The sequence below is a fragment of the Lipophrys pholis genome, assembly GCF_963383615.2.
Source record: "Lipophrys pholis genome assembly, chromosome: 17".
NCBI classification, from domain to species: Eukaryota; Metazoa; Chordata; class Actinopteri; order Blenniiformes; family Blenniidae; genus Lipophrys; species Lipophrys pholis.
In genome coordinates, this window is record NC_137643.1 from 17,046,694 (window position 1) to 17,118,782 (window position 72,089).

Consider the following 72,089-nt stretch of genomic DNA (forward strand, 5'->3'; position numbering starts at 1 on the left):
GTTACAGTAGATTCAACCAAGAAGGGTTTTTTTTGGGGAGGGGGGTTCCCCAGGCTGAAAACGGAGCGAAGACCACAGTACAAGTTTTTATTTCCACCCGTGATCTTTGGTCCTGGCAGTGACGGGACACGGACTGCACTGCGACACAACAAGACGTACAAATATCCTACGAGGCATGTGCTTAAATAAAAGTAAAAATGAGGCATTCAGAATGAGTAACAAGTTGAGGTATTTGTATGTGTAAAAAAAATGCACAGTAGCGATGAGTTCATACTTGAGGTAATTGAGGAGTCGAGGTATAACAAAGACAGGAGGCTTTTAAGATCATTACATCTGAGATACGAGGACGCGAATCCCCATAAAGTGTGCGGACGGCGCTGGCCTCTGAGGCGAGAGCCCGTCGGTGAGCATTTGTCTTAAGGTTGCTGGTCCCGCTTGGAGGAAGTGGCTGAACAACCTCAAATGTCTTTTAAAACAAACAAAAAAAAAAAAAACAGGGTTGGGGGGCATTATGGGGCAGATTCAAAATCCCACAGAAGAGAATTAGTTTCCATCACCTTCTGTGGACTTTAGCTCTGGAAACAAGCAAGGATAAACTGAGATGCTACGTAGGAGATAAGGGGCGGCGAATTAATGCGAGGGTGGAGAAATGGTTTCTCTTTGGTGTGTGTGTGTGTGTGGGGGGGGTCTTCACAAACGTCTATTATTGGATGTTAATTCTATAATTCACTCACACAGCCGGGGTCTTGGCACTCAATGAGACTCGAGTACGTTTTTGTTCAGCGACCGGCTTCACAATGAAATCGACTCCACGAGTTCCATGAGTGTTAGACTTCAAGAGCAATGACTTTTTTTTTTCTTCTTTTTTTTTTCCTTAATGCTTTAAAAGGGGAATTATAAGCTTCTTTTAATTGCCAAATCTACAGTTGGCCATTGTGCAGAGATTCTAACTTTGGTTGACTAGTAGTTGGTTTGTAGACCTCCATCTTTAGAGGAATCGGTCTCCTCAACTCTATGCATCAATAAATAAAGCGGGCCGCTTTCTGATGGCGCCCTCTCATTGGACTGGACTAAATCCTCGGCCCCAGGAGCCGAAGGACGAGGGCGTGGCTTTCAACCACGATCTACATCCGTACAGGATTGCAATGTTGGGCCTTTCGTTTCGATATTATTAATGTCCTCTGGACGGCCGCGTCAGGCCTCGACTTCCGAGGCTTTTGTCACACAGCATGCCTCGTTGAAAAGGTGTCATGCGATCATATGATTAAATCTACACACGTTAAAGATGACTAACGTCGCCGAATCTCCAAGGACTCGGCTCCAAAATCGTTGGGTGGGTCCTCCCGGTCGGAGAGGACGCTGCTCTCCTTGCATATCATTTTTCAGGATTACAGGATACGATGGGGGGGGGGGGGGGGGGGTAACTCTAATAATACAAGGCTTATCTTGAGGTTCATGTCAGGAATCGTCAAAACACAACTTTCCTGAACTTCTCTAACAAGGAATTCACCCAAAAAAAAAAAAATGAAATCAGGTTTCGTCGGTAAAGCTAGAGCAAGGGGCCTGAAATGTATTTCTAACTTTACATCAGTCCGAGGGTGACCTGAGCTAATTCTGATTCTATCACGTTTGGCATCTCTTCACACAGTCTTCTTAGGCTATCATGACACTCCAAACTCCTCGGAGCCACAGAGAGAGGAGGGTGGATGCATTTAAAAATAAAAAATAAAAATAAAAAAAGAAGCTACCTAACCTAAAAAAAAACAATTAACAACAACAACAACAACACAACAAACAAAAACATGAAAGGACACTAGTGTTCTCTAGTTTCCTCTCTGAGTGAAGCCTTCTAAGGAGAATAAATCATGCAGCCTCTACAGCGGTCTGAGTATTGTCTCAGCAACAACATTCAGGAGGTTCACTTTAACTCATATTTCAAAAACGCACAGCAAGAATTCCATTAATCCTGTGCAAACATCAACCCAAGTGTCTATTCTTTTTTTTTTTCGTCTCTCTTAAATAACAAAGTGTAGAGGTAGACTTTTCTTCTTTGTAAAACTTCACGGACTAAAGACCTCTGCTCAGTGACTATGAGTACATTCGTAAAGAGCTAAATGAGGTAGGTGTGGAGCAGAGGATACAAGATTTTTTTTTTCCAAGAAGTGAGAAATTCCCTGAGATGTAGAAGCGAGGAGAGCTGGCGGGGAGGATTCAGAGCGGCCGAGACAAAGGGAGGGAAATATGGCTCTTTTTCTACTGATTATCAATTTGTAGAGGTCCCCTTTTTGTGTGTGTGTGTGTGTGTGTGTGTGTGTGTGTGTGTGTGTGTGTGTGTGTGTGTGTGTGTGTGTGTGTGTGTGTGTGTGTACACACACCACAGCGATCTGGTTTTAAAAAAAAAATAAAAATTGAAAAGCAACAAATGTGGGGAAAAAAAAATGAAAGTAAATGGTTTTAATTTCCCTTTGTTCCGCGCTCTCAACCGTCCCGGAGCTCTCCTCCCTTTTGCTGATTCATTCTCTCGCCTCCATTTCCTTCATCAAAAAAGAAGAAAAAAACAAACAAAAACAAACTGCCAGAAAAAGGTCAAACGGAGGGAGAGAATGTAAAAAATAGACTCTTTTTTTTTTCTTTAGAATTTGAGAATGCGATTATTTCCAAAGTCAACGACCACGATGACTCCGTCAGGCGTCACGGCCACGCCGGAGGGCCGGTCCATCTGTCCGAAGCCGCTCCCCTGTGTGCCAAATTTGCATAAGAAGTTCCCGTTGGGCTCGAACACTTGGACCCTGTGGTTGCGGGAGTCGGCCACGATGATGCGGTTCTCTTGGTCCACGGCGACGCCCTGGGGCCGCAGGAACTGCCCGTTCCCGATGCCCTCGGAGCCCAGGAAGCGGGCCGACTGGCAGTCGGGCCGGATGACCAGGAGCCGGTGGTTGTTGAAGTCGGTCACCACCAGGTGGTCTTCGTGGTTAAAGGCCACTCCTCGGGGAGAGTCAAAGTGTTTCCAGAGGGCCCCCTCGAAGCCGTACTTATTGAGGAAAGACCCGTCGGGGGCGAAAAGCTGCACGCGGTGGTTCCTGGTGTCCGAGACCAGGATCTTACCCTCAGAGTTGACAGCCACATCCCAGGGATAGTTGAACTGCCCATTCTTGGTACCCTTTTCCCCAAACTTCAGCAGGAACTGGCCCTCAAACGTAAACACCTGTCAGACAAGGCAAATGTGTTGCAGCTCAGCGTGTTTACATGTGAAACAGAGAAAGTGGAAACACGGGACGCGTGTTTATACGGGTATAAAAGCCAGCTTTGACTCGCGAAGCCCAAGGGAGTTTTCCATTACCTGCACACGGTGATTGTCCTTATCGGCCACAACGATTCGTCTCTGACTGTCGCAAGCGACCCCTGCTGGACGATCAAACTGCCCGGGCCGAGAACCCAGGGAGCCAAACTTATGGTGGAAGGCACCGCAAGGCTTGAAGATCTGGAAACAGGAGCAGAGTGATTCTATTGAAGATATTCCAGGACATTAGAATGTTTCTACGACCTCCTACACCGCGGAGGAACTGCAGATTCTACTGGACGCGTCACATTGCAGATTGTCGTCATTTTGGAGTAGGAGAAAACGACACACAGAAATAAATGTTACGGCTCCGTTTCGTCCTCTACTCAGACTAAAATAGTTATCCGGATACTTTAATCGGAGGTAAAGGATTTCTTTGGTCATGTTTCCACATTGGGCTGTATAAACACGGCCAAGAAGGTTTGATCAACTCAAGAGTGCAGAAGAAATACATATATTCAAATCACTATAGTTGCAGGCAACTTCTGGTACGGTGCATGGTAATTCACACACATGAAATTAAATGCAGTGATTTTAAATATATATTTTTTTTCAGTATTTTTACATTGAGTAAAATGCTATTTTATGCTACAGGCATATCTTAAAGACAGTTGCATTAATAAGTGCATGGAGGCAAGAAATAAAGGTATAAACATTTTAGCAGTAAAGTCCATTATTACTTATGAATAATCAATAATAACTGATAATTAGCAGCTATAGTTCAGGTGCTGTATAATGATACTGAATTCATTCATTCACTGTATGTTGTACAGCCACACAGAGACGGGACCCAGCGCTCTACCTGTATGCGGTTGTTGCTGCGATCAGCCACCACCACGTATCCCTCCTTGTCGACACTGATGCCCCAGGGGCGACACAGCTGGCCGTCACCTTCCCCCTCGCACCCGAAGGACGACACCTGCGAGCCGAGCGACCCGTAGCTCCGCCCCGACTTCACCGTCACCTTGAAGGGGCTGCCCTGGATGTGCTGGTTGCACACCAGCACGGACACCAGGTGCTCGCCCTCGCATTTGGGCAGGTAGTTGATGGTGTACGAGCCGTTCTGGTGGTCCGTTACCTCCGCCGCCGACAGGCTGCCCTCCGCGGCGGACATGACGACGGTGGACACCGTGTCCCCGCCGGAAAGGCGCGGCTCGCCGTCGTGGTCGTACCCGATCACGGTGAAGGAGGCGGGCTTGCCGCGGAGCGCGCTTTTCAGACCCTCGCCGTGGGCTTTGGTGACGGGGGCGAAGGCGCCGCTGCTGATCAAGCCCATGGATTGGATGGCGATGTACAGAGCCTGGAGGGATGGTCATGAGATCAGAACTGCAGTTACTCATAACAAAGAGGAAGAAAAGGTTAAAAGAAAAAGAACAGAAAACCTGCTGCAACACTAGAACATCAAAATGTTCTCAAGTTGCTTTGGACATCTGATCTCCTGCTGGTGTTTCACAGTGAAAATCTTTAGGTCAATATCCTGACGGTAACGAAAACTCTCAGGGCTTCGCATTTCCTTTTCAAGATGGCTTATGTACTGTCACATCCTGGTATGAAATGTCTTCAGTCCAAACTCTAAATTACAGCTTGATGCTGCACAGGAAGGGCTCATTACTCTGAATTAAATTAGCATAATATGTCTAATTAAACCCATAAAGTGCCATTGGAAATAGGAGCTTCCACTGGATCCAGTGAGTGGCGGCTGGACGGCAGCATAAAACTCACTGAGGCCTCGAGTTTGAGTGCTGACCTGGTCTGGAGGAGTGAACATGAAGCGGTCGTCCTCCTGCGGCTGCAGCAGGCCTCGCAGGGCCTTCAGCTCATGGATCTGGGTGAGCATTCGCTCCCGGGCCAGCAGCACGTCCAGGTGGTGGCCCTCGTCCAGCACTTGGCTGACGGCGGCGATGGTGCTGTCCAGCTTGGTCAGACTCTGGTGCAGCTTCTCCACCTGCAGGTACAGAGACTTGGCTTTCACCTGACGGATCTTCTCCACCTGGAAAGACATTAAGAGGAAAGGAAATACAGTTAAATGACTTACATTATGCCTTTTGAAACCTGTGGTGACAGAAAGTGTGTCCTCTGGATGGCAGTAATGAGTGTATACACACACAGAGCAGCCTCTGACCTGCAGACACAGAGACTTGAGGTCTCAACATCACCCAGTGTGATACATGGAAGGACAAATTAACAAAAACATTTGGTTTTATAAGCGACTGTGGAAGCTGTCTCCTATAATTAGGTTCAAATGTAAAGCAAATGTCAAGGTTCATTAAAAGCAAATTGAAAAAAATAGGAAGGATGCTTGCAGGGAGAACGCAGATTAAGTTCCTAATAAGAAAAAATAAGTAAATAAAATAAAATCCTCAACCATCACTTAACTATCACACATTTGTGCTCCAGTGAGCGGCCAGATGAAGTTACAGTGCAGCTGGGGAACAGAGGACATTAAAGAAGGTGGCAGAACCTGAGAAGCCGAGATTGGGCTTTTACTTACCGCCACCTAACAAAAAGAGCATGACACAAAAGCCCTCTATGGTTAGAAGGACTTCTGATAGTAAGGGCGGGACTCTGAAGGAAACAAAGAGTCCGAAAAGAGAGGGACCTTTTGTCAATTCTTGGCATAAGTGAAACTGCAATTTGCATCTGTGAGACTAGAGTTACACTTTATAGTGGATGAGGACAAAGACTGGAGTTGGGCTTTCTGATGGTTGGACGGCTGGTTTCAGGAAGAACGGCTCACTCGGTGTGTATTTCAAAGGGTCTGATGTTCTGCAAAGTGCCGGCTACTTTATAGTTACAACTGCACCTAACGGCACAACTCCCGCTGGGAGCACAGCGACTCACAAGCGTTCGCGTTTCGGTTCTATTATAGGGCCTCTGTTGCTCGGTTGGTGGAAAGAGGGGAGAAAATGTGTGCTTAAGTACAGCTGCTGTTAGGTTGCTTAAATTGTATTCGATTACATGTAAAAGAACTGGTTTTGGTGTTGCCTCCTGTGTGTATTTATTTCACCGTTAGTTGCCAACACTTGATTCGATTTATCCATACAAAATCTCTCAAGACAATCCATAAGAATTATAGGAATGTTTTTTTGTTTTGTCAGCAAATGTGGAAATGAAGCAGGAATTTCCAGTTTAATGAATAAAACATTTCAATCTGCATAATTGTAGATCAAAACAATTTGATTATGATTTAAATTAAGAGTGTAGTCAGTAATGACAATTTTAAAACAAGCCAATTAGGTTATATGGTGTCAAATGTACAAAATATATTATTTAAATTCAATAAAAATTCATATTACCATAGAAATAACATAATAAGACCAGACAATCTTGGAAACTAAATTTATGTGGGTATACCAAGCAAAATTATTTTTCCAGCCAGTTTAATCATGCAATACAACTTTACACTACAAGGTGGTGTATTTCGTCACTGAAATAAGGTTTACATTGCCACCTTATGGACAACAGAGTTAAATTTGACTTAATTTATTCACAGAGCGCCTTAAGGTTCAATGAAGCGAATATCTGTAGTTTGTGACCGCCGAACAATGTTGCTGCAGACTACTCAGGAGCACGAATATCTTTGTGGGTGTCCGATTCGACGCTGAGTCACTGTCGAACGCCTTCCTGGATTCAGTGTCTATTCTCCTGACATCTCCGTCACATCGGCTGGCGGAGCGGTAAATGCGCGCGGAGTCATTTTCAATATCTTGCATGAGTCAGGGACGCTCTGGATCAGTTTGCAAGCGCCGCACACCTGAGATGACGGCGGCCGTGGAGCGGAGCCAAGTGCGGCAGGAGAAAAGGTTCGAACTGGATTAATACACAACCCCAGAGCTACACTATACTAATGTTTCACAATATTGTGTAATAAGGTGGGAATAGTACTGAAGGTGTGCACTCAAACACAACTCTATTTTCTAAAAGTTACTGTATCACAAGACTAAACTACTTCTGTTAAAATACACTGGAGTGCAGAGTAAATAAAAATAAATCAAAATGTTGGTCACTTGATTTTCACATGCTTTACTGCATCATAAAAAAGACTCATTTGGTTCAATTTAAGTGTAAGTATGTTTCCTCTCATCTCAGAAGTGGCACAATGTAGATAAAACTGGGTCAAAAATGCAGATCAAAAGGTTTGAATATCATTTCGAACTGATGGTGTACTCAGCAGATCGATGGGATTTTAAAAGAATTGAATTCAATCACATCGGTAATAATGCACTCAAGCAGAAATGTATTGCATACTTGCATTCATAACAGCACTAGCACATGATGCTCCTGTAGTGCATGCATGTATACAATAATGCATGCATGCAAGCATGAACGTCTTTATGAATGTATATATGCGTGCATGCATGTATGCATGCATGTACACATGCACACGTGCATGTATAACTGAACTATAAATGAATGCATGGACAGATGGATGGATGGATGAATGAATGACCAATGTAACGCAAACTTTCCTTCACGCAACAAAAAACAACAACAACAATAAAAAAAAACACAGCAGCTAAGCATCCCCTGAGTAAAGATGGCGGACGGCCAATCTCCTCAGAAACTTCTACGAACACAAAAAAATCTAATCATCAGTCAAAACTCACATCCTTGTGTAAAAGCCTCAAATCAAACTGAAAGTAAAGTTACTGTCAAGGATGAAAAATTAGATTTGTAGTGATGTAAGACAGATTATGTGTGAGTGAAAAAATGTCTGACACTTGGACCTACGCGGAGGGAAACACATGCATGCAGGTCATTTATTATAACAAGCCTGCTGTGAAGGAAAGACTATAACAGTGTGACATATCATCCTAATTGAGGTAAAATGTAAGTGATAAATCATAACATATATTTATTGCTTTCCAGTGAGAAGCATTTCAGCTTTATTCCTCACAACAATGCCAGGCAGGCTGTAAAGACTTCATTATGCCATTTTATATCATTAGCTAATATTCAGGAGGCAACCAGGGAAGCTTATAGTTGAAGAAACCGAACTGCCAAGCACCCGAAAGAACCGGGGACTTCTTTAGTTTAAGTCTAATCAGCGTTGCCTGACAAATAAGCTCCATGGTAAAAAGGTGGAAGTAAAAACGACACGCATTATTCCAGGGGTTCTCTTCCAAGGAACTAAAAGGTTTCTTGTGTAGTTTCTCGCATGCATTTCCACTGCAGCCAGAAGTCTCAGGGATTATTACGCCCGTCGGGTTAATGAAGTCATGAACAGCAATGTTTGTAAATAAACTACGCCTCTATACCATTAGATGGGTAGAAGCAATGTAGGTGATGGACAGGCTGCTTAACTGTAAATAGGTTTGACTGTTTCTGATGGTGCTTTATTACGTTGTAAATGAGTTCATTAAGAAAAAAGTGGATGTGATCAGTGATTAGTACTAGGAAAATGGTCCTGCAGTCCAAATTCAACTTTTCATAGCAACGAGATCCAAGGAATTTGTATTTTCAGACGGAACTGCAATGGTTTAACTGTGTTTAATTCTACTCTGGTGAAATTTAGGTTTTTTGCTTTCATGTGGATTATATAATCACTTCAATGGGTGTCCACTGCCAGAGACAGCTTATTAATGAGAAACTACCAAAGTTAGCGATCCCAAAGCAACTGAATTCACTCAACGGAACTTGTATTGGAAGATGTTTCGCCCCTTACAGAAGCAGCTCCATCCGTTTGACCAGATTCGATACTTGAGAACGTGCGTAGCCATTTCCCCAGGAACCTGAATCGATAGAGGTGATGACGATTACCTTCCACAGAAGTTCACACTCCCGCTCCTCCAGTGCTTTCTTGTGTCTCAAGACGAGGGCCTTCACTTCCGTCTGCACCACCTTGGCCTTGATCTCCACCTGCTCTGCCATGGCCTGCACCTTCTCCATGCTCAGCTGCGGAGACGAAACAAACAGCCAGTTATACCAACGTGAAGCAGGCGGAAAAGGCAGCGCGGTGGGGTTTTGTGCGTGTTGATTCAGAGAGGAACGAAACAGGATGAGGAAACAATTAAAGGCCGCTGTATGCGTCTTCCTTCTCGTGGAAAGTCGCTACATAAACACCTGCTTCATTTGTTGTCTTCCCTTTTGTCTGGTTTGGCAGCTCGTTGAGGGAAAAAGGAAGTGCAGGTCAGGAATAGGAAGTCACTTAGCATGGCACAAAATGATGTCCTAATGAGCCGATTCATCTTTTTACCTTCACTGCATGTGTGGAATAAAGTGAACTTCTGGGGCTACAACTATCGTGAGCCTACTTTATTACTTTGATCAAGAGACAATGATGTTTAGGGCATATATGTTTATTCACCAGCTTTAAGATGATCACATCATGGTAAAAAGCATATCCTAATAAAGGCTTTCTTGACTTAAAAAGAAAACAAAATGTTTTTTCAAACAAATCATTTCATGTTACAGACTTTATTCAGGTTTTTTTGACTTTGCCTAGATAGATTTTGAGTGTATGAAATTGATTACATAGAATTGTAATTCTTATGACAGAAATGAACAAAAAAAGATATATACAACTTCACAATGTGTCCAGCTTTCTTTTCAGCTATTAAATGAAGATCTCAGCATTTACTACCACACTGGGGTAAATGCGCATTTCTTCCTTTGTCTTTCTTGCCAACACCCCCCCCCCCACAGAGTTTTATCAGGCTTTCCCTCAGGCTGGTTTGCTGGGGGGGGTCACCGTGTGAGCCGGACCTCACAGGGACGAAGGGGAGGTGGGATAACGCTTCCTTTGTGATATTGGCTGCAGGGAGCAAAGGTCACCTAAACCTCTACAGGTCGTGATCTGCAACCTCTGTCTTAAGACACATCGGCCCCACCCCCACGGCAGGAACAAAACCTGGCAGCAGGGTCCTTCTCTCTTTTGCCTAAAGGGTCATCTATATCAGCCCCCACCCCCCATTCAAGAAACAGAGGCAAGGAAATCCTGCAGGGATCGGGGGAGGACTACTAGCAATACAGTGGAGAGAAGACGTTTGTCTTCATGGTCACATGTTTGAGTTTTCTTCCCCTTATTTTCATACCTTCGTCAATTTTCTACCTTCTGTGTCTCATGATCCATCTCAATTGTCTATCACATCCCCAGAGGTGCACAGCTTGAAGCACAAAGAGAGTCCAACGAGCCAATCACACACTGTGGAGGCAAAGAGCTCTGGCCAACCAGGAGGTCACAAGCCCGGGGTCAGAGGTCGAAGGAGATAATGGCTGTAGAGTCGGCGGAAATTTCCTACCTCAGGGGGACGAGGCGTACGTGTGTGTGGGTGTGTTTACATATTATCTGGCGTCAGCATTTACTCCCATGGCGACCTGGACAGAAGTGGACACACACACACTGCCAGATGGTAGGCGCTGGATCTTTTGACTCGGCTGCACGTATGCTGGTGTTGATTCCCGGTTTGTGTGTGTGTGTGTGTGTCCGATTTTATTTTCAACCTTGTGTGTGTTGTGATATCTTAGCATTTGCAGAACAGCCAGCGTGACACAAGTACCCTTCCATTAAGATACAAAGTATGACTCGGTCAGACAAAGGTCAGGCTGAGAAACAGATAGGTGAGGCGCATGCTCTGCCGAGGAGACCGTACATGCCAGCAAGTCATACGACCTCAGTGGAAGAGGTAGTGTTTCATGTTTTGGGTATTTACCAAGGTCACAACAACACAGCCCCACCTTCAAGGCAAACTGGATAACACGGGTGTGTCCCACTCCCTCTGGCCAGGTGTGACCTCAAAGCTTTAAAAAAAAAAAAAAAAAGAAAGACGCCTATTTATCTCTTTAAAGTCAGCAACCACAACCTGTTTGTGCGCTTTGTTACCTTGTTGTAAATAAATAACGAATAGCAAATATGGAAGTGCCAAAGGCTGAAATGATTAGAATCTTTTTTTTAAACCTACAGTATCTTAAAAGGATGTTACTGAATGCAATCCATGCAGCGAGCTAGTCTACAAAAACTGGAGATTGCCCAGAAAACAAAATCTACAGCCAAGTAGCTGAAAAACCCAATGTTCAACAATTATATCCGATTATAAAATGTATTCAGGCTTAACACACCAAATTCCTGAAGCTGTTGCCTTCAAATAAATAAAGATGAATTCAATCTTGCAGAGATTATTGTTATGATGAACAGGGTGGAAAAAAAATCCCTAAACAAAATCCAACTAGCATGTGTGGCCAGCTATCGCCATTCAGCAGGTTAATTAACGAACATGTTTGAGTGGATGTTGTTGTGAGGCCATTACATGCAATGTTTTTTTTTTTTTTTTTCTCCGACAGCCTACACTTACTTTATTTTTATAATCTAGACAAACATTCAGAGAAACTGTGCTGGCGTAGCGAGATGACACCACTTTATTTCCCATGATGCTGTTTTAAGCTTGCAGTTTACTCAGAAAGGGTTAACAGCTGTCTGAAGCCACAGCAGCTCTCTGAAGCTCCAACTAGTGGCAGGAAGGTGAATCACAGTTAATCAGCAGCCAACACTAACAGCCTAAAACACTAATAGATTGATATTTCTGTTGCTAACAAGTGAGAGGACGTTCAACCATTTAGACGACTCGTCATGTGTGTCCCTAGTGAACATAACCTCTTCTTCTACAGCTACACCCTTAAGGTTGCATTAATGCAATCACCAGGAGTCCACACACACACACACACACACACACACACACACACACACACACACACACACACACACACACACACACACACACACACACACACACACACACACACACACACACACACACACACACACACACACACACACACACACACACACACACACACACACACACACACACACCAAATTGAGTTATCAATAGAGTAATCACACTCAACTCTACAAATTCACGCTTCTCACCTTAAAAAACTCTAAACTTGGGTCAAAGCAGTATGAACACGAGATGATGCTGTAAAGGTGGGCCGGTCCTTAATACAAGGACATTAAAGTTGCTGTGGTCTCATTAAACTACTTGTTCAGCATTTCCTTTTGAAAACTATCCTGATTATACTGACATTTTCGCACCCCACAACGCTTGAGTAGATATTTAAAGTGTTTGTAGAGTAGACACTCGATGCGACCACAAGTGTGGGAGGAATCAGACATTACACTTTGTTATACCAGAAGAGAAAAGAAAGAACTTGACAATACATCAATAAGAAATATCTGGCAAGGATAAAGAAATATGCAAACAAATAGTCCAAAGAGACAAGAGAAAAGTAAAATATGTTCATTTCAACAGGTCTTTAAAGTTAAAAGTTTAAAAAAATGTGAATAGAGGGTTTAATGCTGTTTTTTTATGTTTTTAGATAAAAACAAGAAACTTGTACTGAAGCCTAAACACACAAAGTCAGAGGTATATCTGTACAAAAGTGTTAAAAAGCTAATCAGCCCTTATTCACTTTGCCTAAAGACATTTCAAATAGAGGAACATGAAAACACATTTATGAGTAAAGCCCTAATGAGTTTATTTACCATGAATTTTGAGTTGGACCCAATCATTATCAATCAATATTTATCTTTTCCCTAAGCCAGGCATGTCCAAAGTCCAAACACGGTCCAAGGTCAGACTTTATATGGCACACACCTTCTGTCCCGAAGCACATTTAAGGACAAAACAAGCAAATGCAACATGCTTTACCAAACTTGAACTCATGGTAGAATAATTGAGAAACCTACAAAAAAAAAAACGACGTAATAGCGGGTAAAAACAGTGTTTGCATTTAAGATAATTAACAAGTGTTTTCTTTAGGCCATCAAAGAAACTGCTGAGGTCATTTTGTACTCATGAATGTGTCACGGTATAATAAAAGCCAGTCTCAGAAGCTGGTGGGAGAGTGACTGACTGAATAGGTGGAGAGCATTAAAGAGGGAGTTTTCCTTTTTCTGAAATCCTTTAAATACCTCACCCACCCTCCCCCAGCCTCATCTCCACACCTCCTCCCCTTTGACCTTCAGCCCTGCCCCCTCAGCCAGAGCTCATCCCGAGTGACCCACCCCCTTCTTTTTTTCAAGGGCCAGCTGGACACCTCTAACCTCGGGCTTCCCAGCAGCCACGGACTGGTCACTCTCAAACACATTTAAGCTGATGGACTCTAATAACTGAGGGACGATGTGGGAGGCACAGCTGCTCACCTCACCCTCGCGGCCAGCCTCACTGAGAAATGAATGTGGCTGGATTTACATGCCTTCATCTTTACGACGGTCTTTTTGTCACGAGAACCTTTTGAAACATTTTCTCTTGTTTTTGGGATCATTGTGCCCCCAATCATTTTTGTAATGTATAGTTAGAACATTTTCATATCTAATTAGTGTATGTTGACATTTCTCCTGTAAAATAGTGACGAATGTCGAACAACTCATGAACTAGACACTTGGCTAAATCTAAGGTTGGTGTATAAAACAGGTACAGGGCAACCGACTAAAAAAAAAAAAAAAGGGCAATCAAAAAAATAGTGAATGTCACCCTGTTCCAGGAGGTGTTTGGTCTGTTGCTCTGTGTTAGGGCCCAGTTTACAACAATAATTCAAGTAAAAACGCTTAATATTTGCATTTTCATTTCAGGAATGTTTTGTGTTTACATGGCAATGTTTTGAATACGATGTCTGATGTGGTTCTCATTTAAGACCACAAGTGAGTGCTGTTCGGTTTTGTAATGAAAACACACACGCATGCATGCAGAACACAATAAACTATAAACATTAGCAATGGGAGTACACGGACATTCATACGGACAGAGGACGAAGTGGGATTGTTATTCCACGTGACTCAACTATAAAACTACCAAGTCCCAGGGGAATATGGACTGACAGTCATGACATCCTGGAGGCCGACATTGTTGTTATTGTTTATCTATTCACGCATGTGCAGAAGAACTATTTACGAAGGCGGTGCTGCACATGCGAAGTAAAAGCATTTCAGAAAATTTGCACTATCCTCCATCTATGGAGACAGGGATGGAGCACTTTCGAAAAGTTCCACATTGGGACCCATTTTCAAAAAGTTGCGCTTTCAGAAAGTTTAGCATTTCCACTTGAAAACGAGGCACCAGAAAGGACCATTTTGTCTGCATGTAATCTCAAACAACATATCTTTCCATCTTTATACACCGTGTAACACTTGGATGTTGATTGCAGCACCGCTGCATTAGTTTGAGAAGCTTCTGGTCTCACCTGCACGGCCTGGCGTCCCTGCTGGGCGTCAGCCAGGAGCTGGATGGTGATGGCTCTGCAGTCCTGCACGGCGTCCTGCAGGTAGGCGAAGGTGTGACCCATGTGGCGGCCCACGCTGCACTCCCTGCAGATGGGCACCGAGCAGGTTTCACAGAAAAACAGGAACACCTGAGGAGACACAGTCGATATATAATTTAGGCCCAAACAACTCGAGACTGAATATTCTAGCATTGTGTTGTAGAGTGGAATCATGTGAGCAGTAACCACCATATTGACCTCTATATTCCTGACTTGTTGACATTATTTGACATGCCAATTGTAACTAAAAGGATATATGCAAAATGTTTGTTATAACTACAGTAACATTCACTGTTGATCAACATATTTGACCAGTCAAATGGAGAAATACAACCTTTTCCTTCAATTTTCCCACATTATTTCATATCTGGCAACAACAAACTGGAAATGAGAAGCACATAAATCAAGCAAAGAAAACATTTAAAAATACAAATCCCAAAGCAAATCATATAGTTAGATGTTTGCTAATTTATCAAAATTGCCATCACAAACCTCCGCAAACGTATGGTATACTTCATATTAGAATATTATACAGCCATCGCTTCTCTCTAGAAAGTATAGAAATTACAACAACAGCACCTTTATCATCAATATCTTGGTCCCCAAAACAGTCACATCTTTATAACATGAGGTTTTCAGTAATTAGACTTTACAATTTAGTGTATTTCCCTCCTTCTGGAGTGTCAACTGGCTTTAAACTGTTCAATTAACCCATTCACTAACACACTCACAGTGATATCTGCCATGCAAGGTGCTCGACCTCCATCTGGAGCAATCAGAGGTTCTGTGTTTTGCGCCCATGGACAAACAATAAGTAAATTGAATCACCAACATTGTACCATCAAAACATCACAGTAATATTAAAGAACCAGGAGATATTTAAGTTTCTTCTGGAAAAAAAAAAAAAAAGAGGCAGAAGCTCTTTTTCTTTGCATGTCTTGACATTTCGACGTCCATAAAAAGGATTAAAAAGCCACTATTACCATCCGAGTGTCAGTAGCTTTGCTATATTTTTCTTTACAGTGCCTATTGACAGGCGACCTAATGAAACGGGCTGTTACCTTGATTAAAACTATAGATTTTTCTGGGTTTGAAATTTGCTTGAAACACTTCAGATCCGTACATTTTACCCACATAAGGATTTTTTTTAACCACCTTCCTCTGTGACTCAGCTCTTAGAAAGCCGCTGTGTTTACTCTTGTGAGTCAACAAAGGTTGATGAAGTGAGACCAGCAGCATGAATAAATTAATCAGCAAGTTAAGTGTTGCCCTCTGCCTTTCTAACACATGCACACACGCATGCGCGCGCACACACACACACACACACACACACACAGCTAATTAAAGAGAAAAGACCATGAATGATAAACAAGTCATCCATATGCATGTGTTCCCAGGGAGGCTCACGTAGGCCTCAACACCCCAGAGAGCATTTCTCCTCCAAAACACTGTGCCAGGAGAAACAAAAAGGGCCTAAAGGCCAACAAAACCCGATCAATAACCATTCCAGAAAATCCTTCACCATCTGAGGATGACGGCCATAAAGGGATTTTAGTCCCATTTCACATTTCAGAACTTGCAATACAGCTACTGACTGAGAGCTTCAGTTTTACTTAATATTCTGCTGCGGCTTTAAAGATGAAATGATCTACAACACTTCTAAGATATCCATGTATATAGCAGGAAACTGTAATATTGGCAGCAATCCTGATTGGTAGAAACATCCCAGGGGGGACACTGAGGGGGAAATGTCATTTAAGGTTTCCAGCTAAAAAAACTGAGCTTTGCTTTAAAGTCCCTGTCAGGAAGCTGATTGGTTGTAATGGAAGGTTAATTAAATATGCACTGGGCATCATATACCAAAGAGACGCGGGATCAATGGCCTCCAATGGCAGGAGACTTGAGTGGATGGGGATGGGGCTGCAATCAATCCATCAATATTGGTGGATTCCCGAGGGAGCGGGATAATCTAATGAGTCACACGCGCACGCACCCACCCCCTTTATCGGACTTCCTCCTCCTCCTTTCTGACTACAGGATACCCCCCCTTGAGTCCTTTTCCCAACACCCGTCACTCAGTGCCCTCCCGTCCCTCCCCCGTCCACATCTCCCAAATTCCTGGGGGACGGGACACACAAAGGCGAGGAATGCAGCTGGCTAAGAGCGGAGGAGGAAGGTGACGGAGGAGGATGAAGGGCCGAGGGACAGGCAGATTGATGGGGCACACAGGATGGCTTTTGATGAATGCTTGACTCATTATAACTCCCGGAGACCGAAATCAGCAGGATCCTCCAATGGAGGGAGCAGCTCCAATGAGGGAGAAAAAGCTAAATTAAAAACACCGTCCATGGGTTTGTTGTGTTGGTTAACAGAGATTTATCCACCTCCATTAGCATGGACCAAAATTCTTTTACTGTCTACCGTTTCAAGAGATCAGTTTATTAATCCAAATAGGGGAATTTTGTTATCACAGCAGCTCCACATTGAACACAAGATAAGAAAATATAAATATTAAAGAATAATAATGAAAAATTAAGATTTGTATCGTTTATGTTTTTGGAATCTTATGGGATGTGTGAAATGGACCAAAGGTGTGATAGTTTACCATCATCAGCCTTAAATTGTTTCCAAATGGGACAAAATTCTTACTGAAAATCTTGTAGCACCATATTACAACACAATAGGACTTACTGGACAATTTCAGCCTGTGTTTAAAACCAACATGTACAGTCATGGTCACTACTTTTTTTTATGTGTGTATATATAGATATATATATATATCTATATATATTTAAGATCCATTATGATTTCACACCTTCATTTAGTTCAGGTGGTGTTCAAGCAGCACTTTTGGGACTGGATCAAACGGCCTGAAAAAAGCCACGCAAATACAACAGCTGCTGGTTTGGGGGCGCTGTTGCCCGAAACAAACACTGGCAAGAGAGGAAGTAAAGAAGAAACACGGCTCGTTGATTGGTCCGAACCAAAAGCAGAAGTTCTGCCACTTTAGCCCGTGGTGGCTCGGCTAATTAGCAGCCTCAAACAACCGCGATAAATCGTCTTTAGATATCAATGAGCGGTTGTGAGCAAATATGGTGGCTGCTCACATTGTAGTCGAGTATATCCAAGCAATGACTGTGCAGGATCACACCCCTCTCTCTCTCTCTCTCTCTCTCTCAAACACGGGAAAACCAAAGCAATTATCCCAGATTCATCCCTCAGCCACAGTTTACATCCTTGGAGACGTCACCTCATCTCATCACCATGTGACACAACAAAAATAAATCACATTCGGACCACGCATACGGAACACTAACCTGATCAACAGCAGGAAAGAAAAAAAAAAATCTCAATTGACTTGAACATCTATATTACCCATGAGGTTTAAATGGGCCATTCAGGAATCAATGACTTCTCATGACTGTGTTATCTCATGTTTAATGTCAACATGTGTGTATGTGGAGCATCAGGAGGACAAAGGACTTCTATGCGAGAAAAAAAAAAAACAACAGCACCCTGTTTCGTTTAACAAAGAGACGCAAGACAACTCGGATATTTTTAATGCCGTCTGCCGCTTATGTGTCATCAACATCTCAACCAATCCTCGAGGGGGAAACACACACACACACACACACACACACACACACACACACACACACACACACACACACACACACACACACACACACACACACACACACACACACACACACACACACACACACACACACACACACACACACACACACACACACACACACACACACACACACACACACACACACACACACACACACACACACACACACACACACACACACACACACACACATCCATCCATCCAAGGTTGTAGATTACATAACACACCAGCCTCTTGGAACGGCGGTCAATATTATTGACCGCCACAGGATACAGGCTCTTCCCAGAGGTCTGCATTGAAGTGTCCTGTTCCTCCTCTCTTAACTGTCTCTGTGAGCTCATAACTCACCCAGCTTTAAGAAATTGGCAACCAATTTTTCAAAAACAGAAATGCATCACAAACAGTCATAATTTGCAGTAATGGCTCCTGATACAGCTGCTACAGTTATTACTGAGGAGTCACAGTAGATACCTTCACACACAAAGACCCAAGAGGTAGACATTGGGGGAGGGGGTGTCCTAAAAAGACGGGGGATAGGCGTGGTGCCGTGCCAACGCTGTAGTAAATACCTCAGTTTACGCCGGGGTGGGACGCCTTGGGGCTGAGGCGACTCACCATCACAGCACATTTATGACGCTCCACATATCCAAGATGGAAAGAGAAGGAAGCAGGAATCAACTGAGCAGCTCGGCTCAGCTACATCGGGGAGGGGAAGTGAGTTATTGTATTTCATTAGTGCACCGGATGTTTCTCCGTCTCCCCTCTTCCCATTACGCATCTCCATTTTGAATCCACACTCAGACACACCCCCAATCACAAGCAGAAAGGATGCCAAATCATTTGGGGCCCATTTCTGCTTTCAAATGACGCTGAAACAAATGGTTGGATTTTAATGGATCCCATCAAATATCCAGTTGATGTTTTTTTTTAATTAAATAATACTTTAATCTCCATTTCTTACTACAATGCTGTTTTGTTCGACTTTGTATTTTCCAGTTAACAGTAGCTGCTTTTGCATGGTCACTTTTTTGTCAATCTGATTGAATTCTTTCCGATTCTCAGATTGGATTGTCCCGTTTCCCTGAACACTGAAAGAAGTAATCGGAATGTCGTGCCTGTTTATATACAGCAAGATGTGACCCGATTCATTTCAATGGGGCAATCCCATAATGCTTTGCACTGTGAGTGCACTGCCAGTGTCAAAAAGAGAATCAACAACAGTGATTACACTTTATTAATGTTTTGGGTAAAAAGCAACAAAGAAAAATTCTCTTAGTTCAAAATACAATCAGGATGGGTTGCTTTTTTTTTGCGTGATGTGGCATGGGTTACTTTGTTTTTGAGAAAGATGGCGTGAGCAAAGTAGCACTGGCGTGTGTACGCGGTCACACTGAAGTGTTCATATGGTGCAAATTTAATCGGGTCAGCATTTACTCAGTTTGATTTTAGTCCATGTAACCATGAGCTTCTGGAACTCTTTCCAGAAGCTTTGTGTTTTGACAATATTATTCCCAATAGAACCACATGTGAGAAGGGTGATCATGATCGTCATGGTTACTCCACAACACACTTGCACTCATTTTGAGCAGATTCGTCTATCGAGAGTCCTTGTGAATGCGATTCAGGTTAAAGGTTCAAAATTTATGAATGAATATTGGGTGAATGTCTTGAATCCTTTTGTGTTTTCCACATCGTGGCCATCAAAAGCCCTTTCAAGTGTGCATTCAAAAACGTCAAGTGTTATGGTTAATCTAAAACACACTATGAGGACACTGTAAGTGGTGTTAACAAAATCAATCATCTTTTATTCAAATACTTGCAGAAGTTCATGAATGTTATTATTATAACAGGACAAAAAAAAAAAAAAAAAAAAAGCATTCCTTTATTTGATCCCAGGTTGTCTAAATGACACGAGACAGAGGCCACACACTAGCTAGATAAAAGCCCCACGGTGAGATCCTGGGGGAAATGGCACTAATGCATGGAGGCTGTGAGCTGCATGGCTTTGTATTCACCCAGCAGCAGGATTGGCCCCCTTTCCTCCCCGCCTGCCCTCCCCTCCGAGGCACTGGGAACTGGGGGAGAGGGCACCGACTCAGCCAGCCAGTAGAATCGCTCCGTGCAGCACTCGCTGCCTGCGTGCACAGCCGAGACGGAGCGAGCGACGGAGCGAGGGGGGAAGGGACGAGGGCCATGTAATGTCACACTGCGGTGCCAGAAAAACACAGAGAGCCGTGAGGGCACGTCCCTCTCGCAAAACCAAACCCACATACTCGCATCCAAATCCAACGCCGCGACACTCGGGAGCCGAGATCAGCAGACTCACACCTCCAATTCTCAAGTTATTTGTGCTCAAGCTGGGAACGCATTTCTCACAATGTCATCATTGTTCTGAATTTAAAACTTCCTAAAATCATCGGCGTTGCTCCCTCGACTAAACCTGCAGCAGTCCGCTGCCTCACCATCTGCAACCAGGAGGTAAATTCTCAATCTGTGGGAAACACTGCTGTTTTTCATAATGTGTGTCAGTGCCTCGGGCCCATGAACTCTTTCTTCTACAACCTGTCAACAGGCAGAAACAAGAAGGGTCAGCGAGGTACGCGTGCAGGCCAACGCATTCCTGCAGGCTGATGTCAGACGTCTGCTGGCTTGAATCAAACGCATTTAGAAAAATCTGCTTTTCCATTTTAAATCTGAAACGCGCCTGTTGACTATCATTGGTTTTAAGGGTCTGGAGTTAATATTAAATGCTCTTCGTGAATATATTACCAGGCAAAATAATAGAAAATCTGCATGCGCACTTATCTTTTATCGATAGATTTACACAAACTGTGCCAAAACACATTTTCCCCACATCAAAGACACACTTCATTAAGCACTGGGATTTATTTTAAAACAAGGTTCTAAACACACATTATTATGCATGATAACTGAGCACTAATATATAAATATTTGCTCTATATGCACATGTTATTTTCTTAGTATAAATATATACACACATGCACACACACACAGTGCTTATTTAGTAATTCACCTATTCCTGTCTTTTTGTTTATATCCGCTTACATGTTTGCATCATTTTACTGTATCCAACTTCAGTAACATCTTTCACTGTGTTGTAATATTTGTAAATACATCTATTTCTATTTGTTTAAAGAACGGCTCAGAACTCTATTTCAAATAAGGCATCCATCGTATAAATCACTTAATTGTGTTTTTTATAAGTATTTTGCTCGATTTTTCACCTGAAACACAAAATTGCAGAGTATTCCAAAAAATAAATTATGTGTGGAAGAGATCGTAATGTGCGTCTATAAATAAATGCTTCAAAGTAATTTTGTAAATAGTGTTGAGCATTTTAAAAGAAATTCAGCCTCTTTATTTAAGCTCCCTGCAGGACATCTGCTGCATCTCGGCTGATGCAGAAACGCTGAAGCTATGTCAGGTATTTGATGATAAACGCACGACTCCAACACACCCAGTTTCAGCACTCGGGGAAGAAGCAGGTGTCGGCGAGGCTTTAAGTTTAGCATAACAAACTTCCCACTCAGACAGAAATATTAGCGAGCGCTTAAGAGGAAGATGGGAGTTTAAAAAAAGAAAAGAAAACCAGCTGCAGGAAAGTATTTCTCACTGTGCAGAAAAAGCGAGATTGTTAAGCTTTGAGGAAGCTGACTTCAGCATGTGTTCCACTCGGGGGATATGAAGGAGAGGCGGGGCTGCTGGGGTCACTTCTAAAAGGCTAAACAGACAGCAGCAGCTTTAAGCCAGTCTGGTATTTCCAGGCTGGATAATCTGTGGAATACCTGATCCAGACATTCCCAGCAATCCCAGGAAAACCATCTGCCAGACAAAAGCTCCTTCTATGGGAATCACAGACACAGACTCGTCTTTTCCAAACATTCCCCACATCTTGTTCACATAGATTTGTTGGGGGTTTTTTTCCTCCTCGGCTGCCGCTCCACCGTCTTGTGGCGACCCCGCCCCCACCACCTTGATGGGATGGACACTCCTGCCCGTGTTTTGAAATCCTGCCGCAGACGAAATGGGGGCGGTGGCCGCCAGCCGGCGGCCTGATTGGCCGGCGCCGGGCGAGCAGAGGAGGAAAAACAAACCACAGTCAGCTGGCCTCCTTACCCAGAGAGCATGTGACCGACTGTTGTGTGTTAAATTCTAGAGCAGCGCACAGAGCAGGGGAGTAGAAGGAAAGAAAAAAAAAAGAGAAGGAAGTGAAAGGGTGGGGAAGATGGGCGAGATAAAAACCAGGCCAAGAGGAGGAGGAGGTGAACAACAATGAGAAGGTGAAGGAGAAACCCGAGAGGCACGACGTGCAACAAAAAGCGCATGAATGTGCACAAACAAACCCGCTATTCTTGGTTATTCTGACACCAGAGTCAATAACAAGCAGCGGATTTAATGATCTTTAACCCACAACCGCAAGACTTCTCTTTAACGGGCTCACAAAGCTTTCAGTGTCCTCAGGTTGGACTCTTATCACAGGCCTGATCACACACTGCAGGTTATGGAGGCTTTACCATTGTTAACCATTTTATACCAAAGTTGTCTGACAAAATTATAAAACCTAAAGTCCGTTAGAGAGCAGCATTTGAAATTCAAAGCACACCGACGCATAAATTAAAGTCTTAAATTCTTATTTTTTTAATTCAACATGTTAATATAGTTTTGGTTTTAGGATTTTTTTTTTTTGCAGTGGCATATTGGAGTTGAGCATTTGGAACACTGGTTCGAATCCCAGTTGTGGCAGGAGGGGGTATAGAAACCGCCAAGTCTACTGTGAAGGTTGTAATGAGTTATGCAAGTAAGTTAAAACTAAATCTGACATTATCTATATATCTAAATATATATATTTTTTTAAATAAATCATTGCTCTCACTGGGAGGAAGAGATGCTTTAACAAAACAAATATAGCAGTAAATCCTTTATCTAAAAGAGTGAAGGATTATACAGTCATGCGAAACAAGTTGTCGTCAATTTACGGCACAAGTGCAATAAATACCAAATACCATCATCACTTGGACAATAAAGAGTTAAACTGAGACGGCTCAAGCCCACCTGGTTCAGTGCTGCAGGAAGTTTACAGGTACCAGCATTTCCAACAAAGCAGCTGCGTCAGAACACGTTTTCGGCAGAAATCAGACAAAGGATGTAATGAGAGGAAGCGAATCAGGTCTAACCTGAGCATCCAGCATGACCACCAACAAACCAGCGCGGTCCTGGCCCCAGATTGAAACATACGTTTATAATGGACACATCGCGACTGGAAGCTGTGCAGTGTCTCCTAAACGGGGCCGAGAGCTTTAAAGTCCAATGTGTTAACAGCACAATCCCGTCGAGTGAGGTCAAATAATGGCCAATTAAAACCCCATTTGGGCCCAACCACTGAGTAGGAAGTAGCAGGTCCAGCCTCTGAATGAGTTTTAAATCCTTGTTGTCAGAGAGAATGTGATAAATGCCTTCCTTTCTATCCATTAAATTTATATGGCCCAAAGTCATCAAATGGACATCAAAGCTCGGGCACACACACAAATATATATATATATACATACACACATGTACTCTCCCCTTCAACCAACATGAAACGCACTCACAACACACAGGAAACAGGGAATGTGCTGTAATTACTGGGCACATGTTGCACATTAAAACCCTGGAAGTCAACTTCATATAATCCAACTCTGCTGGCCGAGTGGAAACACACACACACACACACACACACACACAAAAAATCCTCTTCAGAGGATAACTACCTACAGATGGGAGATGCTCTTGGTAAAAAGAGAAATGCTGCTGCACAATCGCAGAAACTTCCAGGAGTGATGAAATGTTATCACTCGCCCCGCAAGAGCAACAGCTGCTAAATCATGTTGAGACTTTCTGCATCTATAAAGTCCATTGTCTGTGACACAACACAGAGGGCTGATGAGAAAGGCAGCAGTGGACGGAGGAAATACCCCGTGCGTTCGCAGGAGACAGGGCGAGAGAGGGAGAGAGGGGAAAGAGCCAACCCAGGAGGTATAAACTCAAGTTACAGGAATTCCTCTGGCCTTGTATCAGCGTCGGCGTTGGGTTAGGTTTCCTTACAAACATTCTCGGCTAGCGGGCTCCGGAGCGGGGGAGAGAGAAACTTAGGAGGTGGGGGTTGCGAGACCAAGCAGACACGTCCTCTAAGCCTTTGAGCTGGGTAATGGAGCCGTAAAATGCGACAATTTGCATGCAAAAGTGTGGAAATGTGCCACAATCTGGGGACGAAGTTGCCGGACCTCCCAGCGCTGTCGCAACGTCTCCGCCGTCTCCCACGGGCGACACAAACTGGACGCCAAACTGATTAGTTCAACTCCGCCACGTCCTTATAACGCCATACATTTTAGGTACTCAAAGCCCAGCAACCACTCTGTTGATCCACAACCCCCACAACCCCCACCCTCCCGGCTGCATAATGACTGTTTGTGTGTGTTGCTACACGTGGCCAAGCAGGCTGGTAGCCATGGCGACGACAATTTAATCTGAGCGCAGAGTGACATTTTGCAGGGATTATCATATCATTAGCCGCCTCTCGGACGGACCTCGGTGTGCGTTCGCATGTCGGAGTGTGACATCACAGCAAGCAGAGGGCAGTCCGATGATGTAATCCAATTTTCCATTTCCACTTCACACACACACACGCGCAGCACGGGACACTCTCTGCCCGCTCCAGATGAGCAACAACTGACATTTATGCTGCTTAAGTAGGCCAACATATTCGCCCGCGTGCCCACACACACACACACACACACACCCCACATAGTCTTATCGGCGTGCAGCTGCCCTCAGGGGGCTTTATCCGCCACCTGAAACTCTCCCATTCACCAGAGGGTTTTCTCTCTCCTTTCTCCTCTTCCATCAGCTGGCAGTCAACGAGCTTCTACAATTTCTGGATTCTTCGAAGCCCAAACGACCCCTCCAATTGAATTAACAATTACGGATATATGTGCACACGCACCACAGAGGGGGAAAACTCAAGCCAAAACAAATAAATGTGATATTCACACAGCGTCAGAAGAGTAAAAAATGAAAAAAATTTCCACTTCAGCAGACGAAGTTAAAGTTTTTGTTTTGTTTTTTTACACACTATCAACATTCCTCTAGAGTTTGAAGGTGATTTTGAAAAGTAAGTCCATTTTACTAGCAAGAACAACCCGTACACACACCGAAGTGAGGCACCATGCGGTTGGAAAGTCGTGCAGATAATGGACAGTGAAGATTCTACACTGAAATCCCGGCTCGGCTTACATAACACTGCAGAGGGGAAGAGGACCACGGCTCCTAGAAATAAACACGGCTCTGTAACGCACAAGTATTCTCATGATGTTAAGAGGGAGAGGAGGGGCCCGCCACACTGAGCAAGGCTTCAAGAACTAGCCGGGATAAAAGCGGGCGCAGCGCCTCCAGTCCTCTGTTAGGGAGCTGCACCTGAATACACAAGAAGAAAGAAAGAAAAAAAAAAAAAGTACAGCTGACAGCCAGCTGAGTGCCAGACTCCCATGAATATTCCCGCCTCGCGTGAGAGGAAATGCCTTGACAGACGTCTATGAGCAATATTACGGAGAGGAAAAACTTGATAGAAACTTTTAGTGGGAACTTTACAGCTCATCAAATCTTTCTTATCATTACCAAGTCCGCCTGGGAAAAAACACACCTGAGCTCAAGTCTAACAGAGACAGGCGGACATACTTTATATCTGTGAAACTCAGCTCTTCATCCAGTGCTTTACAATTTATAATGTATTTTTTCTAATTGAAGTACATCTTACCTCTTTAGATAGTCACCCGTCATGGCTTTAGAACAGGGGTGTCAAACATAAGACCAAAATCAGTCTGCCAGAAGCTTTTCTTGTGGACACGACCAAACCAAGCTGCGATATCGCCGATGCTGCCAGCTGGCTCCCTCCTTGCTATCAAATTTGCCTCGAAGCCACGTGGTCGGGGTGATTTTGTAAAACAACCAGCTACAGGAGAGGTTTCTTTTGGACATTTCACTGTATTTTGCAACGTTAAAATTGGCTTTATGTTTGACACTGCTCATGTCCGGGAGTGATTATTTGATTGAGTGAAAATATAGACATTTCAATCATGTTATACTTTGTTTACACCACAACAAAGAACAAATTAAATTTGAAGGTTATTATGGTACAATTTTAGAGGTCGGGCTCACTCAAGATGAAGTTGTGGCTCCTGAACTAAAATGAGTTTGACACCTCTGGTTTAGATAGATTTACTGATATGAAACAGGTTTTACTCTCCTTTTGTAATTTGATTCAAATTTTATTTTTATTTTTTTTTAAATTATTCCTAATTATGACATTTACTTTTCACTAAAATCTCACTGGCTTTCCCCCCCCCCCCCCATGTATTGGTCTGGATAAGTGTGTATAAACGTGCACACATGCATGTAGATATGTGGAAATTGTATGTTTCTTTTTAAATGTATTTTATAGGGGAAAAATGCAAAAGAATTTTAACTACTGCTATTTTTTTTTTTCATCCTTTTGTGGTGCATCAGAGTTACAGGACCATCGCTTGACACACATTCGCAATCTTTCATACAGAAGGAAAACAAGTCATCGGGCTTTGAAAGAACGCAAACTGAGAAATTGCGACACCGCGACGAACCAAACACGCCGACACCTCGACATGCGGTCAGCAAATGCAAATAGGGTGATACGTGCAAACAGGCCCCAGCTAACCACATGCATGATTTTCAATTGACGAGAGACTCGGGAGATGGACGAAGCGACAATGGCTCCGCTTGCTTCGCTGCTCAGAAGGTAAAGAAAGCCTAGCTCGTCTTCTCCTGTGTCATTCCCTCCCCCAGGGCTGGAGCGCAGTGAGAGAGGGAGTGGGAAACGAAGCCTTTACTGGAAAACTGAACCTACCTATTTACTGGCAGTGGTTGTGGGGTGGGGGTGGGGTTGGATCACATTTGCTCAGCAAAAGAATTAAGTAAGTAGAATAAAATAAGATGCCATGAGCTTGAAAACAAACATCCCTCTTAGATAAGCGGAGGCTTTGCCGGGCGATTTCTCCACACAAATGTAAGGATGTAATCTGCAACAGCAGCGACGACTTTAATGTTGCTCAGTGCACCTCTTAGCACCCACTCAGAATGAGCTGTTCACACATACACAAGGTGTAATATGCCAGCTCCTTTCCCCTCCCAAGGCTGACAAAGCCTTAGGAGTTACTCAACGCAAACACAGATACGAGACCAGGCGTTTCGACACATTAGGCCTCTGGAATACACACAATGTACGTAGGTGAGGAGCAAACAGACAGTTTCACAGCGCCTCCGAAGGCCCCATGTTTGAGGCGCTCTGCTGTAATATTTTCTTTCTATATCTTTTATAGGACAAGTGAGCGTACAGGTCAGTTTTGCACAAAATAAACCTGTAATAAATGTGTTATTAGTTAATATCTTTGGGTAGCAACAGCCCATGGTTTTACGTAGAAATTGGCGTTTTGGGTGTCCATCCAACAATTATGGGTGTCCAAAATTTTTTCCGGGGGGGGGGGGGGGGGGGGATTTCACTTCTAAGGGTAATATATATTTCCTTCGCTCATTTTATTTTGGAAGTGAAAAATTAGACAGATCATTGGTCCATATAATTATTATCACCTGTGTGGATTCTGCAGATATACATCTTCGGCATCCTGGAAAGGAAAACCCTCCTCTCTGCTTTAGTGTTTGAACGCACCAGGATGAGTCAGAGAATTACAAACCAATCAGAGGCCACCTTTCAAAAGGTATAGACCACATGGTATCAATTGACCAATCATGTTGCTCGTTACTGGGCGGAATACAAAATCGGAAGTCAGTTGTGCGTTGTATACACGAGCCGATAGTTCGCTATATTTTGGCAAAAAAAGATGAATTCAGGAAAAATTTGACGTGACAACTAGTGATGGCCATTGTACACACATTTTAGATGGCTTTGAGCAACATGTCCACTATTTCTTTTGGCCGTCTTTTCTAAAAATTGACCGTCCGAATGACGGCTCGCTGCCTAAAACTATGTAACAGCCCCTTCTTCCGATTTGCTTCCTCCATTGGTGCACTCCCACTTTCTTCTTTAACAAAAGGTTGGATGTGGCCGTGCCGAGTACAAACAAACTGCAAGTTTATGACACGAGCTGGTTCACAGAGGCCAGAGCTGAATCTGGGCCATGTCCATTTATCCATGAATCAACTGCTTCACAATATTCATTGACCTGCAAGACCACAAGACTGCTTCTCTCATTCGCTGTTCATTCATTCTTTTCTGCACTTCCAGTGAATTTATCAGTACTCTTTTTTTTCTGAACTAAGAGAATAAATAATATTCCGATCGTCTTTACACACACAAAACAATGCCTAACCCGAACCCCAAATGATCCAGCGCCTTCAATATGAATAAACTAAACCTAAAGCAGGTTTTACTCCCATGTTTGGTCTATGAAACATTGATACGCATGATTTTATTTGCTTCTTCACCAAATCTCTTGGACTCCAAACCAAGTCTTTACACGCTGGCAGTACTGACAGTATTTTTTGCAATGTTCTCTCTGTTTTTAAAACCCACCTTTTCTCTTAGGCCTTCGACACCATGTGAGCTGTTGACTTTATTCTATGCAGATTTTACACATCTTTTTTTCATGTAAATCATATCAGCCATGGTTTTTAGCCCTTTTAATTGGTTATAAGTATGTGTGTTTAGTGCATTGTCCGTATCTTTTAATTCATTTTATGTAAATGTGTGAACTGTGCACTTTTGCGTCTCATTTATTCTTCGTACGGCACATTGGTCGTCTTTAAATGTGCTTTAGAAACAAAGTTGCATTGGACTGGAATGAGCGTCCTGCAGCGTTTTACTGCTGGTACAGGCAGCGGGGCTACACGAACTGCTGTAACTTTATAGATCGATATATAACCCATGTCTTTTATTGGCTTTGTGGAAAAAGTTCACGGCGCCTTCAATTTGCAGCTAATTTAATAGTTTGATTTACTGACATGCCAGAAAGCACAACCGATCACACATGCGGGACCCCTTTGAAGAGCAGGGTTGTTTATTCGTGTTCGTGGGGCCAAAAAGTGTATTCACCCACAGCAGGAAGAACTGCTTTAGGCTGCTCAACAAAAACCAGAAGTGGTACAAAAATGACATTCCAATACCTCCTACTAGTGCTATTTGTTATTCTTCCTGACCATATGACTAAACCGAGAAAAAGCTGGTTTCCTGCTCTGCAGGCCTTTGTAGTTTACTTCAGCCAGATTACGCTTTGCATTGCAATCCCCTTTAGGATTCCAGCTTGTCTTTCCCATTAACAGACAAAATGTAGATCTCCACAATATGTCCATGCATCAGACTTCTAACAGTCAGAGAAACATGTGTGCCGTTACTACGGGGGGCCTCTCTCTGCCCCGAGTGGATGGTGTGGTACAGATTAACCAGACTCTGCGTGTGTCTATGGCTATGAGTGTGTGTGCATATGGGGGTCTCGGTGTGTGTGTGAAAATCCGGCTCAACACACGTGCCTATCCGTCTCCAGGGAACTAGGTGAAGAGCCACTCGGCTCCCTTTGAACCTGAGGCCATATGGCCCCCAGTATGGTTCTATGCTACACACATAATGCTATTACACTATAGGAGTGTGCATGAATGTCTGTGCAGGGGGGCTCGTGTGCGCAGCTCAGATGCAAATCCCCCTCCCCGTCCCAAAAAAACACGGGATAAATAGCCTTTTAGAGTTCAATATGAATGCACCCTGTGTATTCTCACCTCGTTGTCGTGGTGCTGGCAGAAGCTCATGCGATCTTGGAAGAGGGACAGCAAGGCGAAGTTGTTCTGCAGGGACTGGGCGAGAGACACAGACACGCCCGACTGACCCGAGTTGCTGTTGGCGTTGACCCGGCTGAGGTGGAGGTTCTCCCCCAGGCGCTCGATAAAGTGGTCCTTGGTCAGCCGCACCCGCTGGTGCGCCCGCACACAGTTGTCGCAGAGGTACTCCTGGCAGTCGAGGCAGTGGGACGTGGCCGGGTTCTCCTCGTCGCAGGAGCTGCACTGGGGCTCACCGAGGTGGTGTGTGTGTAACAGGCCCCCGTGGGGGTGATGGAAGCCAGAGGAGCCCACGCCCAAGCCTCCCCGATGGGGGTGGTGGCCATTCTTGTTCTGGATCTGCTCCTCCGAGCTCACCACCACGTCCAGCAGGTTGCTGAAGAGGAAGTTGGAGGACGGCAGGGAGTCCACCCCGGCCTCGGAGATGGAGACCTTCTGGTCGCAGGTGGGACACCGCAGCTTCAGCGGGTCTCCGGGACTCCGCTGGCCTTCGATACACTGCCTGCAGAAGGCGTGCAGGCAGGGCAGGACGTGGAGCCTCTTGGTGGTCTGGCTGGAGGAGGTTGAGGTGTGCGAGGAAGAAGATGAGGTAGAGGAGCTGGAGGAGATGGGAGCTGAGGAGCCGCACAGCTCCTTGCAGAGCGGGCACGTCTGCAGGTCGGAGTCTGGAAAGGAAGCCATCTGAGGCTGTGACCGAAACAAGGCTCACTTTACAACACGTGTGGCTCAGAGACTGAGGTATTCATCGAGGGACCGTTGAGTTGTCCAGAAGATACTGAGGCGTTTGAGGTAGATTCATAAGTTCTTCGAAGTCAACAGTGAAAACGGTGCTAATCAGCTTGGATATCTCTGTGCATACAGTTCTAGCTTGATCCAAAACAAAGAGGTAGACAGTTCTTCAAAACAAGAGTTTCTGAGGTAATAATAAGGAAAAACACTTATTAGGTCAAATGTGTGAGGCTTTTTGGGAAGATTTGTCAAGAAATTATACAACGACGCATTTAGAGTTTAAAGGGAGATTTTGTTTTTCATATATATGTAAAAAAAAAAAAAGTTATCTGATGGTGGTTTGTTGAACTCACAAGATTAATTCCCAAGTGAAGTGACACTGGCTGGTCGAGGCTGCTTCTCTCCTCCCCCACCGGCTCAGCAACATGACTACACGGCTCCGCGCTACGGAACAGCACCGGGCTGCCTTTTCTTTTTAAAACCAAATTTATCTTCTCCCGTGTAATTTAGGCGGTTGTGCTTCCTCCCTCTAGTCCACCATCGGGGTCCGTGCAGGCGGCGTCGGGCGCAGCCGGCGGGTCGTCGGGTCGTCGCAGCGCGAGCTTCGGACCGAGAGACCGTAAATTATTCATCAAAGCAGCGATCCGGCGATGAGGGTCTCCGGAGGAGGAGGAGGAGGAGGAGGGGGGGAGGGGGTCAGCACCCAGCCACGGCGAGTCTCGGAGAAGTCATGCGGTGGATGAATGCCGCCTCATGAAGAGGCCGCCGCCAGCCGGAGGGTCGGCTGCTCCGCGGCTCTCTGCGTGGAGGAATGCGCAGCGAGGTTTTTTTTCCTCTCTCCCCCCCGACAGGAGAGACGGCGTCCCGCACCGGGGGAGAAGAAAACTCGGTGCAAACCGTCGTCCGGAGCTCAGTCGCGTCCCTCGCTCGGCGGCTGTTGTCGCCGTTGTTTACTATTGCGGCGGATAAACAATCGCATTAACGTAAGGCGTGCGCTCTGCTGGGCGCGTGTGACTCCGGCTGCAGCTTCTCGAGCCGCTCTCATCCGACTGAGGGGGAAAAAATGGACTCACTTCCGCCTTCGGGGAGGAGAGGGGGGCGTGCGCCTGGCGCGCGCTCCCGACGGTGGTCACGTACGCGCGCGTACGTACGAGGGATGGCCACGCGCGAGTGAGGACGATTATGATTGACAAGGCGCGTGCATGAATATCACGTTAAAAATCCACAATAGATAAAAAAAAAAAAAAAAGTTTGTAAAGTAAAAGTTGTACATTCTATTATATTTCATATTTGACATGAATAAAGTATTTCTATTCTATTTTATGATTTCCTATTTATTTTTATTCTCATATGTATAATCTCATCGATGAAGTGAACTGTATCAAATCTTATTTTCAATATTTGTTCTGTAATAAACTTTTATTTCCCAACTCAAGCAGCCCCAGCGGGCTGCCATGTAAGGTGCTAAATCCATATTTTAGTCTCCTCAAGGATAATTTGAGATGTCGACATTGGGAGATTGGGAATCAAACTTGCAACGGTCCCAATGTGAGATGGTCGTGTGTGAATAAAGTACATTGCTCTAATTTCTCAGACTCCATTGACAAAAACGGTTTTTCACTCACATTTTTATTTCTATTGTTGTAAAGATTGAACAGGAAGTCAATACACATCGTACATTAGCTTTTTTAGTTTTTTCAATCAAAAGGTTCTCTAGTCTCTGCTTTTCATATTTCGTTGCTATTGATGACAGATAATATGCAGACTGTCAGAAAGTTGCCAATCAGCCCACTGCAAATTATCCAATTCATACTAAAGGTGATTCAAAACATAAAAATAATTTAGTGTAAAACAACATAGGATATTAGATGAAAAAACTAGGAATTACTATAATCAAATTATTTTTGCATATAGAGACTAAAAACAAGTCAAAAGATATCAACTAGGTCTTATATCCTGACCAAATGCAGAAACAATTCAGTTTAATATTGTTAAACCGTTAGACTGTATACATGTTAAATAACGAGGAAAGTAAATAGATTTAAGTGCGGTTCAAATGAAAGGTTCTGTTCATTGTTTGCAATTCGCTGTGTCAGCGTGTGGAGAAAACTAATCAAAAGGAGTGGTGTTATCTAAAAGGGATCATATGAGACACTTCACTTTATTTGACACAGGTCACAAGTGTTGCTCCATTTGTCTCAGAGTTTTAAAGGAAGCTCAAGAGACGCTCCTGCAGAAGGTGACGGCCTCTGATCTACAGCAGCTTTACCAAGTGTTTAAAGTCAAATAAAATATAGAAAACACTGTGATAAATTCAAAATGGCAGTCCGGGTCAGTCTCACAGACCCCAGCTTTCATGCAGAACTGTACAAGCCCCCTCGGGGTGCTGGCTGTACACTCACTGTGCTCTTTGAGTCTGAAGAAGCCCCCCCATTGTCCCAAGCAGCACACGCATTAACATCCCGAGATGACAAGACAAAGTGCGAGGAGCCAATGGAGCTGTGAAGAACTTAAAGAGAAGGGGGCTTGTCAGGACACCAAGAAACACAAAAAAAAAAAAAAAGAAGAAAAAGAAATCTCACAAACGGGCCTGTGTTGGGAGGGGGGGGGGGTCTGTCCCCGGATGACACATGCCCAGACGGCTGCTCCGCTTCCTGATGCTGGCATGTCATCTGACCGACCGGCATCCTGACACACAGTGAGATTCCTGTCGACGTCTTCAGACCCCGGACCACGAGAAGCTTCGCCACAGACCGTTATTACGTCTGCGGTCGACTTCTCCTGACAAAGATGAAGATCTTCCCTCGGCGAGAAGCCATGGAGTCTCCCCCACCCTCATTGTCCTGTGTAGTTCTGCTCATCTCATTTCTCTCCGTGCTCGTCACAGGACCTGAGGTGCAGTATCGGGAGAAGTGGTTAGTAAAGTGTGACGCAGATAACTTCAGGTAAATCTGGGGGATAATCTTTCCAGATTTCCAGATTTGATCAAAACACATTTGTAAACTGACAGAGTACGAGACACAGAGTTACAGTTCTATACAAAGATTTATTTGCACAAGAGTTTTTAAGGCCTAGAAATGCCAAGTTACTATCAATGTGGGGGAAAAAGAAGATTTCTAGTATTTAATAAAAAAAATCATGGTTATTTCAAATCTATTTTCTGAATATTTACCTCCAATCCTCTTAATTTATAACTTCAACACTCAGAAAAAAAACACAATAGAATAACTTAATCATTCCCCAGAGGGAAATTCCTTAACGTCAGTTCTATAGGTGCGTCCATTTTTCTCTCTGATAGACTATTGATCAATTAAAACATACAAATAAAAAAAAATATATATATATATTTTGTTCCTGTACAACAGCCCAAGTACTTCCTAAATCTGCAGCCAGAGTGCTTCAGGTTGAGTAGAACAGAGCAGGATTACATTTGATTAGTTTTTAAGGCACTTTATGGTCCTGTAGTGGAACGAATAATACGTACGTTCACTGTGAGTTAAAGTGACTGACGGCGACTCAGATCTTCACGACTTTGCCTCGTTGTATATTTATCTCATGCTATTTAGATATCTTGATCCTACTACTCTTATTCCTACATTTCCTTTTACACCATTTTTGTTTCTCGATTCCACCTTTTCTAGTTTTAGTACAAGTTTTGCCTTATTAACCCATCTTAAGTTTATTCCATCACTTATTTTTTTTTTCCCAATTTTAATAATCATTCTTTTCCATTTCACTTTCAGTGTTTTGTCACATGTCTTCCTGTGAAGTACTTTTAATTTTAACCTTCATGAAGAGTGCTGAATTAAATTTGATCGATTCTTTAAACTTGGATAAACCCGATTTTCATACCACGATACACTGCTGCCCTCTGGTGGTCATAAGACCATACAGCAGATGCGCTTCAAGTCAGAATTTATTATTTTGAGTGTTTTTCTTTCCTTGCAGCGCACAATCTGGTAACTTCCCTCGCGCAACTTTGTTGATTTAATGCCTTGCAGCCTCAATATTCCAGATCTGTGACTGCACACAGAAGCCAACTTTGCACGCCGTCAACCACTTTATTTTTTTCAAATGAGCGAAAATCAGCCAGCAATCAGAGCAGGCGAGAAATCAAACAAGAAACTGCTGCAGTAAGCACAGTTTGTAACAAATGTCAACTCACTTCTATACATCACAGTTCTCAGTCACGCCTTTGGAGACCATTTGGTCACCCGGAGTCACACTTGGTACCGACACTCTGCCAAATGCTTCACCTCCTGATGGATGTGCCAGTAAGCAGGCTTCACTGTTCCAGTCATGGATGACCGCATCGCTTCTTCTCAACAGTTTAGATTCCTGTGCTTGGACCAGCAGTAATCATACAGTGACAAAGCCTTTCCCTTCCCAAAACCACAAAATGATGTGATGATGGAGAAACGCATGACGGAGAGAAAGTGCTTTTGTTATTTCTGTTCATCTGAAAAGTTTGTTTTTTCTTTAAAATGACAAAAAGCTTTTTTGCAGGATGTGGCAGCCTGCAGCATCACGTAAACGACATGCACCAGAAACTAAACGTTAGGAAGTAATCAGATGAAGAGGAAACAGCGACTCCGATCAAAACAGATTTTAATTTACTGCGCCAGTCTAATCAGACATTAGTGTTTACGTGACAAGATTTTAATTGGATTCATATATGGTCCATGTAACAGGAGCGAATGCCGAGTAGTCACCTGACCAAAATGAGCTAATCTGTAACTAAAATCAATGAGGAAAAGCCAGAGTTTGGACGAGGTGTGCTCCAGCTGATGTCAGATTGAGCCTTTGTATGGGCAGGGCTTGAGGCTGATGTTCAATTACGAGTACTAGAGCTCAAGACTATGAAACTGAGCAATTTGAGAAAAATCCTCTCCATATAATTTCTTATATATATATATAAAATCACAATATTCTGTATTTTCTAAAGGACGACTCAGCATTTTTAATTGACTGAACACAATTGTATTTGTAAACTCGGTCATTTCAGGTGTTGTACATCTGAAGCAAGTCTCTCTTGAGGAAATCTAAATATTTTATGCCAGACCTAGAAAAATAATCGTAAAAAGGAAATCCCTGAAAGATGTGGAAGCTAAAAGAGATGGAGACTGAAGACAACCTGGAAGGACCTTCAAAAGAGTCGGCACATTGAAACGTGTGAAATGTGACTCTACTTGTGAGTCCATTCAAACCTGCTTTATCAAACTTCATGCACATTGGTGAACCTGCCCCAAAAATACATCTGCACAAGTGACGACGCTGCCCATTTCAGGGACAAACACTGACGGTGCTACATCAGGTTTAACCTGTTCCCGACTGTTTTAACTCAAGTGAAACCAAACATTTGTTGTAGCACAACTTTTAATTTCTCTAAAAACTCGTGACAAAGAAAATGTAACCTGCAGGTTCTGAAACTGGCATAAATTGAGCTTTTTTTTTTTTTAATGACAATTATTGGACAGTAGCACATTACTGTCAAAGACGGTTATAAATACATTTTGATTTACAGCCAAATGTTATTTACAATTAACACAATTTTAACTGACAATCACAAAGCACTGAGGGACAAACAAGCTAAAGGAACTCGAGAACAAAGAAGAAATTGATGAAAGAAAACTCCACAACTCCAAACTTATCAGAATGACCAGGAAGTGTAAATCTCTGATGTCAGGATCTTCTAAATGTGACGTTCATTGGTTGTTTTGGGGGAAAAGTGTCGTGCGGCTCACTGCTTCCACACGTCGCGGGCCCACAGGTGGTTGCTGCGCAGCCAGCGCTGAGCGGAGGGCGAGTCCAGCGTGAACACTTGCTCTCGAGAGGAGTTGACCGCTTTGTAGTGGACGATGAGTTTGGGCTGCGGGATGGAGGCGGCGGAGAGGAGGCGGCTGCCGGCGGACAAGTAGTCGCTCTCGTTGCTCTGAGTCCTGCAGGAGGAGACGAGAGCGTCAGGTTCACACGGGTCGACACACACACACACACGGTTTACCTTTTGAGAGTGATGGTGAGCGTAGAGGAGTCTGCAGGGTGTAAGATGGCGGTTGCGTTGACGGTGACGAATATCTCGAAGGCCAGGACGAGCTCCACCTCCTCGAGCCGGCACGGGACCGTCAGCGCCATGACCCCGGGAGGCGCAGACACTTCGGGGTAGTACCCCAAGCTCAGAGCGCCTGCCGGTCACACAGCGGCGAAAAAGTTTGTGGGAACTTCCCTCAATCCCTTACCGTTGCTTTTCGGAATAATCCAAGCCCCCGTCGGGTTTCAGACTCGGCGGCGGGGTGATATCGAGTGAGCGCTGCGAGTGGAGCGTTGGATAAATCACAGCGATACTTACGGCGGAAGACTTCGCGAGCCCGGAGCCAGTGGTTCTGTCTGCCCAGCTTGTTTAAGACGACCTGCAGCAGCGAGCCGCCAACCAGCAGCTTCTTGGAGAGCATGAAGTCCACTGTGTCCACCGCCACGGGAAATATCTGTCTGTCCACGCACACCTGCAGGTGAGCGTTGAACAGCAGGGAGTACTTGGAGACGTCCAACAAGTCTGCAGGAGAAAAAACAAGAGATAAGTATAAATGTTTGAATTTGTTTGGAGAATTACATTTTTTATTCAGTGTTTACGAAGTACTTCAGGTCCTTCTATACGTACAAATCTCTACATTTATAATATATATATATCTTTATATTCACACCCACATTTTATCTGCCTTTTGTTTGCTTTTTTTAATGTAATGCTTTTTCACATATCGACATTTTACACATTTGAATGCTTCTCAATGCGTCAAACTGCACCTCTGAGACAAATAAAGTGCTTGAATTGAAAAGCTGCAGGTTGAACATATAGTCTGTTCTTCCTCCCCTGAAGTCTACAGCAGCTGATGAGCAAAGGACTGAAGCGTGGGACTCGATTTAAAAGGTAATGAACACAAGATTCTGGGGATGCAGTGTGGTTTGGATTTCTCCCGCTCACCGTCGGGCTCCTTGACTCCGGGCAGATTGCAGAGCACCTCCAGCTTGTCTCGGTGGGAGGTTTTCTCAGCCAGACAATACAACACACGAGTCCGACTCTCCAGATCGGCGGCCTCGCACGGCCACGAGCACGAGCTCAGGAACCATTTGTTTTCTGCGGGAACAGAAACTAAACGTACACAAGCGTACACAGGCCTCCGTTCTCCCTCTAGTCAGCCTCCTTCCGAATTTGCGAGATGATAATACGATCACATCTAATCAAACTATCAGAGAATCAAAGTATGCAAACAAGTGGACATATTTTCACCGCTCATTCATTACAATGAGAAACCAGAATTGTTACCCGGTTGACTCAAACAACCAAATAAGATACAATTGCAGTCCGTTCAGAATTTAAATATACTCACATATCTGCATGTATATTTTTAATGAAACTAAGAAGAGGAAGAGTTAAATCCAGAGAAGAAATTTCCCCAAGGAGCCCAATAAAGTATGCTTTCTACTCCTCTGATCGCCATCTTCTCTCCTGTCCAAAACATTCGGAGATCGGCTGCCCTGGAAAGGCTCGGCAGCCCCAACTAGTGGCAGCCGGCTGCATGAGTGAAACACTAACCATGGAAGTCAGATGAAAACATTTTAGTTGAAATCTGCAAAGATTTTGGAAAACTTTCTTCTGCTCGGGATCCAAGTACAGAAAAGCGCTGCAGTCCCTGCGACCTTTCACCACCAAAATCTCACCCATTCATCACTCAGTGAGAGTGAAGAAGGCACTTCAGATTTAAAGACACTGCCACCAGCCCCGAGGCTCAATTTGTTCAAACAAACTTCTTTTTTTTTTTTATTTTAAAATAAAGTAACCTTGGCCTTGTGGGAGAACTGCAGTGTTTTAATTCCCTAATATCACTGGAAACACATAAGTATGCAACACTTCAGGTATATCCGCAGGTTATATCCTGAGGAGTTAAACCAATGTGCAGAATGCAGAAGATGTAACTCAGACTTTAATGGGACTCCAGCAGAGATTGTTTGCAAGGATCGAGAAACCCACTTTTAAAAAAATTCGCATGGCAGCCGTGAACGCAGCCTGAGATTTGCAGTCGGGAGTCGTTACCTCGGAGCGTGTTGAGCGCTCCCTCCACGCTGCCGCTCATGAGGAAGAGCTCCGTGGCCACGGTGATCAAGCAGCAGCGCGACGCCGTGTCCTCGTTCCCAAACAAACCCTTCAGAGTCGAGTAGTCCACTTTCGAAAGGGAGAGGGTCTCCACCACCTTCCGACCCTTCATTCAAAAAAAACACACAAAACACGGGGCGATCAGGCTTCAGGTGCATATTTCTCATCTGGGAAATGTCAAGGCGACCGTCTGGAAGAATGACAAGCAGGAAAGCAGTGACCGATGGTTGAGGTGGAAGGGTTAGTATGTTGGAGCTCCAGTTGTTGTCGGCAGATTTGGATTCTGGAAAGCATTTCAAAGAATGTCTGTGGAAACCGAGATATGAGAGAGCGTGGGGGGGTTCTTATCAAGATAATCAAGGAACTGAAAAGGCCTTGGAAAAAAAAGGAAAGTGGAAATTTGAGTGTGTGTGCGTGTGTGTGTAGGTTCACGATAGCCTTCAGAGTGAGTTTATATGACAACGTTTCAAGTCAAAATGTATCATTTTTGGTTTTCATTACAGACAAACTAAATAGTTTTGCTGTTGGGCCACTAGTGGGTGCTGTTTGCATATGAATGTCTGCGTACGCCCATTGTTGATGTTGATAGCCTATTGTGCTCTGCGTGCATGCATGTGGTTTCATTACAAAAACAGAATACGCTATAAACATTCATAATGGCAAGTATTCAGACATTCGTATGGACAGATGACGAAGGTGGATTGTTATTGTGACGACTCAACTATAAAACTACCAATATGAACTGGGAGTCATGACACTCTCGAGCCCGCCATCTTCACGTGCAGAAGATCCATTTACTACAGCTGTGATGCACGTTGGCAGACTTTCAGAAAGTTGAGATGGAGCATTTTCCAAAAGTTTTGCTTGAGCGATCAGAACAACGTTGTTGTATAAACGGACACCCAAAACACAACGGAACTTTTGCATTTTCACATGAACACGTTGTGTGAAGAAAAATAGGAACTGTGACTATTTACCTTCACCCACTGATGTGTTTTGTGGTATCTCAACATCAGAGAGATGCCGATTCTGCCAACATAACTCTTTATCAGGTCGTCCTCCTCTCGATTCTGACATGCTTGAATGGAGAAAGAAAAAAAAAAGAAGAAAAAAAAGATCAGAAATCAGTAGATATCTCTCTGAAGTACCGAGTTTGGAGCAGTTTTACCCATCTCGGCGAAGGCGGCGAAAGGCAGCGACAGCTTGTCTTTGCTCTCCGACAGGAGTGCGATGGCGACGCGCCCGCTGATCCGCTCCACTTGGTTCGGGTGCTGGCTGGACTGACAAATGGAAATAAAAGCCACTGCGAGCTGCCTCCAGTCCTCCTGCTTTATACGGAGCTGTCACACAAAACACAACGTGAACACAAAACCATTTCGTCCTTTGGGGAAAAAAAGAAAAAAAGGAGTTGAAATACGAAAAAAAAGAATAAACCTCCATTTCCATAATGGTGTGGGATAGATTCACGTCTTCTGGAAAAGCCACACTGGCTGATAACCTTTGAGAACACACAGAAATCAAACTACTTACAATCAAAGATGAAAATTAAAACAGAAAAGGCTTTAGGCTGAAGGCGTTGCACCAACTTGTGGTTGCTGGAATCAGACGAGGTTAAAGGACCAATCCACTGGAACACCGGAGAGTCTTTTACATAGTCCTTCAAACCGGGATCCAGGCCACTGCTGGCCATCTGTCAACACACGTGTCCACAAAATAAAATCACTGCACAGGAAACAGATTTATGCAACTTGAGGTGAATTCAGTTTGTGGGATACCTTGAACGTGAGCTGCATGAGCTCTGGTACGAAGCCCATGAGACCGTTTTCTCTCACATGGTTGAAGAGTGCGAGCAGGAAATCGTGGCTGGGCTGCACAACAGAAGTACTCAGTTACTTCGAATGCACCACTGCAAGAGATATTTCCTGCGCGTGGGAGCAGACACTGACCACGATGCTGTGGGACAAGCTGACATTGATGACGGAGAAAACATCCGACACCATGCCGGCTTTCAGCAGAGCCCAGAGGAGCATCAGGAGCACCGACGTGGAGAAATAAGTTCCCGGTGGGTTGTTCTGGTAGTATCCTGTATACAGAGCACCTAGAGACCAAAGTAAAAACAGACAGGAGAGCCAAACAGATGGTAGAGACGTGAAGGTATTGAGCAGATATTAACATATAAGAAGACGAAAGAAGAAAACTTGCCTGCTTTCTGAAGGCATAATGGATTTTGGGCGAACCTTGCCACAGTTTCAACACAGAACTGGAGAGAAAAAGAAATTGTAAGTCAGAAGTGTGTAAATGTAGGGATGACACAGCAGAGGGTGCTGTTGTTTCTATGAATGAAAACCTTCTTGCTGGAAGTGACTTATCTAGATGGATCAAGGGTAAAGGGCCAGCACTTGATTTGACTGTTTAATGCATTGCTCTCCTTGAAGTGTCTCTGGCAACCGGCATGATGCCGCTCATGAGCTGTGAATGCAGCAGCTGCGGGCTGAGCGTACCTTCTCGTCGCCCTCCGCAGGCAGATGCCGGAAGCGACATTTCTTGAACCCACAGGATAGTGATTCACTGAAGAAGTGTCTGCAGTACTGAGGGTATAGAAGAGGATGTGCCGCATTACAACATCCAGACAGTTTAGATTAAACACAATGGATACCAAATGCAATAAACACTGTGTACGTAAACTACTGTTCTCAAGGCTCCTATAGACCATTCCAGCCTTTCCTGTTATATTTATTACTACGAAGCAGCTGTAGCTCATAGCAGCAGTCTGCAGGCGCACGACTACGACAGCGGCCGTCTACGAACCCCTCTCATTGTATGGCAAGACCACAGATTTCAAACTACGATCAAAGACAAGGTCACAATTGCGTAGCTTTTGTCTAGGATAGCTAAATAATAAAATATATCTATATGACCAAAAAATCATATATCAAATAACATCAAATATCATCTCAATTTTGTGATGGGCTGCAATACATATTCACACCACAAGGTGGTGTGTCGAGCCACTCAAAGAGGCAGCAGGAGGAATACTGAACAATCATTGAAGCTGTCGGCTGCTCCATAGAGGTGTCATCTACACGATGAGCATGTTTATGCCATTTATGACTCACCACCGCAACCCAGGGGAAAACAGGAATTGCTTAAATTGTTCATACTGCCTCTATAAATCACACTAAAACACTGTTTAACATTATGCACTGTACTCGCTGCATCGCTTAGAACAAAAATATGATTACATTTTTTTTACACTGGGAGAAATGAATTAAATATTTACTTCCATGATTAAATATGTTAACTGGTTTAGTTGGTTATCGACACACCCAAGTGAAAGTTACAGCTCTGGCTGGTTTTAGATTCTGTGAAAAAAACTGGAAAGTGTAATCAATCCAGCAGCTATTGAGTGCGTGTATGAATTAGGCATTTGTGCAGCGGCGAGATGGCGATCGGTTTTTATGTAATACAATACTTACAGCATTAGATTTCAGGCGCCTGCAATCTGTCGAGTTTGCCGGGTTTTTGATCGCCGGACCTGGGGAGAGACAGACGCAGAACTCAACAGCCAAACAACCACTTTTAACCAACTAACCAACCCCTGTTAAGGATGTTGGCAACGGAAACTCGAAAAATGAAAATGAGGAGTAAAATGAGGAGTTATTAATGATCATGAGAAAGAAGTGGCGCCTGTTGAGATTTCAGTGTCTGTCATGTTTTGATTTTCCACTCACCCGCTCCTACAGACATGAGCGGGGGGAGGTTGTGAGTGGAGCTGGCGGTCTGCACAGGAGTCTGGATCCTGTTCCACAACAGAAACGTTATGGGGGAAAGAAAAAAGAAAAGAAAAACAAAACAACCAGGCCTGAGTGATATCTTAAAATACAAACTCGTACCTTGCAAGTATCCCGTTTACACGATTGTTGGCATCAGATTGAGCCTGTTCAAAAACATGAAACAGATTCAATAAACGAGAGATTGTACATCTTGGAAACACATCTGATATTCACTCAAATTTCTGCAGTGGTGTTGGATTACAAAGTGGATTAACTGCTGCTTTTGTTACAATTCACTATTTTTCTGCTTCTTTTGCACGTGTTTCTTTATTTCTGTGTTATTTGATGTTGGATAAAAAACCCGCAAGAAAATCATGTCAAAATATCCATGTAGAGTGTAAATGAACTGTTGAGATGTCACCACGTTTTGGCTTTGCTCGTCTGGACCCCGATGTTTGTCGTGTAACGTTTTGGTTTGGGCGACTCCACACAGAGGTCTCCATGGCCTGTTACTCTCATCTGCCACACACACACACACACACACACACACACACACACACACACACACACACACACACACACACACACACACACACACACACACACACACACACACACACACACACACACACACACACACACACACACACACACACACACACACACACACACACACACACACACACACACACACACACACACACACACACACACACACACACACACACACACACACACACACACACACACACACACACACACACACACACACACACACACACACACACACACACACACACACACACACACACACACACACACACACACACACCATTACTCCAAGTACATTTTCTCTCAGGAAAGCTACACATGTGGCCTGATGTTGACGAACACAATCAGAAATAATTGAAAAGATTGTGTTGTTAGTGTGAGTCAATTATGTCATTAACCAGAACCTCAAATACACCAACTAGTTAAAAGTTTCAGTCTAGTAGTACAGTGTGAAGACAAATGGACAGATCAGACATGGATACTGTCTTGTTTGGGCCGTTTTGACATTGTACAGATAAAACAGTATACAAGACGGACGATTGATCCAATATCTAACAAAAAAGCTTATAAAATGCATTTTAAGCCTATTTTCACAAATACCTTCGTAACCCTAAAGTGAACATTGGTCGTCTTTTACTTTTAATACACTAAATTCAAAGTTGCTTCCTCATTTTATGAAAAAACTGCCGCTACAGACTGATTTTACTCTCCCTTTCATAAAACTGAATTGTTTACATGTAACTATTAAATGTACTACAAACTTTTCTTTGATTTGATCCAAATATTTCAGGTGTGCATTATTTTTCCATGTTTTCATTTGATTTCTCAGCACAATTCAAAGTAGAAATGTCTCACCTTCCTACTGTCATATCTACCTTGAGATGTATTTTATGCATTATGAAGATTGATGATAGAACGTTCCTTTATTGGTCATACCTGTGATATCACATGTTTTGTTGGGGAAACTGGTGGAGATTGGACTCCATCTGGAACACAACATTTTTCAGTTATTTACAGCAGACAAATCATTGTGAATGAAATGATGCGGTGGAATCGGGGAATATCTACCTTTGTTCACACTTCATGGATGTTCTTTCTGTTTTGAGTTGCAGCTCTTTCGTCCGGGCTGCGGCTTTGTTTTTGGGGGCCTCTCCGAGTGTGGCAGGACCCAGTTTCAGAAGAGTCTGCTGGGGCAGGTTATTGAACAGCTCCGGGTCGTCCTGGAACACGTCCACCAGCAGGATATCCTGTTCATAAGCCGTGATCTCATCCAAAAAGCTGGGCTGAGAACCGCCAGCAGCTTGGGTTTGATCCCCCTCGCTGCCTGCTATAGATGAGCTTGAGCTCCCTTCTCTCGCTGAACACAGCGATCCCCCATCAGTGGAGCTCCCGTCATCGCTGCTGGGGGAAGAGCGCGGATCTGTCTGAGCACCTGAGGGAAGGCTCGTCTTTGTTTTAGGATCTGTGGGGTCCTGCTCAGAACTTCTGTTACCCCACACAACATCGTCTTCAAAATCTGTCTCATCTCCTCTTAGGAGGACCTTGCTGCTTTTTCCAACGTCTCCGTCACTGCTGGGAGACGTGCGAGCTTCCTCTCGAGGGCTGCTGGTTACAGATCTGAAGCTTAAGACTCCCTCTGTATCTTTAATGTCTTTTACAAAATAATCCTTGAAGCTCTTCCTATTATCACTGGCAATTTGTGACGTGCAATATGAATGTGACGTTTCATTTTTGTGAGGAGCGACTTCATTTGTTCCAGCATCTGAATGGCCCGAGCTCTGTCTTGAGAAGCTTCTCCTCCACAAGTCTGTCTCAAGGGACGAGACTCGAGATCGCACCGGTGGAAGAAAAGAGTGAGACTCCACGGAGCGCTCATCGGGAATGCTGCTAAATGAACTCTCTCCAGTGCAAGCGGCTGTAATGATGTGTGTAAAGGGGACCGGTTTGGGTAAGCTCCCATCCTCGCTAAGCTCTTCATCACTCTTGTGCTTGTCCTGCGGTAGGATGAGGGAGGAGTTGCTGGAGCCGGAGTATTGAGGCGGAGAGGACAATGAACTGCACAACGTTTCTCCGGCTCTCGACGGGACACCTCGGGCTGTGTCGAGCGGAAACGATGGAGGTGGGAGGCACGACGGTGTGGCAGAGAGACTGCTTGGACTGTTCTGTGAAAACGGAGACGACATGGGAGACAAAATATGGGTAGTCTCCCAGTCACCCAGGACAAGCGACGCTGGGGACGAGCTGTACATGGAGCTGGTGCTTGCTGGTCCATTAACTGACGAAGATGAAGATGAGAGTCCATGAGGCTCCATCTCCATTTTTGTTGTGCTTTGGTGTGAAGTCACTGGATCACATCTTTCACCATCAGTTTCCATAGATACATTTGAGAGTATGTTGTCAGTTTGTCGGGAGGGTGAATGACGTTGAGGTTGTTTATCCGCTTTAGAGTTGCGGACATCTGCTAGTGGATGGTCAGGCCTTGATAAACCGTTTACAAAAGGCCAGGATATATAAGCACGTGCACATGAGAAAGGCATTTTTCTCAAGTACGCCCTAACTCTCTGGCAAGTAAAAGACTCTGGGTCATCTGTGACGATGACATTTCCATGTTCTGATGACTTCTGAGCTCCCCAGGCTTTTGAGGGATCACCTTTTTCACCAAGAGTGCTGCTGCGATCATCCAGTTTGATCCTTTCCTCTTTATGGATCTCTGCACCCATCATGACCGATCTCGGCCCAAAACACTGTTTAACATTCCTGTCAGCATTACAACCGGCTCTACTTGTAGGTGTACCGAGTGCAGAGCCGGACACTGCAGGGACATCGCTCGTTGACTGGTTGAGGAAGCACACACGACTTCCATTCAGCTGAACACCCGATCGTTTTTTAACGGGAGTTTCATTATTACCTTCATGTTTCTTGTGCCTGAAACATTCAGGCGAAAACCGAAATCCAGCTCTCATGTCCTTCTTGAAGCAGCGCACGGACTTTGTCCGGATCACAGCCGGTAAAACATAACCACAGCGGCACCTGCAGGAGTCACAGCGTTGTGCTACGTCGCAGAGAGTCACTTTGGGGTACCGGTTTATCCCACTGACAATCTTCGAGGTGTCCGTCTCTGTGTTTTTCTGCTGCCTCTTGAAGGCAACTGGGGAACCCTCTGAACTAACACTTTGGATTACTCGCTTTCTTGAAATCTCCCGTTGATGGGAAGGGTATTTACCTTCCAGACACAGATGTCGAGAGGAATATTCAGCTGCTTTACTCAAAAAACCTTCTGAACCTGAAAGTACAGAAGGTTTTCTATCAACGTCTGAAAACAGAAACAAAAAGAAGTTAACAATTAGGAAATTATCTGTTGGTTGTTGGTGAGTTGGTTTGGATGACAAGATTTGCATTTTACCGTGCAATGTTTTGAAAATGATGTCCAAGTCATTATTAAAATAATCAGAAGTAATTAGTCCATAGTTAACAGACAAACCCTCTGCTACTGTGTGTTCAGGTCAGCCATAATGGTGGTACTTGGTGAGCACAATATGTTGTCAGGTGGTACACACTGAAAAGTTTAAGAACCACTGAATGAACTATAGACTCCTTTAAGTGTAATAATGCACAAGATTCCCATTTGTGAGCACTGCAGGTAGAGTTCCTTTATCATCTTTAATTTTTCTAGCAATATAAAAGTGAGACTCATGCCTGGGCGCGAGGTGCTTCTCGATTCAGCCAATTTGAATGACTCGCCTATGAGAATCAACTAGTTTCCATAGCAATTACCTGGATAATGAAATCGCTCATCACCACATCATCATCACACTCATTGTTCATAATAAGTGTTATTTAGTGGAGGAATGGGGATGCACAATATCACACAAATAAAACTGAACATTTCAGCCATGTGACAAACTGACGAATTAAGGCTTCAAATGCATGGTCTAATACAGCATGATTGAATGAGCAAAAAAAGGAATTATCTATTTAAATGCAAATTCACTAATTCTCAATACTGCACCTACTTCTGGTTCAGAAGTACTTGGCGAAAACAAACTGTGTCGCCATGTATGAGGGACGGTTAGATAAAGCAAACGATAACAGTAAGAAATAATATGCCTAAATCTGGTTTTGTCGTTTGTTGTTCAAACTAAAATATAAAGAATGAGGGGGAAACTTCCTTCCATGTCTTTACTAAGAACAGCAAACGACAAGGATGCTGGATTAAAATGGTGCAAAGGCAAAATCCAAATGGAAGAAAGTGGGACCTTTCTGCCCATGCAGTTCTGTGGATTTTGTTCATTATGCAAGTTACAAAGTGAGGTGAGATTAGATCCATATCACACAGTGTGGCTACTGGTGTAAACTTTTAAGATTGATAAAAGTGTATAGCTTTGGCTGTTCCATCCAGATTATCACAGTAGTTCCAAGACATGTCTGACTCCTGAGCACACTTCAAGCCACTTGTAATTCACTCTCAATCAAACAAGTACAGATTACACTGGAAACAGGAGGAGGAGCAACTGGGATTTGTTTTCACAAGTGCCAAAACAGGTCAATCGGAAGTGACCATCATGATATTGTCCATTAACACCTACAATTTTATTGGATTAAAATTGCATAACACATTAGTCAAACCTGGTACATTAGACTTCAAAACAAACGGCTATTATTGTTCGAATGGCAATATGCCGACTTAAAATCATACAATTCAGCCCATTTTGCGCCGATTTTCCTAAATTGATCTGCGGCAGAACATGGCGGCACATGGCCTTTAACTAGAACGGCTACTAGCATAAACTGGTCCGCCTTAATTTAACACTTCATCGGGCTTCATCTCATAATATTTACTCACACTTTATGCGTTTTAAATATATATTTACACACAGCAGGTCATTACGTTTAACAAGAGTGAACAATCCGTCATGTTTGGGGAGGATTTAGCACCGCTGTTAGCTTTAGCATTGGACATTTAAATGAATGAAGGCGTCAGCATGCGGCTAATTAAACACTGTGAAACTGTCACAAAATTAAATATTAGATTCAGTTTTAGTAGGTATGCTCACCGAGGGCCGTAAAGTCTTAAAAGGAGAAGTTTTAGTAGAAAATGTCCCAAGTTGCTCTGATGGTCTGGCCCGTTACTCAGTTACTTGTGAACACACCCCCGCTGTCAAACTGATCGTTTCTCTCATATTGTTTATGACATATTGTCTATGATTTCTCTGACAACCTCTGTGGAAACTTTGAATTTTAATTAGCGGGGTTTCCCCTCCTGTTCATACTGGCCTGTACAGTCTTTCTCCTCTGGGTGCAACTTCCGGAAGCAGTTTCCGTCCCGCGGACCTGAGCAGCTCCCCTCCCGCACACCTGTCACGTTTCCGGAGCCGGTCTGGTGCCGTGTTAAAACTTGTCTGTCCGGTTTGAAACCGCCTGGTTCCGAGTCAGTCTTCCTCCCTGGAGAGGGGAACTTCTCCTCATGCTTTGGGGCCTCTGCTGTGCCGTTGACCAACGTGTGGAGGCGCCTCCGCCTCGGTGCCACCGTCGCCGGCGTCTTGTGCTCGGCCGCATCGTTCAGAGCGGCTCGGTTGAGTTTCACCCTCCGACATGATGGCAACATGATTAAACAAACGTTAACTGAACCCAAACCCAGTGCAAACGATTCCCAGACCGCCAAAGCGTTGCAGTGCGAGTCTGCAAACGCTCAAGGTGACCCGCGCATGCGTAGTGACTTGCAGTACGCACGACGTCACCATTGGGGGGCGCCGGAGAGCATCAATTAATTAGTCAATCAATCAATGAATCAGTGTTTATTATTTGTACAGGCTTTAACAGAAAACCCTCGCTATGCTTTGCATCTACCGCCATGCATTTAAATAAACACAATAAGATGAATAAATAATATCTGTTCTATACATCCATCTTATATAACCTGTTACACACAATGAGAAAATGCAAACTCCATGAGGCGAGAATGCTAACCAATGATTGCAAATACATTTACAAAATATGAGTGTTTGAATATAAATACATTTGAAAAATACAACCATCCCAACAAATAAACAGAGAGGACATATGGAATACAACTGTTCAGTTTGGATTTGACAAGAGACATGTGAGACAAGTTAATAGGTGTTGGTGCAACAGTTAGTTGGGTCTTAGTTGGGTGCATTTGTTTCAGAGGTTGCTATCACAACAAATGCACAATCACCTCAGAGCTCTCAACAGTGTATCAGCTCATCGGATGATCCTGTTCTCAAAGAGTTAAAATGGAGCAAGTGCAAGAGCAAGTGAACTATGAGAGCTTATAATCTATTATAAAACAAAGTTCAAAACTATCTCCATGGTGGGGGGCAAGCAAGCAGTGAATTGAGAGTGAACACAGTGAACTTATCTGTTCAAATTTGTAAATCCATTATCTCTTCCATCCATCCACCCATCATCTATGCCACTTTTATCCTGTTCTGGGTCGTGGGACACTGGAACTGATCTCATATGTACAAGGGCAGGATGCGACCTGTCCAGGTGTATCTTGCCCTCGTACATATGAGATCAATTCCATTCCACACACTTTATCAAACCTTGGGGCTATTTAGGGTCATGTATTTATCTGGCCTGCATGTTTTTGGGCTGAGGGAGCAAACCACACCGGGAGAACATACAAACTCCGCACAGAAAGGCCTGGCAGGTGCCATTATTTGTTCTAATGACAAAACGTTTCTTTATAAGTCACTGCTTGATATGAGAAGAAACCTGTTGGGGAGGGGTTATCCTTCTACACTTTAAAAACCCACAAGGAACCATTAATGTTTATTGTTGACAAGTTGTTTTGTTTATTTAAACTCAACTGGACCAAAACATTTCAAATAATGTACTTTAAAGCCGAAATTAAAACTGAACCAGCACTTTTAACATTTTATCTGACACCAGTTACAGATTTTTGATAGAATCCTAAATTAATTCACACATTATTTCACTGCAATGAAGCTTCAGAAGATTTTATTTAGACAAAGTCAATATCATTTTTACATTTCCTCAAATAATTCAATTTGTAAACCTTTTTATGTATATGATGCAATTCTAAGTAGCTCCTCATCCTCAGTCATCGCTGTGATGGCGACATATAGCCAAAAGTCACAAGGGGACAAGATAGTCTGGAAAAAGAAAATGTAATTGTCCCTCTAAATATATCTTATATGTATCTTAAAAAAAGAACTGCGCTTTTCTAATCAGTTTATTTTCCCTGCTGACAGAGCTGTGGAGTTTCCATCCTTGTTTAATATCCTTGCAATGTGAATGAAAAAAAAAGACGAATATAAGTTAAAGTATGACTAATAATGCAAACACTTATAAAGTAAGACACTCAGACAAAATGTAAATATAAACAGAAGCTATGAATCTGAAGAAAGAAAAATGAGTCAAATGAGTAATATCCTGCCATGAAAGACAAACCTTCATTTCTTTTACATCATATAAATCCTGATCTAAATGCTTTCCTATTTAAGGCCTAAAATTGTCATTTGAGGCATTTGGCGGTTCGCAATTGATCATTTTAGATCAGAAACTAAATCATTTTAATGATGCTACAAAGAACAAGCATGTGATTCCCGGCACTATAGGCATTATGTTACTTTTATTTACTTCACCACACAAGACAAGTGCCAGTTGCACACACTCGAGCGCAGCTGTTCATGCAGATATCTACACAACACTCGCGCATCGGACCGTTTCTCAAGTGGATCATTGCTTTCGGATGAAAAATACCCCCCAAAAAATAGAGGCAGATGGCATGTTTTACATTCAAATTTGCATTCAAAGACAAACATTTTCTTTTTTACATTTCACTCAAATCTTAAAGGTGGATACAGGTTGATCAGAGATGAGATTTGGCTATTGTCGATATTGTACAGAAAACAAGTAAAGACCACATAAACAAATAACATGAATCTTCCTTTTTCTTTCCTTATGATTATGATCCAATCAGTTTTAAATGATGCAGTTCAGCTTTGACCGGATTTGATGAAGAACACACATCTTTTTATTTATCCAGTTTAAGCCAGTGACATCACGGAAGGAGGATAAGAAAGTAAAGCTCAGGAATTTTAACAATTATTCTGCCATTTGTTCATCACACTTTGGATTGAATAGCTACAAGGATCCATGCATTTATTGAGTGTTCAGTCTGATTGTGCTGAAATTCAAGTGTACCGACACTGATATCGAACAGGAGGACACATTTACTGCTTAATAAAAAACTATAAATGTCCATTAATGGGCTTTTTTTTTTTTTTATCAGACCATGCTTAAAACACATTATTGGAATTTAATAAAATACACTTATTATCAGATAGAGAAAGAACTCAAACAATAAAAGTCCCCAAAATGAAGCCCTGAGGAATCCCATTTTCTACTGGAGAAGATTCCCATCAACAGATAAACCTGTTTTAGGTCAGTAAAAGGTACATATTGATAACATCATTCATTTTCCATGTAGTTTGGCACAAGAATTACAGCTGGATGTGTTGAAAAATACATGATTTATTAATTCGTTTGGAACAAATACAGTTTCAATCACTTCAATCAGTTTTCCCAGCCATGGCGAACATGATATTTACTTTAATAGTCGGTGGATTTCTGTTGTAGGATTTGACTGATAGACAAGAGTATTGCCAACACCATTACTGGTTGTGAACAAATCTGAACGAGATGTTTTCAGCCGGAGAAGATGTGAGGAGTGAAGGTGAGACCCTGGTGTTGGGAAGTAGCCGGTCCTTGGACTGCGGCGGCCTGATTCACAACACCAGCTGTCCCGCCCCACCGAATCAGCAGATGGCGCTCTGATGGAGAAATTTCTTCTTTTCCCCCTCCATCACGGGAAAACAGAGAAGTGGTTCCACCTCATTGCGTCCTTCCCCGGGGGGGGTACGGAGTCAGCTCTGCCTCTTCCTCGCTCCTAATCTTCACTACATCTGTGGCAGCTGTGAAAAGAGAACATGCAAATTAGGATGGGAGGAAAAACCGTTGGAGGTGAACAGAGAGACATCAGGGAACTTTCTCTGGGTTCCTCTTGTTGAGTTCTCCTCATAAATCCAGACATGAGAGGTTTCAGGGAGTCTCTGTCCCACCTCTCTACACCTGCCAGGCATTAGACCACCCACAACCCCCTGCTTCATCTCTGGTGCTCCGGCTCTCCACAGCTCCAAAAACATCCCCTATGCAAATTTTATAATCACACCGTGGCAACGAAGTATGTGTGTGTGTGTGTGTACGTACTAGTGAAGAGGGATATAAGCTTTTACTTAGCATATGAAATGAGTTGGGATTAGAACGAGATAAAGAGCAGAGTGAAGAGCAGAGGGAGTGTTATGGGAGAGGTCACTCATAATTTTGCTTCTGTGAAGCACTTTAAATCTTCCTGACTGCTCTCGCAGGCAGTGGAACGGCACGCTGTGCTCAGCGGTGACGGAAAAAACCCCAAAAAAACACACTGGCAGTTTTACCGACCATTGTGCACTTCACGTCAAAATGTTGGAAGAATATCAGTATGAAAGGCAAACATCTATCAACTCCGGACCAGGGAGGTCGATTCCTTCCACTCATCCAGTTCATACGTTAAGCTGAAGGAAAGGCACAAAAGTAAAGATTTATTGTGTTAGTTCATGAAATGCCAAGCAACAACAGCAAGGTCAGAATAAAGCTCGGTGGAACCAAATTTGGATGGTGAGTAGGGAGTGATTTAATCACGACTTGGTCGAGCCCGGTAGTTAATTTGGTCCCTGCATTTATTTGCAGGTCATAAAAGTCGAGTTTCATACCCAGACCACTGTGCTCATAACCTTTCAGGGGAGCTGATTGTTACAGAAAGGAAAAGCCAGCGCTGGCTGCCATTGATCGGTTAAATGTGGAGACGCACACGGGAGGCTAAGCTGAAATCCAGCAATTCTCTCAGTGGGTGATGGGAAATAAATGTCAACTTTTGCCTCGCATCTTTTTTTTGAGACCGGACCATAGCAGCAGAGATGGCCGGTGCATAAAGGCATGCGCCGGAGAAAGAAAACTGCATGCGTCTTTGTTTGAGCTCTCTGCCTGGCCGTCTGCGTTTGGCATGCAAGTCACCGTAGGTGCACAGCCGTCGTTCGCCGTCTCTCACTTGTGCCGCCGTCCACTGAGAAATGCCTCTCTGGAGGAAAAGTATGTGGCTTTTTCATCACTCATGAATAATTAGAGACATTACACAGTGAAGTGGCCCCTTCTGCTGATAATTCATGCATATGCACATCACTGTAAAAAAAAATTTAAATGAAATAAAACAAGATAAGGAAGGAATATTCACACATGTGTATCACCTGGTTTTTGTGGCGGGTGCATGCATGCGTACTTCTACATAAAGGGATTTGAAACATGTGTCTGCAATTATGTCTGATATATTAACTGGCACTCGACTGAAAGTGCTTGTGGAATAAATATCGAAGAGTGATGGACAAAAGCTGCCGGTTCAAAATCAGGAGATAGATGCGATCATTTGTGCATGAGAAGTCACTCCACATTCAGGCTGTTTCTATGGGATTTATTGCTTCTTTTTTTTTTTTTTCTCCTCCCCCCACGTTTCGTAACCGAAGGCTTACGACAAGGATCTATATTCGTCTCGCATCCACGTCTATTTCTTTGTCTTTCGCTGGACCGGTGTGAAGCTGACGGGAACGCGAGCAGCAGCTGAATTCCTTTAAATAGCCCTGCCTGCCTCATCATATGGTTGCTATGGCAGCCAGCCCCTCGTTTCGAGATAACGTCCACATGCTCGGAGAGAGAGAGAGCCTCTCCACCTGCGCGCTATAGATCTACTCCGAGAGAGAGAGAGAGAACGAAAGAAAGAGGGGGACTCGCCCGAGCCCCTTAACCACAGATATGAATAACGTTTTACACGCCCATGAGTCCATCGTGTGAGGAATAACCAGTATTTGAGCTGTAAATTTGAGCGAGATCAATCTGCTGTCGCTTTTGTTCGTAGGCGATTCAAGAAAGGTGCTTATTGGGGGTGAAAAAAAAAGAAGAAAAAAAGAAGGAGCTGAAAGATATAGGAGGGAGAAAGGGGAGGTGATGATGGGGGGGGGGGGGGGGGCCTGGGGGGGGGGATCTGATGCTGGAGATCAAAAGTGAGACAGATGAGTGAACAGCTGGTACAAGCAATGGAGTGATACTGAGAGAAATGAAGGGTGAAAAAGAGGATGAATGATCTGTGACATTTTGGAGAAGAACAAGAAGAAGGAAAGATAGGTATAGATAGGGAAGCGTAATAGCAGTTTTCCAAGACATCTCTTTCTTTTCCTAATAGCCCCTTCTTCTCATTGTGTTCCCTCTTCTTATCACCCCTTCCCCATCTTTTCCTATCAAGTCCTACCATTCCCAGCCCCCATCCTTTGTCTGGCGTCCCGATTCCCTCGCCTCGGTTTTTCCAAGCGCAGCTCTCAGTCAGCCGTACGTTTAGTTGAGGGTCAAACAGGACATTAACGACGCGGGGATTGTTGCGTGCGCACGAGTGGAGCTGCACGGGCGGACGTCTCAAGCCGGCTCTGTCCTGAATCTTTCCCCTAAGTGCACTCAGAAAACTATTGTGAGGCTCAAAGGTGTGAAATCAATTACAGGGAGAGAGAGGGAGACGCAGACTTTCAGGGTTATCAGCAGGTTTCACCGAGACACACTTAAAGAGCTTTTTTTAATGCGAACAAGAAGTACATTTAAGATCAATTTAACAAGTCGAAGTTCAGAGTAAAAACCCGTCGAACTGGAGGACTCGGACGCTCCCTTCCACTCATATGAGCATCAAACTTGCCGACATCGTTTCAATCAATATTTAAGGCAAATCACAATTTCTGAGTGAGGAAATCCAGAATAGGGTTGCTTTGTCAGCGTGTAACGCACAGCGTCATACTAACTTTAATTAAATGCAGTAAAAAAAAAAAATAAATAAATACCTCTTTCAAAATGGTGAAGCATTACGATTTTTAGATGCAAATAAAACATTAAGAAAAAGGTTCAAATGCCGTACAAAACATTTTTCTCAATATAAAAGGCTTTCATTTAATATAATTGAAAATCGATTAGGAATTTATACAGTTGGGACATTTTTGAGGACACCCTCTAAATATAATGTATCTAACATTTTCTCACTATTTCAGTCTGAGTGATGATTGATCTATAAATGCAGGCGTAACCTAAAAAAAGTCTAAAGAATGAAAATACTGGATGTGTCCAGATTTTCACAATATAAGGCCTAAATTTTAAATGATTGAAACATTTTAAGAAAGTCCACAAAGAGGCAGTTTTTGCATTCATTCGAAGCGCAAGCACATTTTTGTTTTCTTGCCCACAAAAAACAATAAAAGTCTTAAAGTTTAGATGCAACGATCCTATATAAGTGGTTACATTTCCAACATGCATCTCCATTATGAGATTAGGTTCACAAATATACCTCTTAAATAAAACTGAAAGAGAGTCAAACCAGTCAAAAATAAGTCCTGAATAATAGAAAAATAAAGTCTATATGCTAGATGTTTATGGATGCAAGTGATTTCCGCGGAAAGAAATGCGTCTGCCGAGGAGGGCGAGGTCAAAAAGAAGTCGATAAAGATGGCACCCTCAATTTCCTCTAAAAACACACAGGCAGGCTGATTGCATTTGAGAGAGTTGGGCGCGTCTCAGCTTCTCCTAATGCGTCTGTAAATTGAGTTGGAAAATGACGACGTCTGTTTGTCTGTACTTGGGATGGGAGCCAGGCAGGCAAAAAGCTTTGCTGTGGAGAACATCCTGCCCTCTCTGCATTTCAGACCCACACTATTAACCAGACCTCCACTTATGTCTCACACTGTCCTTTCTCCCCCCCCCCCCCCCCCCCCCCCCCCACCCCCAAGCATGCTGAAAAAGAACCCCAAAAAAAAACACGCACAAACTCACTACGCGCCCGCTTTGTTGTGTGTTGATGATAAATGAGTGCATTAACGCAAGTGATGACGCCTCTGGATCACAGCGTTTGGGATTTAAATATTATCTGTAGCATGGCGCTGAAGGGCTGCGAGGTGTTGGCCAGTGCACAAATAGAATTGGCCGTGTGTTTTGTGTCCGTCATTGAAGGAGCCGTGCTGGTCAGCTCTGAGAGCAGCAGAGATAAAGATGCTGGCTAAACGTTTGCCAAGCATCCATTTCCTTTTCTGCTCGGGGTCTAAAAGGCCCTTTGCCAAACACAGGTAACACACACTCACACACGCAGACACACACACACAGACTTATGTCCTCATGTTCCCCTTTACTCAGAAGTGAACATCCATAGCGTTCCAATTAGGTAGGTTAAGAAAACAAGATTATTCCTTTCCAGCCCTCTCTCTTTTATGGTCTTATTTTTAAATTGTCGTTAGCATGTCAATGACTTCCAGAAGCTCTTTTTAAATGACACCCAGTACTCCATAAATGGGGCCTCTGGCTGCTCTACTTTCCCTGCTTTCGAATAGCACGTATGATAATTATCTAAAATGACGACTTGAAAATACTCTTTAATCTGCATATTTGTCTCATTTAGAAAACAAGTTATTTATTCCCGAACCTGTGATCATAAACCGTTGTATTCTTTTAGTTTTTCTTAATTCCTAAATTGGATACCGTTCTCTTTTTTTTCTATTTTAAAGAAAATAATTAGCTATCCCTTTCGCCCTCATCTGCTGTATTTATAGACATTAAGCTAATGGCTCCATTATATTGATATTGGAATAGTTGACGGCGAGCGGGTGAGAGAGACGATTACTCACTCAATCAATTACTAAATAAGCGAGGTATCTCACATCCACATGCATGCCCTGTCACTCTCATACGCACACACACGTTTACAGGCACACCCTATTACCAGGTCTGCTGCCTGTGAAACGTACATAACCCCCCCCCCCCCCCCCCCCCCCCCCCCCCCCTCCCCCCCCCATTCGGCAGAAACGGTGCGACCACGCCATCGCTTGACAAATGCATTAGAAACAGCGGCGGGGATTTTAATGTGTAAGCCCGACACTCGGCTGTCACGTCGGGGGGAGTCGCCGTGTGCGAGCGTCCGCGCGCTCTCGTTTCCCTTCCTTGCAAACACGAGCACGCCAGCCGCACACCCACACAGTTGCGATAAGGCCCGAGCGCTGGTAGTCATTTACTTCGGCTTTGTCTTCTTTTTTTTTTTTTTTTCTTTTTTTTTACATCGTCTCCCTGATGAACTGCAGAAAATGCAAGCACTTGCAGTATTTGAATTATTAGCAAAACGGCACAGCTTTAACTTAATCCAGCGACGCTTATAATCTGTGTGCGTGCGTGCGTGCGTGCGTGCGTGTGTGTGTGTGCGCGCGCACGTGTGCGTGTAGCCTAATAGGAGCAGGGGGAAAAAAAAGGTATGTAAATGAAAGCATGTTGCTTATCTCAGTACAAAAATGTGGTGTGTGCGTGTGTGCGTGAGTGTGTGTGTGTGTGAGTGTGTGTGTGTGTGTGTGTGCGTGTGTGTGTGTGTGAAACAAGGCACCCACCTCTAAAAGCTCCTCGTTCTTAGATGTATTTTATTGAACTACTGTCATGAGAAAATTGATGGGAGAAAAATGAACTTGGACCCTTGGTGGAGTCATTGTGCTCTTTATGTCAAAGCACGAAGAGGCTCGGGCGTAAATCATCAAATAAAACAGCCATCACTCAGTTTCTCCTCCGAGATTACAATGAAACATTGGTTTTTGCGCTACGGTAAAACCTCGACACATCTCTCTGCACTTGTCCGATTGACTGTAATAAATCGGGATCAGTCACAGCGGTTTATGGATGGCTCTTGTTAGCTCACCCACTCCTCTCTTACTCATATGTAGGAATATGATTTGACTGGCTGGCCTTTGGTCCTTAAGTGCGGATCTATAAATTTACAAGCCCCCTGCCTGATGCTTGCGGGTGATTTTGGCTTCGAGGCGAGCCAAAAGAGCACTAACCCTGATGACTCGCGCAGGCTGCCAGTCAGCGCTGGGCAGGGCCGTCCTCGCTGTGGACGGGGCGAGGAGCTGGGACGGCCAGCCGGCCGGCTGGCTGGACGGGCAGGCGAGCGGGTGCTGGGCTGGCGAGGCAGTGGAGGGAGCTGCAAAGAAACAACAAGGTCAGCTTTTTGGAGGAACACATTCAGCACCTCAACGCTGGTCTGCAAAAACCTTCTGGAGACGGTGGTCGTTGAAACGCACCGCGTGCGCAGTTTTTCTTTCAAAGTTAAACATAGACTGTTCTTATAGGCGCCTGGTACAATATGGCGCTTTGACACAATGGCTCCTGCAGTCTAGGTACATTGAGGCAGGTAATTATGGATTAGCAGAGATCTGCTGTGAGCGGAAACTTCCCCCTGACACGAAGCAGTCGGTAAAAAAGCAAATGCAGGATTACTCTCACACAAACACAGCGCAAACACACGCACGCGCATACACACACACACACACACCACGCACGCACACACACACATATATATCTATATACAAACAGGCATACGCACAGGCACACAGACAGGCGCAGCCATACACGCCTCAGACCTACACACTCTTGTCGGCCATCACAGACGGCATGCCGGCTCGGCAGCCATTTTGCAGGACTGCTCTGGAATGTTCAATTAGGGTAATTGTTGCTTACGCCATCATTTCTCAGCATTACAGTCGGCATGTACGCAACAAAGTGCCATTTCATTCACACTCGCCTCACACAGTCCCAATTATTAAAATAGGAGTTCTCTCAACAGTGTGTCTTTTGTAATTTGTCTTTTTGTGTGTGTGTGGGGGGGGGGGATAAAGAGGCCCCCATAGTGTAAACCAGGACACGTATGATGGCCAGTGATTGTGCAGCCGTGTGTGAACTCCACATGGCGTAAATGTAAGTGCGCCGCTAAAAACGTATGTGGTTGTGATGGGGAAGGGGGGGCACGCCCTACAGCTTGTCAGTGCTCATATATGGAGGAGGGGATGTGTGTGTGTGTGTGTGTGTGTGTGTGTGTGTGTGTGTGTGTGTGTGTGTGTGTGTGTGTGTGTGTGCATATGAGAAAAGAGAGGAAATGGTAAGGGTGATAAATGGAATAAATTGGAGGAGAGAGAGAGAAGAAAAAGGACACTGGGAGAGGAATGTACAGCTTGTTCTCGTCGCCACCGTTTTTTTTGCCCACAGACTATGCAGTTTTGGACACTGGCAATTCAGTCCAAGAGAAGCTGCTGACTGGTACTGATGTGTGCATCAATTGCAGATTGCACCTGTCACGCACTGCAGCGCCTTTCAACATGGAGCACGTTCGTGTTTGAGGACAAGCGATAATGCCTCGTCTAAACGCAGAATTCGTCTTCACCCATTTGCTGTGACCTTTGTATGTAGAAAGTCTGAACCCAGATCTCCACCCGACTTCCTTGTTTCACACATGAAAACCGGCAAATGCAACAGACACAAATGGATCAAACACGAAGTCATCGCTTCCTACAATGTAATACCCCAAATCGTTATGAATGGAAAATATAAATTTTACCTTAAAATGTATGATTAGTCCTAAAGAGTGAACATACAGTCCTATAACCGAGACTGCACCCCTGCTACAGTAACCTGCAATCACACTGGAAGAGTTTAACAAAGGCCACCTAAGGATAAGAGCCCATCTATTACAGTAGCTGACACAAAGAGCCGGACGGATAATTTAGTGTCGTGTGGACGAGGCGAGCCGGTCGACAGGCTGAACTCCAGTCTGCCGCAAGAACGGGTGGAGGGTCGGGGTGAGATGACAACTGTCTGTCAAATTGGACAGGTTGAGTACGGATTTCATCGTGGGAGACCGAGACAGAGGGGTAGAGGGGACACCGGGACGCAGCACAGGCGGCCGCAATGCGCACATGTGGTCTTCCGGGGTGGGGGGGTGGAGGTGGTGGTGGTGGTGGTGGTGGGGGTGGGCGGGCGGGCGGGCGGGCGACGGCAGACGACAACCCACGGGACGAGCTCCAGACATGATGATCAAACATACTGTACACACGTGCTTATAGGGAAGGAGGAGGGAGGAGCAGGTGGGGGAGGAGGGAGGCAGACAACCATTCAACATACAACCCCCCCCCCCAGCACTCCCAACATGACAACCTCCCAACATGACACACTTCCTACGTGACACGTATGATCTGGCGGCACCCTTTTTTTCTCGTCTGGGCTTACCGGTCAGCGGTGGCATGACACACTACACTCCTGCTCCCTTTTTTTCCACCGACAGTCATGTGCACAGCCGCTTCCCCCACCCACACACACACACACACACACACACACACACACACACACACACACACACACACACACACACACACACACACACACACACACACACACACACACACACACTCACAGACAGTGTGTGGAAGGTCTATCGCACACTACAGTGGTGTGATGACGGACAGCCGCCCTCCTGCCCCCCTCCCCCCTCCCCCCATTCTCTCAGCCTCCGTGTCCTCAGAATGTCTCCCCCCCCCACCCCCACCCCCTTCCTGCGACCGGGTGATCATCTGCTGTGACCGTGTCCTCCTATCACCGTGAGTCAGGAGTGTTCAATAGGGATGGGTGAGGTGGGGGCTGCAGGGGTAGGGTGGAGGTGAGGTGAGGTGGAGGGGTGGGGGGGGGGGGGGGGGGGGGGGGGGCTGGGGTGGGGGTGAGGGTGCGGGTGGGGGGGGGTAATAATTTTTAGACTTTCTTTTTCATTATCTTTTTCCTATGAGACATGATCATTGACGGGGAGAGAACTTTCCCACCCATCGGCGGCGGCGAGGAGCACAGCTACAGCGCCAGACGGAGGGGACCCTTTGTCTCCCACTACCACCACCACACAGGGAGGGAATGCATTCGTAGACACACAACACACACACACACACACACACACACACACACACACACACACACACACACACACACACACACACACACACACACACACACACACACACACACACACACACACAGTGTACAATTGTCTCCCACCACCACAGCACAGGGAGTGAATGTACACACACTCACACACACACATATACATATATTGTGTGTACTTACTGGTGTGACTACAATAGGACTATATATCAGCTGTATATGTAAAGACAAACACAGACACTCACTGCTCTCACATATTACACTGCTACACTCTCAGTTCTGTGTTCGGAGGATTCAAATGTGACAACGTCCTCGTCCTGAAGGAAATCAGCGGCCGCACACCTGTGCATGCGAGTCTGTCAATCCAACACATCCCCATGTGAAAGCCATGTGCAGGCACTTCATTGTGTGGTTGTGCAGTGTGTGTGTGTGTGTGTGTGTGTGTGTCAAAGTGTCCATGCGTGTGTATGTGAGTGCACGTCCTCAGACTCACCTGGCGGCACCTCTGGAGCTGGTTGTCGTGAGAATGCAGCCTCATCTGGGGTTGCAGAACTGTGACACCTGATGTCCCTCCTCCCTTTCACTCTCACTCTCTCTGCTGTAGTATAGGATCAGTAGCTACACCCTAGCACTGACAGAAGAGGGGGAGACAGAGAGGAGGGGTTCTTATCCAGCCTGGCGGATCATACCACCAGCCGCGACGAGACGAGGGGACGCCGGGGGGCAGAACTGGTCGGGAGGGCCCTGATCACCCTCCGTCCGGCTGCTTTCCAACCACCCTGCTGTCTGCGTGGAGATGGTCTCTTCCTGCTCCCGCTGCGCTGATTGGACGACGGGCTTCCTCCTTCATCAAAATGTAAAATTCCAAGACAGAGAGAGTAGTGCATCGTCTATATGTGTGTGTGTGTGTGTGTGTGTGTGTGTGTGTGTGTGTGTGTGTGTGTGTGTGTGTGTGTGTGTGTGTGTGTGTGTGTGTGTGTGTGTGTGTGAGATAGAGAGACAAAAAGAGAGAGAGAGAGACAGACAATGCAAAAGAGAAAGAAATGTGTGTACCTTATGTGTGTGTTTGAGAATTATTTGCCAAGCACACTTGTATGACTGCGTGCATGAATATGTGTGTGTGTGCGTGTGTGTGTGTGCGTGTGTGTGTGCGTGCGTGCGTGCGTGTGAATGTGTGTGTTTGCGCCTTTGCGTCAGGGAGACAATATACAGGATGCTATTGTCTGTGTGGGCGTGTGAGAGCGGAAGAGGTAGTCGAGGGAGAGACACAAGACAAAGAGAGCAAGAGATGGGAAGACATGGCGAGCATGTGCACGCGCATGCTCGTGTGTGTGTGTGTGTGTGTGTGTGTGTGTGTGTGTGTGTGTGTGTGTGTGTGTGTGTGTGTGTGTGTGTGTGTGTGTGTGTGTGTGTGTGTGTGTGTGTGTGTGTGTGTGTGACAGAGGGAGAAGGAAAAAGAAAGCAGTGTGTATGGCCTGAGAGTCGCTGTCATCATTAGTCTGTTTGCAGCCGCTGGTGTTGAGCCGCAAAAGGGCTTGTCAGTCAGTTGCTGTCACAACATGTCACTGAATGGACACACACACACACACACACACACACACACACACACACACACACACACACACACACACACACACAACAGTTTCCCAGAGGGGATCACGTCAAGATGGGGTCTAGGCTGCTCTGAAAAGTTGATCCCGCCCCCCCTCTTCATAACCTTTCACCCTGCTCCCCCGGCTCCAAGGTTGTCACAAGCCGGATCAATCCCCTCATGTCCTAAGTTTCCCCGATGAGTGGCAAACATTTGATAGAAGAATGAAGGTTTGTGCAGGTAAAATCAGGTGAAATGCACTTTTAAAAAAAAGGCAGCGAAAAGGAGGAGAGAGTGGCGTGAGGCAGATGGCAGCGAGGCGCTCACACACAATCTAGTCTCCTGAGAACTAACCAGTGAAATAGTGCTGAGTCACTGTGCTCACAGCAGGCCCCAAAAAACACACAGTTCAACATCCGCTGCCAGTTTATTCGCCTTTCGAATGAGCAGAAATCAGTTACTCGCAATGTCAGTGTCGCCTGTGACTACGCAAGGACCGGACTACTGAACTGCGTTCGGTTCCCCTCTGATTTGTCGCCAGTCGTTGGCTGAGGAGTTTTAACCTAACGCATGAAACAGACCTTCCCGTTTTCCCTGGCTTTTCTCCGTCTCTCTCTCTCTCTCCTGCTGCCGATTTAATTACCTTCTATATTTATCGGAGCTGAAGATGCTATTTTGGTTTCGAGACTCTTGTCACTGATATCGGGAGGCTCCATTATTCAGAGTGAGAGCACTGGGGGCCGTCAGACACAGAACAAGAGCACTGTTGTTAACCCTATGGTGGATGGCGGCGGATGTGCGGCGCGACCGGCACAATCCGGCCGATCGCGTGCACGCAGGCCGTGTTACTTCTCTCGCCGGGAAGCCGTGGTTTTTTTGCCGAAAGCACCACACCGAGATAAGGTGTGGCCTGTCTTCTTTTCTCGTGTCTCCATTTTGTGACTGCTTCATCTCAAATCTCTGCTCCCAGAGCATCGAAGGGGAAAAGGAAGAAGACGGTTTTCATGCGGGAGCGCAAACACAAACACAAAATGAGTTACCAAAGACAAAAACAAAGAGGGGGTATCAAGCACACACGCACACACACACACATACAGGGAGCGACACACACTGTGGGTATGGATCGGTGTCCTCCATATTTGGTTGTGATTTATGATTGCTCTTCAGTAGAGGCCACAGTCATCTGGGAGATGATGGCCATATTGATCTGATAAACAGTTTCATTTACTGCCAAAGCCTGCCATTCATACACGCGCACGCGCACACACACACACACACACACACACACACAAACACACACACACACACACACACACAGACACACACACACACACACACACACACACACACACATACACACACACACACACACACACACACACACACACCGCTAAAAAACACATAGATTCTCAGCAGGAATAACCCAGCTTTCTGCTCCATCAATTCCCCACCTCCTCTACGTCTGCTTTTCTGTTCCTCTGCTCTTTTCCTTCTCCTCCCCCCAGGCCACCTCACCCTCTCCTCCGCTCTCAGCACGCTTTAACCCGTTCCTCCTCGTTTCTATCCACCAGCAATCTACTGCCATTCACCTGGTTCCCTACCCCCCCCCCCCCCCCCCCCCCCCACACCCCCCAAACACACACACACATCACGGCTTCTTTATTTCACAGATGAGCTTCGCACGGCTTCACGCTGAGGTTCGCCGGCGTTTTCCAGCAAGCGTCTGGCAGCCACACGCGGGAGGTGACTGAGTTTAACGTTACTCTAACCACATAATATCTTGTTTCGCTCAAACGATCAGAACTGATCAGATGCCACGTGTCTACGGGTTCCTGCTGCTTCTGCCTCTTGGGGATAGCGTCAAAATCCAGGGGAGAAACTGGAAACATTAAGAGTTACATATGTTTTCTTCTGACTACAATGAAATAACAAAGCTCCTGCGAAGAAATTATAGAATTGTGTCCTCATAAGGAGACTCCGATGGTCTCTATCCACTACACTTGACTAAAATAGACTACCAAAGCCCAATATTAACTTCAGCTAAGCTGCTTCTCTGTACAAAAACAGCCTTCAATGAATGCATTGATCCTTTGTCTGTCGAGAGGAGCAGCCGATAACTCCTCCACTGGTACACGTGGGAAACGTGAACTTTTCAGAGCTCAGGAAGCTGTATCGTTAAGAAAAACTCACAAGTGCTTGAATCAGTAATATCCAATTATGAGTGTGTTCCATTTTTTCATTTCAATTCCATATTTAGGGGGAAGGCAGGGTATTAAGAACCACCCCCCCCCCAGTCTGCCAAAATGAGCTAATAATAAAAAATGAAAATGAAAAATGTCTTTAGAGGACATTCATTAAAATGTCACAATTCAAAGTGTGTGTATCAGGATATTTTAATACTTTAAAAGTTACTCTAAATGATCCTGATGTGCAGTTTACATAAAATATAATGTCATTACATTTTATTCTGGCCACAATCACACATGGTTTAAAGACAGCGTGTCCCGTTGTCATAAAGTCGCTGCGTTCACTTTGTCGATGTCTCATCGAATTAGTTGTAATGAATGAAGCTCTGATGCTTCCACCTTTAAAAAAAACTGATATTGCAGACATTGTAAGTGGCCGTTTAGACTGTTTTCACGCCATGCTTTGAAATATTTCCAAACCGTTGACATTCGAGCTGCTGTATTGTTGACGCTGCTACGGTGGCGCATCACGAATGGTGCTCAGCTTAAAAAGAAATCAGCAAAGCTTTGTAGGTCGCCAATCAATTCAAAACTGCTAAAAATCAACCCAGATCGGACACTTTTAATCTGGTCAGGACATTTCTTAATATTTGATCATTTATAGCTCAATTAAACATCAAAATCTGACACATTTCTCACTGGATTTCTGCAAAAGAAATGGTGCATCATTGTCATATACCACTATAAAAGGCACTTTCTGCAAAGAAAACACTCTAAATATGACTTCCTAAAAGCACTGGTCCATTATCGAAAAACGTCAATAGCGTCAACATAGCATTTTTGGTTGCATTTTGAAATGTAATAAACATACATAACCTATGAACTAGAAGGGTTGTTTCCATTTGCTCATTTTCATGTCTGGTAACCCCACAATGTCCATTTCCACAGCTTAGATGAGTAATATTTCTGCTGCATAAATGTCTTTAATTTAACATATAATTTTGGGTTAAAGCTCTATAATGTTACGATTCAAGTATGCCAGTATCAGCAGTATGACCATCATGCATTTGCGTTCAAGACTGAAAGAGACTGATATACTGAAATTCCTTTATGTGTGGCTTAGTACGGCACATTTGAATAAGTCCTATTCTGTGATATCAACCTCATCCCTGTTTTCCATCTTGACTGCTTCTCATAGGGTCCACCAGCCTGACCATCTGAAATCCTCCCACCTCCATCACAACATGCACCAACATATATAAATATTTGTCAGTCGTCCAGCTGATTTGCTCCGTTCATTTGGCAGTAATGATCCAGATCCAGTGAAGTAACAGAGGAGTGTGAAAATGCGTGCAGCTTTCCCCATGTTGTGATTTGATTACTGTGTTTTTCCTGTCTCTGTGACAAACCGGCTTTTCACCCTCATTATTTAAGTTATGCTTGGAACAACCATAATCAGCCTCACTGCATAAACATGCCAAACAGCACATCATACAGACCCAGGCCTTTCAAACACACCTCATTCTGCACTGTTCTATTCCATTTGCATTCCTGCGGTGGCAAAAGGAGCTAATGAACAGCAAAACTATGCATTTTCTCTTGTTTTGCACTGTGTAAAAGCAGCAATTTTCCTTTCATCTGTGATCTATCCATCCGTCTTTACAACCTTAAGCTCTCGGGGGGGGGGGGTGGGGGGGGGGGGGGGGCTGGAGATGATCCTAACAGTCCAGCGGGGGGGGGGGGGCTGGAGATGATCCTAACAGTCAGCGGGGGGGGGGGGGCTGGAGATGATCCTAACAGTCAGCGGTAGTCCACACACTCACATTCACACCAATTTTGAGTCACCAATTAACCTTGAACATGTTTTATTACTGCAGGAGGAAACCTAAACAACACACGCCGCAAAAAAAAAAAAAAGGCCCCCGAACCTGGAATCAAACCAAGGGAATCCTGCTGTAGGGCAAAAGTGCAAACTGCTACATGGCCCCGGTGACCCATCATGCAGTCAAACGAAATAAAAGCAGATTTGTTAGATTTATAATTAAATTTTTGAAACCTGATGTCAAGAATTAATCCGACTTTCAACGGACAAAGATTTAATTGGTGTGATAGTTCAAACCGCCCCTAATTAGGACCTTTTTTGCAAACTCTGAAATTAATAAGAGCGCGGCCTTATGACAGTTTGAACATTCATGTAAAGGCTTTTACAGAAAGAAAAAGAAAAAGAAAACTGCCGGAAAACTTTGTTTACTCTCCAGGAATCAAGAGCAAAAAACTGGAATGCTGAATATAAATTTAACTTCCTTCATATATTTCTGTGTTTTGTTTTTTTTATTGTGTGTTGGTATCATTTGTAAGTAAACAAATAATGCTAGAGGAGTGTCACAAATGCACAACATAATAGAACACACACAAACTCACACACACACACGCGCGAGCGGGCGTGCACACACACACACGCAAAGGCTTTCAGTTTCTAAATCAATCCCACATCCGTAGCTAATGCAGTGCTGGGCCCTCTTCAGGGAAGCATTAGGCCTATTAGTCAAAGTGCGTACGCATTCCTGTATGTGTGTGTGTGTAGAAGCCGCACATTCAGCAGTAGGCGATCTCAGTGGATCCTGTGAGGTCAGCAGGTGCAGCGGGGAATGAGGGACCATCTTTCACCGTGTCTGTGTGTGTGTGTGTGTGTGTGTGTGTGTGTGTGTGTGTGTGTGTGTGTGTGTGTGTGTGTGTGTGCCTAGCTATCTTTGTGAGGTCCAATACCCGAGTCGAGACCCCTCTCCACCTTCGCCGGGGCTAAAATGCTCAACGACTTACTTATTGTGTCGTACATGGTGAGCCTGTGAGGGTTCAGGTTAGGGTTAGGGTTTAGGAATGCATTACATCAATGACTGGTTCGAACAAGGGATGCTGTGCAGACACAAGTGTGCCTGTGGGATTGTATATTGTGTGTGTGTGTGCGTGAATGTGTGTGTATGTGCGTGCACTCCCCTCCCCTCCCCTCCTTTCGATATCCTCTGGGCTTTTTATCGCTCTAAAATTATCCTCCATTTACTGGAAGACACTGGACAGACTGAGAGGGAAAGAGAAATATGGACGCCCCAGTTTGAATGTCTTCCTGGATCACTTATGGATGCAGAACAAAGAGACAAACACACCAACTCCTCCAACTAATAATCTTGACCAAATAGATGCAGGTGAGTTAAGAGGTCAGATACACAGTGGGGGTTAGGGTGGGAACGCCTCAGCGAAGCCTGGAAAGGAATCCAGGTCCATTGAGATTACGATATGTAGCACGTAGCTTTTGACACACCTCTGTCATGTGATCTGTGACATTATTTTATTGTGACAAGAATTTCTATACAATGACTTTTCACATGACCAAGTTATATTGAGTAATAGTGATTGGTTAATCCCATTCAAAGTAACATGTCCGATTAAGGTCCTGTTTACACGACAGCAATTATTACCATCTCTTCTGATTAAACACTAGGACATGTTGTCCTTAACATCCATTCTGGTAAGTGTTTGTGGTTTTAGTCTCCCACCACCTTCTATGTTTGAATCACTAGTGAATCTATAACCAAACAATGCAGAATCACCTGAATGACCTTCATGACTTGACTACCGGTCAGACCATGGTGGGGATGGTTCACCACTTCTCAATCTCAGTTATCTGTTATTTCCAATGAGTGCACTTACAATTGACACACAATATCCTCAGTTTAATGCACATAAATGGTTTATTCTGAATTCTTTCGCCTCTCATAAACTGCTGTAAAGTTTCTGCTGAAGCCCGGCTGTACCTGCCACCTCACCAGGGTAACACGTTATTATAGACAAGTTCAGCAAAATAATTGTTCCTTTCCTTCAACATTCTTCTTCTTATCCAGTGTTTTGAATGTGTCTTTTTATGTCCACGGGCTGAAGCCGGACCTCAGAGTGGAATTCGGTTCCACCTCATGTGACAGCATGTGGTGGTGTGACAATGAAGTTTCCTTGTATCCGTCTCCGACTCTCACCGAGCCGGCAATGTTCACTTCCCAGGGCAAACGCACACACACACACACACACACACACACACACACACACACACACACACACACACACACACACACACACACACAAACACACACACACACAAAATCTATTAAATCACACAGGGAACATACTTTTCTTTTGTAGTTCGGCTCATTTTCAATCTGCTTACCTCTTGACTTTTGATTTGTATTGTTATACAAATTAACCTAATAAACTTACGATCCACCTCCTGTGAAGGACATTTTTTCACTTTATGTATCAAACAACAATAATTCATACCACACAGTAAATACGATACTATACTAGTGCTATTACAGTGAATGTACAAAAGAAAATAATTTGGGAAAAACTCTAAAATCGAACTTTAATATTTCAACTATCCAATGTTTATCTTTTGTTTCCCTTAAAAATCCCTTTGATAAGATTATACAATTGAAAAAAGTGATAGAAGAGGACAACGTACATGAAAGATGTATGACACATATATTTGCACTGCACTAATTGTCATAAACTATTGTATTTTCTTTTTTATTTGGTTTATTATTAAAAGAATGAAAACATCCTAGTACCGGATGCGAGTACCATCCAATTCCTTAGTTTATTGAATAGGTTCAGTCAGCTACTTAAAAATAAAGAAAAATCTACCCTTCAGTCTTCTATTATTGTACCATAATTGAAATAAAATGACACATTTTGAGAAATTAGAAATACAAAAAAAAAAACACTACGAGGGCCGTCTAATGAGACAAACACTGTTACTTGATTTTAAAGGGAAGTTGATCCAATTTCAGTACGTATTTTTTCCCTCCTGTACTGTTAAAATAGTTTTTATGAGGCGACACTGTCATCACATTAAAATACACCTGAACACAGTTCCAATGCTGGTGCACTCGAGTTTCTGACCAAATGAACAAGAAACACATGTTTTTGGAGAAAAGAAATCCAATGACACAGGATAATGTAAACAACCTCAGCCGTCGCTAAGGGACTATTTCTTCTCCAGGCAGCAGTTCAGTGAGATTAGAAAAACATGTCACTGTAGAGTTTGTAACCTTTTGACTGAGGTGATGGAGGATTGAGGCGGTGCCAGAAAAAAAACAAAAAAACTCCACGGGTAAAACCGGCATGAAATTCAAATAGCACAGTCAATGTCTCTTCTCTTTGTCGTAACAGCAACAGCAAAGCCTGTCTGTAAAATCCACATTACATCCCGTGTCACTTCCTTTTAAAGAGCCACTTTCACACTAATTGTCTTTTGGTGGCAGGTTTCAGCTTCCCATGAAAGTCTGAATGCACTTCTGAGACAGAACGGGGAGCAAACACACGCTCGGTAATCCTCACTGTATTCAACTACTACTGTTACTACAAAAAAAAAAAAAACTTCAAGAGCATACCCATGCTAATCAAACAACAAAGAGTGCATCTCTTTATCCCTGGGTGACACCCTTTCATCGACCACTTGCCTTTTGTCCCCCCCCCCCCCTTCCTCAATCACATGGCCTTGTACACTCCTCTTCCTCCTCACATTGTATTTATCCCCGAGGATTTTTTTTCACATCCCGAGGTGGATCAAGTCTCAGCAAATCAATATCATCCATTCATGTTCTCGCAGCTCATGTACGATCATGTGAACATGCACGTTCGCCGCGGAAGTTGCAGCAGCCCGGATGAAGAAGGGGGCGAGTTTTGTCCTCGTAAACAGGAGGAAGGGCGAAGTTGCTTGGTCATAATCGCAGCGCACCCATGATGGACGCAGGGGGGAGAATATCAGGAACACCCATATAAATAATAGCCCTGGCTAATGCCGGCAGTAAGTGCTCAGATCAGTCAGGCAGGGCCGGATAATAGACCTGCGGAGATGGCGAGGAGAGAGACGAGGGTAGCGGATGGAGGGAGTCGGTGGAAAAGTTAAAAAAAAAAAAAAAAAAAGGGAGGAGAGTCGGGAGGAAACTAGTGGAGAAAGCGAGACAGTGAGGCTGGCCATTATAAATCATATCCGCTGTTGGCGCCGGCCACGTATCCTAGCAACCAGACAGACCCTCCGCCTCGCCTCCATCCCCTTCTCTATCTTCCGCTAACAGCCTGGTCACTCTCATTACCCATACTGCACTGGGCCCTGCCCGGAGTGCGGGTCTGCGCCTCCAGCTGTGGAGACTTTCTACAAGACTGTGACAGAGACGACACAAGGAGGAAGTCCTACAGCTGAACCAATTACACACACACACACACACACACACACACACACACACACACACACACACACACACACACACTGTTAAACACACACACAAAAAAAATCACCCATCCATTCATTTTTGAACTGCTTTATAGAAAGGATCACTTTCACACCTTTACAGTCTCCATTTAACTTCAAACGCATGTTTTTTTCTTTGTTTTTTTGTGACGCGGGGAGAAAACCACACACGCGCAGGGAGAACATGCCATCTCCACACAGAGCTCAGCAAGTCATCTTCATGCGACAGCACCAAAGTTAAAAAACAAAACAAAAGAAGACTGAAATTAATCATGAGGTTCTGGCTGTGAGGTGGGAGTGCTCGTCGCCACCCAACCGCGCTGCTATAATTAGGTTTTAATGTTCGGATGATTTATGTTTTAACTATTTGTGTGTGTGTTCGTGAGCAACAAACTTAAGTGCCTTTCATGTGTGTCATGGGGAATTGCACTTGTGTCAAAGGAACACCCTGGACAGGCCACCAGTCCATCGCAGGACAAACTCCGACAAACAAACAATCTTAGGCCACGTTTACACGTTTGAGCCTTGCATTGACACATAAACGCAGCTCCGAGTCACCGCAGACGATGATTCATGAAAACTCTGTGTCTCCGGGTGTCTCTAAAGGCGGTAGGCGGAGATTTACCTCACAATTCGTGACGTGGTGTTTTTTTTCCCCTCCAGGATTCTGATTCACTGTCATGGCTTCGTGCTTCTCGTTACACTGCCCCCTACAGGTTTGGCATGCTCATAGTCGTGCTGAACCCGGTGGCTATGCGGATCTGTGTCAATGAAGATTTTTTATAATTTTTTTTGTAAACGTAGAGGGAGAAATATCAGTT

At 44.3% G+C, this 72,089-nt stretch overlaps 1 protein-coding gene across 1 annotated transcript; it reads right to left on the reverse strand.

The window, feature by feature from the left end:
- Positions 1-2,632: 2,632 nt before the first annotated feature.
- Positions 2,633-30,785, reverse strand: trim71 (tripartite motif containing 71, E3 ubiquitin protein ligase; the record flags this gene model as incomplete). Its single annotated transcript, XM_080484980.1, has 7 exons — positions 2,633-3,205; positions 3,341-3,481; positions 4,143-4,640; positions 5,088-5,330; positions 9,101-9,235; positions 14,519-14,686; positions 30,048-30,785. The coding sequence occupies 7 exons, from the start codon at positions 30,783-30,785 to the stop codon at positions 2,633-2,635; spliced, it is 2,496 nt and encodes an 831-aa protein (XP_080341106.1).
- Positions 30,786-72,089: the final 41,304 nt, after the last annotated feature.